At 36.0% G+C, this 72089-nt stretch overlaps 3 protein-coding genes, 2 long non-coding RNA genes and 1 pseudogene across 11 annotated transcripts; 4 read left to right on the forward strand and 2 right to left on the reverse strand.

Moving 5' to 3' along the window:
• Positions 1-353: 353 nt before the first annotated feature.
• LOC110873429 (TLC domain-containing protein 4-B) lies at positions 354-3250 on the reverse strand. Of its 2 annotated transcripts, none has more exons than XM_022122350.2 (10): positions 3094-3250; positions 2927-2983; positions 2657-2807; positions 2186-2274; positions 1968-2106; positions 1623-1697; positions 1396-1517; positions 1236-1311; positions 1083-1142; positions 354-679 (listed from the first exon to the last, which is right to left on the reverse strand). In XM_022122350.2, the coding sequence occupies exons 3-10, from the start codon at positions 2753-2755 to the stop codon at positions 539-541; spliced, it is 801 nt and encodes a 266-aa protein (XP_021978042.1). In that variant the 5' UTR covers positions 2756-2807; positions 2927-2983; positions 3094-3250; the 3' UTR covers positions 354-538. The 2 variants fall into 2 exon arrangements, with proteins under 2 accessions (XP_021978042.1, XP_021978043.1); XM_022122351.2 differs by having other exon boundaries at positions 2923-2983.
• Positions 3251-10223: 6973 nt separating this feature from the next.
• On the forward strand, positions 10224-11541 carry LOC110870354. The gene is made up of 2 exons (XM_022119541.1): positions 10224-10243; positions 10839-11541. The coding sequence occupies exons 1-2, from the start codon at positions 10224-10226 to the stop codon at positions 11539-11541; spliced, it is 723 nt and encodes a 240-aa protein (XP_021975233.1).
• Positions 11542-13560: 2019 nt separating this feature from the next.
• LOC110873428 (ubiquitin carboxyl-terminal hydrolase 2) lies at positions 13561-18037 on the forward strand. 2 transcript variants are annotated; one of them, XM_022122348.2, is made up of 6 exons: positions 13561-13664; positions 14843-14890; positions 15554-15600; positions 16639-16685; positions 16774-16876; positions 17090-18037. In XM_022122348.2, the coding sequence occupies exons 2-6, from the start codon at positions 14860-14862 to the stop codon at positions 17864-17866; spliced, it is 1005 nt and encodes a 334-aa protein (XP_021978040.1). In that variant the 5' UTR covers positions 13561-13664; positions 14843-14859; the 3' UTR covers positions 17867-18037. The 2 variants fall into 2 exon arrangements, with proteins under 2 accessions (XP_021978040.1, XP_021978041.1); XM_022122349.2 differs by having other exon boundaries at positions 14846-14890.
• A 5961-nt stretch (positions 18038-23998) lies between these two features.
• LOC110873427 lies at positions 23999-25952 on the forward strand (annotated as a pseudogene).
• Positions 25953-41934: 15982 nt separating this feature from the next.
• On the reverse strand, positions 41935-44841 carry LOC118480897. The gene is made up of 9 exons (XR_004864145.1): positions 44568-44841; positions 44333-44393; positions 44164-44238; positions 43974-44090; positions 43091-43252; positions 42723-42804; positions 42321-42632; positions 42164-42248; positions 41935-42017 (listed from the first exon to the last, which is right to left on the reverse strand). It is a non-coding gene; the product is annotated as an uncharacterized LOC118480897 (long non-coding RNA).
• Positions 44842-50652: 5811 nt separating this feature from the next.
• Positions 50653-52947, forward strand: LOC110873425. 5 transcript variants are annotated; one of them, XR_002555145.2, is made up of 6 exons: positions 50664-51305; positions 51407-51574; positions 52047-52198; positions 52293-52463; positions 52545-52651; positions 52735-52947. It is a non-coding gene; the product is annotated as an uncharacterized LOC110873425 (long non-coding RNA). The 5 variants fall into 5 exon arrangements; XR_002555144.2 differs by having other exon boundaries at positions 50665-51275; XR_004864147.1 differs by having other exon boundaries at positions 50666-51574.
• Positions 52948-72089: the final 19142 nt, after the last annotated feature.

The raw sequence follows: 72089 nt of genomic DNA on the forward strand, positions 1-72089 counted from the left end.
CAAATTTGGATTGTTGTTCTAAGAAACTGGTGTGGCGCGTGCTACTTCTCCACACCATCCCCCTATTTGTTGACTATTAACAAGTGCGACACATCTATCAAATGAGTGATTGCCCATAAAACGAGACCTACTACATTAGTCGCATGAATAGTCTACGCTACCAGAAGGGTGATACATGAGACACCAAAGAACCCGTTGCATAAACGATGCATTAAAGCATCTAAAATGCCGAAATGTGAGAAAAAGAGTCGATCCTATGAAATTTAAACATGTGTCAAGGAAAATAAAAAACATATGATCCTATTGTTATACAATATATTTATATTAAAAAAGTGCCTTATAATGAAATGAACTTGATAATAAACATTCCAATTGTTATAAACAAAGTGGGATATATATGTAGCAATTCTGTGAGCCATAATGAAAAAAAGATGGCTTAAAGATGAGAATAAAACTATAGACAATTTGAACTACACAGAATGTAATAATTACATAATTACCCTTTCCTTTTGTACCAAGTTAGAACACAAAGTAGAAATCAGCTGGTGTGAGTCTTGTTTTTCCTGAGTGTTCTTACCATCCCTTTCGCGATTTTAAAGAACCACAACAAATTCATGATCGCCAACACGGGTGGAATTATATGCAACCCGTAAAAGGTGACCATATGCAACCGTCTCACCTGAAAAAAAAAAAAAAAAAAAAAAAAAAAAAAAAAAAAAAAAACCCTTTAAATATCAAGAACAAATTGTAGCTTTCTGTTTTTTGGGTCAAAACAATCACGACCCAAAAAAGCAGCGTGTCAATCAACTCGGGTTGCAAGATTGAAATTTAAATTGTTCAATCTGAACACGACCCATATATTTATTCGTATAAAAAATATCAACCCTAGTCGTCAGGACACATTAAAAATCATGACCTGACATGGCATGTTTAACCCATTTATCTAAACGAGTCAAATAGGTGGTATGAGTTGGCAGTTTGTAAAAAAGTTGTATACGTGTTCAACTGGAGAGTGGGTTAGCGTAAACTGGTTGATAGGTCGACCTATTTAGCTAACGAGGTTAGCGGGTAGGCCTGTTTACCTGATCAATGTGGTTATACATGTGGTAAAAAAAGAAGCCAAACAACACGATTCTTGCAACCTGAACAAATCCGAGGATTTCGTATCAACAATTTTAGTAATTTAAAACAAATTCTATAAAAAAAATATGTTGTATAATGTATGTAACGCGTACCAGCCACCCTAAGAACATTGCAATACCGTTCCACACATAACGCTTTGTAGACTTCATACCAGCAACATCAAAATACCTGCAGCAGCAGCAGCAGCCATGCGTTTAATGAATTCGCAGCCTATGAATATAAGAATATAAAAGTTTCAAGCATTTTGGTTACCATCTTAAGTTCACAAAAGGCGTTGTACTTTCGGTGAAAAGAACCATGAAGATGTAGTATTCGGCTTCACCAGTTAAAATGGATTGCATGATTGCAAACATTGAGAGCCCATGGTGTAACACCTAAGAGATATGAACACATTCTGGTCAGATAGTTGACTTTTTTGGTCAAAGAGTTGGGTCAAAGAGCCATGAGAGCCCTTTGTACTTGAAAAGAAAGTTTCTTACATATTCAAGACCACCTAAAGTTGGATAAGTCCAGATAATCATGGCCACGTCAGACAAAAAATAACCGGAAGACATCTGCAGTCATACAATGCGGAATTTTAGAAAACACTGATTCAGCCTGTTTTAACGATAGCTCTCGGCCGAGCCGCTAGCTATAGTTTTGGAAAACGACAAACCAAACTGGCCGAGTTGGTCGCGTTGGTTTTGAACCAATTTTTCATTTGTTTTTCAAAAACGTTATTTTTATTTTTTTTTTAAAGACAAGGATGGTTTATGAATATGATACATATTCATAACTGAATTAAATCTCATAGCTTATTATATTAACCAGAGTGTGATAAATACCCCGAGTATGGTCTCAGATAACGTTGACTTTCTGTAAACGATAAACTCCTCGTGGACATTTTCATCAAAAAGATCTGAAATCAGCAAAAAGTAAAGAGAAGCAATGGCCACAAAAAGTGCATGGAAGGTGGAAAATCCCCTGAAAATATTAAAAAAAAAAAAAAAAAACATAAGTTAGTTGCACACATCAGCTAAAACAACCTAATAAAAAACACAACCTGTTCTTCCATTCAAGTTTTTGTGCCTTGTTGAGTTTGGTAAAATCTTTGAAGATAAAGGGTGTAACTATTCCTGTAAATTCATAAGACTTCAAGAAGAAAGAAATATAAGATATTAGAATACTTGGTCATATATATATATATATATCTAGTGGATGTTAGGGGGTGTTTTAATGAGCATCTAATGACTATTGTAACTTGAACACACAAATCAGTCGTGACCCGTGATTCCCTTAGCCACATTTTATGTTATCTGTATTACTAAACTATAAACGTTAAATAAAAAAGGTTTTTGGAGCCACGAGTCTATAAAGGAAACACAACGGACCCTACCAGTAGCTATGCTACAATTGAGATTTTACTAGGTACGTTTGTTACTGATTATTCTGTTATCTAATTATGACTTAAATTGCATGAACTACTTTGTTCCTATTCAACATTAGAAGTTGAACATAAGCAACATAAACTTACAAGTTTACACATGATGATGCCGCCAAAAGCCGATATGAACCATCTTCTTTCGCTACTTAAACTGGAATAATCATCGATTATATCATCCAACCCCAACATAATTGATGATTATTTCTTCACTCTTTACCCTTAACTTTCAACAATCAAAAAGCTACAAAAAAAAAAAAAAAAAAAAAAAAAAAAAAAAAAAACACAACACAACACACGAATCAACACAAACAAAAAACAATTCAAAAGACAAACGTCAAACAATTAAATATACATACATACTCTGGGTTTATGATTTATGAAGCAATTCAAAATCTGATGAAACAAGAACCTCTCTCTCTGGTAATAATTAAATATCAGAAAAACAGGGTAATAATAATAATAATTAAATTTCAGAAAACAGGGTATGAATGATAGAATGAATTGAAGAAGATGATATGATATGATACCTTGAGAGAGATAGAGATAGAGATAGAGACAGAGATGGGTCGCCCATATTGTTGGAGTCGGAGATATATACGGGATTACGATTGATCATCACATAATTCCATTCCATTCCCTTCCCTTGCGTCCGGATTTGGGTTTCTACTTCTTTCAAATTCTCTTTTATGGGTAACGCTCAAGGATATCTTAATTATCCATAAAAACATCATTTAATATAATATAGAGTAAATTACAAAAATGGTGTTTACATATGTAAGTTGTTGCAAATTATGTCATTTGTCTTCAATAATTACAGAAAACGTACTCGATATTTGCAAACCTTTGCAGGTTATGTTCTTTAGCCCTAACTCAGTTAATTTTTATGGTTAAATGTGATCAAATGGACCTGCATGAGGGTATTTTTGTGGTTAAATCTGACCAAATGGACATCACATGAGTGTAAAATGACCAAAATACTCTCATGTGGGGTCTATTTGGTCAGATTTAACCACAAAAAAATAACTGAGTTAGCGCTAAAGGATATAACTTGCAAGGGTCTGCAAACATCGAGTACGTTTTCTGTAATTATTGAAGATAAATGACACAGTTTGCAATAAATGACATATATAAAGGACGATTTTTTGTAATTTACTCTTTAATATATCCACTATTTTTCTAAGGGATATTGAATTTAAATAACTATAACTCTCACCGATTGATTGACATCACTTTTAATTTTCAATTTATTTTATACCACTCTCAACTTTTAGGTTATTGGCTGATAGTATCCCCAAACTAACTGAACCCTAACCCAATTAGTGTTCAGTGGCATCTGATATGGAATTTTTTGATGACGTGGCATCTGACGTGGCATCTGACTTTACTTTTTTATGACGTGACATTGGTTTGGTGACATGGCAGTTGATGTCAACAAACTAGGTTAATTTGGGAGTGGTCGGTCAATAAGTTGAAAGTTGGGAGTGGTGTTGTGTGACATAAATCAAAAGTTAGAAAACTTTTTTAGTTATTATTATTTTTTTTAATTTCAATCATTTTTCTATTTAAAATTGATTTTGTTTTGTATTGAATGGTTTTAATGGATGGAGTTGAATGGTTTGAGAAGTTTACATCAAAGATTCTTTGCTTCAAAATTAGTTATTTATTTCTATATTTAACGTGATGAATCTCTTTTATAACGAGTAATTGTTTACCGTTTAAGTAAACATGCCTTGTACATGATACCATTCTTGCTTATTTTATGTGGTTCAACCTCCTAAGGGTGAACGGGGTGCTCACCTAATAGGTGAGTCCCCTCTCTTACGCCAAACCAATCCCCGTGTGCCACGTCAACTCCCCTCTTAAACTCCACTAACACCCCAATTTGATGGCGCCACTCCCCTCTTAGGTGAATTGGTTTTTTTTTTTTTTTAAAAAAAAAAAAATCATTGATTGGATGGCAGCTCCCTCTCTCCTCTCTCTCTCCTCCCTCTCTCCTCCCCCCTCTTCGGCAGCTCCCCACCGTTTTAATCCCTCTCTCTCTTCACCGCTGGAGTTGGCGGCACATATGCCGAGCAGCAAGAGGGGACCCCGATTGCAAATCGGTGGGTACCCCGCCCACCCTAACGATAGTTCTTGTTGTTTTTGATGTTTAAGTTGGATAGAATTTGTAAAAACTTGAAAAACTAAATTAGAAAATCAAACGTGTGTAAAGACTTAAAAAAAATAGAAAAAAAAATTGAAAAAAAAGGCATAACTCCTTAAACATGAGTATACTTAATTAGTTACGGTACAAATGAGTCTTAACATGAGAAGTAAAGAAGAATATTTTATCTGTTTTAATTTTTTTTTTCCATCTTGTCAAAGATGTATTTTAGTTCTAAAATCTATTCTTTTTTATATTTACACTAGTAGAGTAATTATATGATTACTAATTACACATAATTACTCCACAAGAGTAAATACACGTTTTTTACAACTAAACATAATAATCATGTAGATGGAAAATATTACAAAAGAAAATATATATTTCTTCATTTCTCATGTTAAGACCCATTTGTATTTTAGTTTTACATCATGAAACACATCATTTTAATATCTTATTTTTATTTTAAATTGTCGATTATTTGATCTAAGTTAATATTTCAGTTCTAGTTAGTTTTTAGTATTTAGCTTGAGGGGGGTGGGGAGGGGTTTATTTATTTATTTATTTATTTTTTTTTGGGTGGGGGGGGGGGGGACGGGAGGTTAGGTTTTTTTTAAGGGGGGTGGAGGGTTAGATTTTTTTTGGCGTGTTCACATTGGTTCTCATAGTTCTCACAATAAAAGTGGTTGTCAAATGAACCTTACGTTATATATATATGTATATATATATATATATATATGGAGCCGCTAGAATGAGAACCACCTCGAGTTGTAAGAACCGCGAGAACTACACCCCACGGAGCGCCGTTCGCTATGATTTTTTTTTACAAGTAGATGTGTATATTATAAACACAGCCGTAAAAAATCATGGCGAACGGCGCTCCGTGGGGTGTAGTTTTTTACACCACAAGTTTGGTGAAAAAAAAAAGAAAAAAGAAAAAAAATTAAAAAACACCAAACTTGTGGTGTAAAAAACTACATCCCACGGAGTGCCGTTCGCCATGATTTTTTACGGCTGTGTTTATAATACACACATCAACTTGTAAAAAAAAATTCATGGCGAACGGCGCTCCGTGGGGTGTAGTTCTCGCGGTTCTTACAACTCGGGGTGGTTCTCATTCTAGCAGCCCTATATATATATATATATATATATATATATATATATATATATATATATATATATATATATATATATATATATATATATATATATATAGGTAAAGAGTATGGTACAAATATGGTTATCGTACATTACATACGCTATATTTTGAGCCGTACACGTGTCCTGATTCATTTTCGGTTCAATAAGGTTAGATCAGACAATTAACCTAATCATCAAAGGGCAAATTCGTCTCTTCATTCATTCAGCGAGAAGTTCGTTATACTATATCCCGGTAATTATTATTCAAATCAGTTTCAAATTTTCCATAATTCTCAATTGGCAGTTTTCGTTCTTCTGTGTTAGGGTTTCATTCAATTTGTTTATTTCGATGGATCGACAGAGTAGCACTGGACGAACAGAAGTTGATTTTGAAGAAAATCGACCGATCGGTGATCATGCTCAATTATCTGCTTATCAGAGAGTTTCGATTGAGGATGTTTTAAATCTGCGACCTGCAAATCCAATTCCAATTCCAATTTCAAGTACAAGTGCTGCAAACGAGTTTTCTATTGGTAATTATGTTAATTCAGATATCTAAATTGTTCGTATAATTGTTTTTTGTTTAATCGTAGCATTGTTGTAGCTGTTTTTGAAGTTTCAATGTTGATTATACTTTTGTATTGAAAGCAACATGCATAAATTCGCATGTTATTACTCTTACAATTCGCATTTGATTTTATTTTTTTGCATTTTCGCATGTTATTGTATAATAAATCGCATATGTAATTCAGATTAATCAATATCATCATTTCGCATGCTTTGATCAGACATTTCGCATGTGTTTTTTATGACGTTTTATGTTTCTGATTTTGATTCATGTAGATGAAAGGGTTTACACTCCGGAGGTTCAAGCATCAGCTACACCTGTTGTTGGAATGCAATTTATCTCTATTGAACAAGCATATGCGTTTTATCAATCATATGCTAAGTTAGCTAGTTTTTCTATTCGGAAAGGTGGTGAAGTATACAGTGGTGGTATAATCAAAACTAAATATACAGTGAAGTATATAGTTCTTTTTGTTTTTAGCGTCCGTATGTTGTTTTTGTTTAATCCTTGTAATTGGTTCTTGTACTCATGGCTTTCATCAGAAACCAAACGATATTAGGACTGCCATTATACATAAGTGTATCAGTCAATTTGGCACTGTTGTATTGCCTTTTAAAAACTATTTTTTTTGCTAGGTCTAGAATAACACGTGTATAAGTAATTGTTGGTCAACTTTTTTTTATATAGTACAATTTGATGGAAAATGACACATGTACAGTATGTATACAAATATGTATTAGAACCTGTGGAATGATACATCAGTGTATTTACCATATCAAGAAAAAAAAGAAGATATCTTGAAAACAAGCGATGAACAAACTAATGAAATTGAGAGAAAAAAGAAGATATCTTGAAAACAAGCGATGAACAAACTGATGAAATTGAAAAGGATCTGAAACTTATCCAGACATCTGAAAGAGGAAAAGAATTAATGAGATTTCTTTTGCTGACTATTGAATTTGAATGAATATTGTGTAATTGGATCAATCATTTGAAATCACATCAAAATAGGAATCAGTTATGGTAACTGCTTTTGATGAATCTCATTTAAAATTTGGTTTATATTAATTAATAAAATTAAAATAAAGAATATATGGTAAATTACAATGCTACCCTTATAATCTTAAAATAAATCAATGGTTAGGATGAGTTCATTAAGTTCACAAAAATAGGGAGGTTCACAAATGAACCTAACCCTATACATATATATATATATATATATATTAAGGATAGTGTAAAAAGGGCCTAAAGTGTGAGAAGTGTATTATAACACTATATATAATACTATATAACACCATATAAACACCGTATAACAATATGTAACACCATATAATACCATATAACACTATGTAACACTATATAACACTATATAACATTATATAACAAATATAACACTATACATCTATCATAGACATGCTATCAGACAACCTATAGTGTTATATTTGTTATATAATGATATATAGTGTTACATAGTGTTATATGGTATTATATGGTGTTACATATTGTTATACGGTGTTTATATGGTGTTATATAGTATTATATATAGTGTTATAATACACTTCTCACACTTTGAGCATTTTTTACAGGATCCTCTACCTATATATATATATATATATATATATATATATATATATATTTCGGGTTAGGGGTGGGGTTCGGCTACAAAGTCATAAAACACCACAATTTCAGCCATAAAACACATTCAAAACCCAAAAATTACAGGTTAAAGATCACTAAAACACAATATCCAAACCCTAACAATCCATAAAAACTTCAAATACACTATCGTAGAACTATGAATATAAAACACAACGTGATAATCAACATAAAACACATTAATGTTAGTCATTCGATAATCAAAGTCTTATCATCCGAAACACAACACAAAACCCACAAATATGGCATTTTATTAATCTTCACTTTGTTAGTTATGGGTTTTGAGTGTGTTTTATGGTTGACATTAAAGTGTTTTATGACTTTTTACACTTTGTAGGAAAAATGGACTTTGTAGCGAACTCCTACCCTCGGGTTAGATGTTAATATATATGTCTATATATATTTATTCATTTAAGCGTATTTGATTAATCGTACGACATGTCATAAATAAAGCGTAAATGAACGTAATTTATAATCGTGAAAATGAATGGTGCGGTGCTAACCTCGAAAGTACGGGTTTTCACATCATCCCCAAATTGATGACTTTGCCATTATGCCCGAACTCGTCTTGAATATATAATTTCATATATATTCAAATAGCATAAGGGGGAATAGTGCCAAACAGTTGCCTGACACTTCCTCATTGACCTGTACAAATTACAATTTTACCTCCCAGTTTCGTATTATGATTTTACCCCCGTGTCTAAATTACGATTTTGCCTCCAAATCAAAATTACAGTCTTGCCATTGTTGTAGCTTTTGACAAATTACGATGTTACCCGCAGTCAAAATTACGATTTTGCTTCAGTTCAAATCACAGCCTTGCCATCGTTGTAGCTTTTGATAAATTACTATTTTACCACAGTTAAATTTATGATTTCCCCCTACAGTCTTGCCGTCATTTTCGTTTTTTTGTCAAACCTATGGCGGTGCTTTGTTTTAATCAGTTGGATCGATGTAATATTTATTCGCTAGCGCTCGCTAGTTGATCCTTACAAATTACAGTTTTTGTGACAACCCGAAATTTCTAGGTCTTTCCTCTATGAATTGCGTGTTCACAATTTTGACTTCTTAATTCGTTGACATTGTAACTGGTGCTTGAAGTATGAATGTTTGAAGTATCGTTTGGGTCTATGTTTAGCGAAAACCTAAGTATTGTGTAATGCTATGAAATGAATGTTAATACATTAAACTATGTGAACGCCTATGAATTATTTATACGTGACATGTGCCACTGGGTTAAGTTGGGCCGCAATACTTGAAATACATTAACCCGGCCGCAGATGCCGTTGGGGTGCCACCGCTTATAAATGAACTTGGCCCAAGCATGTTATGTAACACTAATGAATAAACCTTTAGACTCGGCTCAAATATTGTTCCGCATTCTTGTTAGTCTCGGCCCAATCCACTGTTTGATTAGCAAACATAACCGGCCCAAATTCATTGTCCTCATATATACATGTATACGTGATGATTAGGAATGCATAGTTAATCAAACCCTACCCTACATCTATGGAGCGGCGGCAAGCGGACCCCACCCCCCTTTGATGACGATACCAACCGATTATCTTGAGGCTTTGACTGGTTATGTGTGAACAAGTAACTGATCATACAGAGCAAACCAAGGTGAGTTCACACTCTTACCAAGGCATGGGATTCCCGGGGTTGGGAATGGGATTGGACAATTACTCGTACTGTTACTACAGCTAGACTATCTACCATCATCCTCGGGTTAAGCAAGACACTTACGTAAAACCTACGTAAACAAGTACTTACCACTGTCCTCAGGTTTCGAGGGACACTTACGTAAAACCTACGTAAATTCACACATGCTACTGTCTTCCGGAGTCAGGAAGGACACTTACGTAAAACCTACGTAAACCCCACGCGTACCACTGTCCTCGGGTAAAGAAGGACACTTACGTAAAGCCTACGTAAACCTTGTACGTACGACTGTTCTCGGGTTAAGAAGAACACTCATGGTTACAAATAGTCTAGTACATACAAACATGGGAAGCCCCCACTAAATATCGTAAAAAGGTTTGGGAAACAGGGTAAACGGATTAATCATGTTTTTAACTATGGGAAACCCCCACCATCTATGGATACGTTTTGGGAAATAAGATAAACTGGTTAAACATATTTTCAACATGGGAAACCCCCACGGCAAGTGAGCCAGCTAAAGACAAGCTACGTTTTCGTAAAACACTTAAAACGTACACCCAACTGTGAACTCGCTCAACATTGTTGTTGACTCGTTGTTACATGCCTTGCAGGCCTTTAGGTGCATATCAAAGGAACTTGCTGTCTGAGAAGCTGGAGTGGTCATGGGTCGAGACACATGGAAACGCAATATAAGACTAAGAGTTTACATATGGTTTTATAAACACTTAACGAGTTAAATATGCTTCCGCTGTAAACTGTGAAATATTGTAACATTGTAACACTTGTTGTTAATAAATAAAAGTATTATTTACCTATGCTTATGAGTTCAATGTGATTGATGGTTAAGATCCTGGTCAGTCATGCCTCCAAGCGGTGGTCCTCCGCATGTGGATTTTGGGGGTGTGACAGTTTTGCCCCTGCTTAAAATTATAGTCTTGTCATTATTTTAGTTTTTTTTAAACTATGGTTGAGAAATATTTGGCTTAGCGTCCGGGATTCCATAAAACTATTTATACATGATACGTAAAAGTATATTAAAAAATAATATGATAGCGATGACATAAAACTATTTATACATGATACGTGTAAATCGCTAGTAGGCTGAAAAGGAATGAAGAGGGAGAGGTGGATGTTGTTTGGATATGGAAGAGAGGTCCGGTTACGTTCTTGGAAATATCGGAGCTAAACTGGCTTCTTTGGGAGATCGGTTCAGTTAGGCTGTGTGAGACCGTAGACAAGTGGATGTGGGAAGGTGATAAAAATGGAGAGTTCTCGGTTGGTTCGGTTAGGAGTATGCTTAGAAGAGGGATTGATCACAGTTCGACTTACGTTATGAAGTGGTGCAACTGGGTCCCGGCTAAATGCAACGTTTTTGCTTGGAGAGCAGAATTGGGAAAGATCCTAACGGGTGTTGCTCTCAGGAACATGAATATTCAAGTGGAAGATATCACATGCCAGCTATGTGAATCTAGAGATGAAATCAACGAACATTTGTTTGTTTTCTACTCGTTTACGTGCTTAATTTGGCAGCGGGTTGCTGCTTGGTGCAGGGTTCCGGCGCTTAATGTGGCCTCGGTTAGAGATTTACTGGAGATAAGGAATCAAATCGGGCTGAATGATCTGGCGAAAGAGGTTTTCTATGGTATTGTGATGATCGCTTGCTGGAGTATTTGGCGAGCGAGAAATGAGTTAATATTTTCCAATAAACCGGCGAAAGTCGAAGATATATTTAGTGTAGGATCGGTTCGAGACCCAAACAAGTCATTTGGAAGAGCTCTTATCCGTTTCAGAGGCGGAAACTAAGAAACGGACTAGAAAAACAGCTTGTTTCACTTAAAATTGCGTTGTATATTAATTTCACAATGATTACAGTCAGACGACACTTCGGCAGCACTTCGGTTCCGGAAGAAATGAACTGTTACAACTGATTACGCTTGAAGGCTATTTATAGGGAACTGATTTCGCTTGAAAGTGATAGAGATCATTTCAAGCGGAATCACTAATATTGTGATTTCGCTTGAAAATGTCACATGTCATTTTCAAGCGGAATCACCCATTCAAGCGGAATCAAACCAATTTCAGCCTAAAACCTCCTATTTTCTCGTACAACGTGCCCTAATCTAACAATTCTAATACTAGATTCGATACAAGACGAAGTCGACAGATGAATGCACCAACATTTAGTGATATTAGATCGTTAGGTTTTTTGTGGTTAAATAGTAGATTCAAGAAAAGGTCTGGTCTGTCTCGTGGTCCGAGTGGTGTAGCTTTGTTTTTATGTAGCTCGTTTTTCCAGCCTCCCCGTTTTGTGGGTTGGTGTTTCTAATGAAGTTCACGTTCCCAAAAAAAAAAAAAAACATGGTACGTATATTAAAAAAGAATATAAATCTATACTATATAATAAAAGAAACCACTTTTGGGACACTTGTCATCATATTAGACCATCTCTTAAAGATAATTGTAATATTAGTTTAATCTCTTCTAATTAATTATATATAACCCTTCTACTAAATATTATTTAGTTTAATATCTTATATTATAGATAATTCTCCTACTAAATATTATTAGTTTAATATCTTATGGATAATTATTAGAGTTAATTGCCAAAATCGTCCCTCAGGATTGGGCATGTTTGCCATTTTCGTCCAAAATGATTTTTTTGTACCAAATAGCCCCCCACGTTTGTAACTTTTTGCCATTTTCATCCAAATGCCTAACTGGGTTAGAAACAATCGTTTGATGAGGTTTTTTTTTTTAATTTCACAAGTACAGGGCCTGAAATGTAATTTCTTTTTAAACCTAAAACCATTACCCTCTGCTTTCTCTGTCTACAACCTTCAAAACAAACCATCAACTACCACTCACACCGTTACTCACATCCACCGTGTAATGCTCATAAATAGATATAAAACTAAGATGTATCGACCAGTACCCATCACTATATGCCTTTCAACAAAACCTTTTATGTATCGACCTGTACATAATGAAATAAATTAAACTGAACATATTAGTTGAACTCATATACAGTTGGGTAGATCATAAACAAAAAAAAAAAAAAAGCTAAATGGGTTTAAACTGTCATCACATTGCAGCTAAATGAAGTGGTTACCGGTTTCAACCTTTCACGTTTTTGGGATACACGCATACCTCAGACAGAAAATAAACAAGGAAATTCGAAGTAACTAACAGAAACCATGAATCAAATGGAAATTCCAATAATACTAAGACTACCTAGGACATGATTATATTCGGTTTCATAAATTTGTAAAATTAGCACATGATGATATTCTGTTTACAAAATATAATGGAGAGGGATAAGAGGAAACAGAGGAAGTAAACATGAAACTAAGAACACTTAGAATGTGATATTCACATGTTTCTTATCAATAAGCAAAAAGGATAAATATGTTAAAAATAGGCATATGACTCTAATACTCCAGAGCATATAAGTATAATTCGTCAAAACGGAAGTTAAAGATACCATAACAGGCCTATGTATAATTCTACAATTTGTTTTACATGTAAATTTTTACTTTTATAAAGTTAGAGTTTAAAAAGAAATTACATTTCAGACCCTTTACTTGTGAAATTTCAAAAAAAAAAAAATCTTATCAAACGGTTCTTATAGATATAACTTTTTATTATTTAATATATAAAATTATATTTATTCAACACGTATAATAAATGAGGTTTTTAAAGATATATTGTTTTATTATTTAGTATATAAAATTTATTTATTCAACCCCGTGTAATACACGGGGTTATAACCTAGTAAAAGTATAAAATAATGTTGGTAAATTGGAGTATTCGCTTAAAAAACCCGAACTGTGTATTCGGATCGAGTCTGTCCTCCATCTTCTCCCTTTTTAACTCTTCTTGCTAATTTTCTCCTCACCCCATCTTCCATAGCCTCCAAACAAACACAGGTTTCTTTTCACACACTCTATCTTTCTGTTGTATGCATAAATCATCATCTGCCCTAATTATCAATTAATCTTTATACCAACATACAAACTGTCTTTATCCAGTTCAATTCGTACAAATTTCCACAATATATGATTTCTAGGGTTTTTACGTGTTCATGTGAGATTTCTTTGTAATTGATTGTTTAGTTACCGTTATGAAGCAGTAGTAGTTAGTGAACACGTCATCGTTTAGCTTGTTATTTGCAGTTATATGTGGAGTTGCATCCTTGTAAATTGCTTGATTTTATTTTTATGGCTCCATGTTTTATGTATGTTTGAGGTCAAATGGATGTTAGTTACTGAATTATATATGAAAAATTATAAAACACTTACCGAACGAGATCTTATGTTCGTGTTTGTTTGTTAATATTAGGCAACGAACGATAACGAACGTTGATGAACACAATTGAGCACCAACTAATGTTCATGAACATAAATGGAAACAAACGAACACAAATAAGTGTTCATCAACAGAATAAAAACACATTGACACGTATTTAATATTTTATTTATTGGAATTTTGATGTATTTAAATAAAATATAAAAACTAAAACACTAATGAACTATCGAACACAAACGAACACGTTACCAAACGTTCACGAACATAAATGAACGAACGCGACCTCTGTTCATGTTCGTTCATTTAACTAAACGAACAAAATTTTCTTGTTCGTGTTCGTATGTTTAATAAACGAACAAACACAAACGAACTTCCAGTTCCCGCCGAACAGTTAACGAACTGTTCGCCGAATGTTTGGTTCGTTTGCAGCCCTAAGTGTAGTATTTAGGATAGTTGGATTGGTGGTACCTTTATTGGGCATGTAGATTAGTAATTGTAGTCTCCAGTTGTTGATGACAGGTTGTATCTTCTAAGGGTTCTATTAAAATTTCACATAAGGTATAGTAAGGTATTAATCAGTTCTCTTTTCTTCTTATCTTTGATCAGTGGTCCTATGGTTGTTCGTGATATAGTGTACATTCTACGGTTTATGTGCATTTATTGATGTATACGCTTGCATATATGTACATATTCATACAACTTGCTAGCTCTTAACGGGGAGTGAAACAATCTGAACATGTATAAATGATTAATTTCTGTAAAATGCAAGTTAATTGATGATTTGAATTTTCTGTCGCAGCAGATTAACTTGCAATCATGTCTTGGTGCACCATTGAATCTGATCCCGGTATGTTTTTCTTATTTTAGATTCTTGTGTGTATTCTCCAAACTTAATAATGCAGGTTGTTTACTAGAGTTGGAGCTACTCATTCTTAAACACTTAACACTTAAGAGACATATTAAACAACACTTTTAAGTGGTAGGAGGACTTGAGTTCTTCTTTGAAGACTCAAGTTCAATTCCCATTTGGTGCAAAAAAGAGTGAGGCATTGGTGGGCAGTGATAGGAGACCCAGGGAAACCTGGGTTCGATCCTTGAGCCAAACGGGTTTTACCGTTTTGCCTATGGGCGGGTGGGTTACTGGGTTTTCCCCGGAATTGGTGGTGGACGACTCGGGTTGCTCTCGGAGTACTCCGTTTGTCCAGTGGGTGCCCCGAGAGTGCTCAGGATTGATTTGTTGGCCGTTCAAAAAAAAAAAAAAACACTTTTATGGTGACAGTATTTATGTCATGCCGCAAACGTATTATTGCTTACGGTTGCATAAAAAATAAAAAATAATCTTAATTCTTAGATTGTATATTTCAAGAGTCCGACTTCAAAAACTTTTCGATAATTTGAGTGAGATAAAAGAGAAGAACAAACATAGATCATAAGAATTGTTATTCAAGATATTATTGATATAGTTTAAAATTTAGCTAATATTAATTGAAACCATCATCTCATTTTCCAGGTGTTTTTACCGAACTTATACAACAAATGCAAGTAAAAGGAGTGCAGGTATTGTTTACGTGAAGCGTATTCTCATTCTTCTGTTTTCTTTAATAATATATCTTCCATTCCTAAGTAAAGGGTCATAATTTTCTCTAGAGCTTTAAATCAAACAATAAATGTCTCTACATATTTAACTTAGAGTTAAATGCCATTTTAGTCCCTGTGGTTTGGGCCATTTTGCCAGTTTAGTCCAAAGGTTTCATTTTTAACATGTGGGTCCAAAAAGGTTTCACAGTTGCCATTTTAGTCCACTTGGTTAACTTCATCCATTTTTTCTGTTAACGGGAAGGTCAATTCGGTCGTTTTGTATCTAATTCTGTTAACGAAAAGGGCAATTCAGCCATATAAAATGACCGAATTGGCCTTCTCGTTAACAGAAAAAATGGATGAAGTTAACCCAGTGGACTAAAATGGCAACTGTGAAACCTTTTTGGACCCACAGGTTAAAAATGAAACCTTTATACTAAACTGGCAAAATGGCCCAAATCACAGGGACTAAAATGGCATTTAACTCTTTAACTTACTTTTTTGTTTGCAATGTCCCTTGTGATGTTTCATGCAATTCTAAGTAGTTAATGCGGCAAAGTATCGGTTATCGCGGTGGGATATCGGTACAAATTAACCTTTTTGCAACTTGCAAAACACTAACAATTGTAGCAAGTAGGAACTGACCAAGACTTAAAACACTAACATTTAACACTAACAACTAACAAAGACTTAAAACACTAGCAGCAATAAGAAGAAAGACGAATGATAGGACTAAGAAGAAAGGTACTGATATCGGGAAAATCGGTGATATATCGGTCAAATATCAGTCAATATTGCCGATATTTTGCATCGATATCTCACCAAGGGACCGATAACCGATATATCACTGATATATCTGTGAGATATCGGGATATTAACTACATAGATGCAATTAGAAATTGGTATAAATGAAAATCATATTCTCAAATTTTTATGGATTTTGAAGAAACATAGGGACTTGATTGATGTCTCTTGGTTATCTACATTAAAGATTTCTAAAATGAATTTGTTATGCAGGTTGAGGAGTTGTATTCCTTGGATCTTGATTCGCTAAACAGTCTTAGGTAGTTCCTTAATCTTTTGTGCTCATAAGTCATAATGGTATAGCATTGCTTAAGAATGTCATATTTATATTGTTTCGTTAATTCACAGGCCAGTTTATGGGTTGATATTCCTTTTTAAATGGCGTGCTGGTGAGAAAGATGAACGTCTTGTAATCAAAGATCCGAACCCGAACTTGTTTTTTGCTAGCCAGGTGAGTTTTTATAACTACAATTCGATTGTTAAAAGAGATGGTAAACAGTTTATACTTAATTTTCGACCACTTAAAGCCAGTTTGCATCTTTTGAGCACATATCTTTACTATCTCATATGAGTGACTGCTGCTAAAAATTCACCCCCCCCCCCCTCTCCCACACACACACAATAAGTAAGAACTCCTCACGGGTTTGAAAATTATATATTTCAGGTCATTAACAATGCATGTGCTACTCAAGCCATCCTCTCCATTCTCATGAACTGTCCAGAAGTCGATATCGGTCCCGAGTTATCAGCCCTAAAAGAATTCTCAAAAGCCTTCCCTCCTGAACTCAAAGGGTTAGCCATAAACAACAGTGATGCCATCCGAACCGCTCACAACAGTTTCGCAAGGCCCGAACCATTCATTCCCGACGAACAAAAAGCCGCCGGAAAAGATGATGACGTGTACCATTTCATAAGCTACATACCGGTAGACGGTGTCCTGTACGAGCTTGACGGGTTGAAAGAGGGGCCCATTAGCCTGGGCCCATGTTCAGGCGGTCAAGGTGACATGGACTGGCTCAAAGTGGTCCAGCCCGTGATTCAAGAAAGAATCGAAAGGTATTCACAGAGTGAAATACGGTTCAACCTCATGGCTATAATAAAGAACCGGAAGGAAATGTACACAGCTGAGCTTAAAGAGCTGCAGAGGAGGAGGGAGCGGCTGCTGCAGCAGCTGGCGGCGTTACAGTCGGAAAGGGTGGTGGATGGCGGCAACGTGGAGGCGTTGAACAAGTCGCTTTATGAAGTTAACGCTGGGATCGAGGGTGCAACTGAGAAGATTCTGGTGGAGGAAGAGAAGTTTAAGAAATGGAGAACTGAGAACATTAGGAGAAAGCATAATTACATACCGTTTTTGTTTAACTTCTTGAAGATTCTTGCGGAGAAGAAGCAGTTGAGACCGTTGATTGAGAAGGCAAAGCAGAAAACGAGCAACCCGAAGTAAGTTTTTCTTAGTGTTTTCGGTTATGATTCGAGTTGTTGGCGACTGTGTTTCTGTTTGAAAAAGGATGATGTAACTTGGGCAAAAGAAAAACGGTTATTTGGTTTGTTTTGTGGAGTCTGAGGCTGATGTTAATCAGTTAATGATATGCTAGTGGTTTATTTATCTGTTTGCTTTTATGATTATATGAATGTGATATTTTTTGGCTTATGCTATAATAATGACAGATCAACAATAAGTTTGTTGAACCTGTTCTCACAGAAAAAATAAAAATAAAAAGAATATTTTGTTAATTGTTAAATTAGGCAGTTGGTTGGACAGTTCGGACACAGTTAGTTCAGTCCGAACTGTCAAGTCCATCAAAGGAAACCGTTTGTGGCATGTCTTGCCAGTTTAGCATGGTTTGACAAACACGGGCTAAATTGGCTAACCAGGTGAAAGATAGCACTTTATATGCACTCTTGATACCTCGAATTAGGGGTGCAATCGAGCCGAGTTATTTGGCTAAAAAAACTTGGAACGAGTCAAGTATAAGCGAGCCTGAGAGTCGCTTATCGAGCTCGAGCCGGCTCTCGAGCTAAAACAAGCCCATTATATGTATAATTTTTAATTAATAGATTAATTGTCTTTTTTAAATAATAATAGCGACTATTTATATATTTATGAAAAATAACTAAGTTATATTAAAATAACTAGTATTGAGCCTCTGCGTTGCAGCGGTTGTCATAAAATTATGTTAAGTAGTAGCAATACTATACCATTATCAGCGACCACCAACACTGTAAAAGCTCGGTAAAACAAAATAAATAAAAACGGGAAAAAAAAATAACGCCGAGCGAAAAGCAGACGTAAAATCTTTGAATCACGCACGCTCGTTGCTGAGAAATTAAACCGAAACGTAAAACATAGAAAAAAAAACTAAGTCCATCCAGGACCCGCGTGTTGGACGAACTTGTCAAACACAGAAAAATAGATGTGACGCGACGGGCCAATCAAACGGAAAAAAATATACGAAAAAATTTCGAACCCCACACGCATGTTGCGGTGCGTTAACTCACAAAATTTACAAGGAAACGAGAAACTTGGGAAAAATGAAAAATATGGTGGACCAAAATTGAAAATAAAAAAGAGTTGAGATTAAATTGCAAAAGATGAAAAACTTTGGGTTAAAGTAAAAAACAAAAGGTCTAAATTGCAAAATTGCAGTTATTTATTAATTTTAGATAAGGATAAAAATAAGTGATATCTATATATTGGTTATTAATTAATATTAATATTAATATTAAAAGAAATTTATTAAACAGATATAAATAAAATTTATGATATTGAAGGAGAGAATGCCATGCGTCATTATTTAGAGTATTTTATTATAAGCTCGATTCGATATTACAATTATTATAATCTAATCTAATCTAACTACTATAATAAAAGAAACAAACTTTTGTACACGTGTCATTCATTAAAGGTATCCTCAAATTTATATTTATCTAAATAAATAAATAATAAATTAATATTAAATCTTATCATACTTTAATAAAATATTATCCTCAAATCTAAATTGTTAATTTAATATATTTTTAAAACAAATACCTCTCTTATCTACTTATCTTATATTAAATATATAAATAAAAAATTAATATTAAATGTTATCCTAATTATTTAAAAACATAACTTTTTTTTTATTTGGTATACAAAATTATGTTTATTCAACTCGAGTAAAACGCGAGGTTTTTAAGGATATAATTTTTTTTGAGTAAATTACGTTTTTGGCCCCAGTGATTATATCACTTTTACTATATTAGCCCAAAATAAGAATTTTTAACATACTTGCCCTCATGGTCTCTATAACTAACCATTTTGGGCCTTAAGTCTAACCATTTAGTCCCCATGGTCTCTATAACTAACCATTTTGGCCCCCGTGATCTCTAGACTTAGGGGCCAAAATGGTTAGTTATAGAAACCATGGGGGCATATATGTTAAAAAATCTTATTTTGGGCTAATATGGTAAAAGTGATATAACCACAGGGGCCAAAAACGTAATTTACTCTTTTTGTTTATTATTTGATAGATTTTTCAACCCGACTATACACGGGTTTATTAAAGATACGACGTCTTTAGTATTTAATATACAAAATTACATTTATTTAGGATATAATTTTTTTTTATTATTTGGTAGATTTTTCAACCCGACTATACAAGGGTTTTTTAAAGATACGACGTTTTTAGTATTTAATATACAAAAATACATTTGTTTAATCTGTGTAATACACATGATTTTTAAAGATATAACTCTTTTTTATATCTATTCAACACGTGTAATATACGGGGTTTTTAAGGATGTAATATTTTACTATTTGGTAGATTTATTCAACCCGATTATACACGAGTTTTTTTAAAGATACGACGTTTTTAGTATTTAGTATACAAAATTACATTTATTTAATATGTGTAATACACATGGTTTTTTAAAGATATAACTTTTTTATTATTTGATATATAAAATCACATTTATTTAACCCGTACAATATACAAGGTTCATAAAGATATAAGTTTTTATTATCTAACTTATAATAAAAGACTCAAAAAAATGCCACATGACATTCTCTCCTTCAACCTCATAATTTTATTTATATTTGTTTAATAAATTTTTTTTAATATTAATATTAATTAATAACCAATATATAGATATCACTTATTTTTATCCTTATCATTATCTAAAATTAATAAATAACTTCAGTTTTGCAATTTAGACCATTTGTTTTTTACTTTTAATCCAAAGTTTTTCATCTTTTGCGATTTAATCCCAACTCTTTTTTATTTTCAATTTTGATCAACCAAAATTTTCATCTTTCTCAAGTTTTTCGTCTCGTTCTAAATTTTGTGAGTTAACGCACCGCAACGTGCGTGTGGGGTTCAACATTATTTCGTATATTTTTCCCGTTTGACTGGCCCGTCGCGTCACATCTATTTTTCTACGTTTGTCATGTTCGTCCAACACGCGGGTTCTGGATGGACTTAGTTATTTTTTTCTATGTTTTACGTTTCGGTTTAATTTCTCAGCAACGAGTGTGCGTGATTCAAAGATTTTACATCTGCTTTTCGCTCGACGTTATTTTCTTCCCGTTTTTATTTATTTTGTTTTTAGAGTAAATTACAAGTTTTGTCCTTTAAGTTTACACCAAATTGCAGGCGCTGTCCTTTAGCGCAAAAGTTCGCAAGTTTTGTGCTTTATGTTTCAAAATCTTGCACGTTTTAACCTTTAGGCCAAACCCAGTTAGATTTTTTGGTTAAATCTGATCATGTGCCTTGCACATGAGGGCATTATTTTCTTTTTATCTCTGACTATTGTGTAAAAAAATATATTTAGTGAATAGTTTGTAATAAATGGAAAAATCTTAGGTTAATCAAAGAAATATAAAAATATTCTCTTTATCTCTCTATCATTATATATATATGGTTCCCATTAAGTCTAACCAACTATCAAATCAACCTCTACCATTGGATTTGGCTGAGATTAAATCTCAGCCACTTAAACTCACAAAAATAACTGCTCACATGACAGATCAGGGCGGTTCTTTGTGGTTTCTAGCAACTCCACCTTTTTCTGCCCACATCGCCCGTAACCTCCAAATAACCTTCTTGACTCCGTTTTCCCTCCCCACGTCGCATCAGGTAACCTTCATACCCTTCCTCTTGTAACAGATGTATACACACAAATAACATACGGAGGAGCTTTATTCAATCGCTATCTCAAACCTTCATTCAAGCGCAATTCAATCGCAACGGTAAGCATCTAGATTTAAATTAGGGTTCTTATGATTATAATTTTTGTGTTTGTGTTTGCAAACCCGAAGACTGATTGATTGAAATTCGATGAAATTGCGAAGCGCTATTGTAATTTCTTCTACCACCCCATCAGATTTATCTTTAATTCTAGCCCCTTTCTCTGTTCATCAAACATATGTCTGAGGTTAACACATTGACCACAAACGACTTTATCCTGCAGCAGCTTAACCTTTCAAGCTTCATGTTCTACGACGGTAACGTATGTTCTCTGTTTCTTCTGCTTTCCATTTTAAACGATTTTTCTTTTGGATTATCTAAGTTGTTTTGATTGAAAATTGAGTTGTGTCTGTACGTGTCTTTCTCTTAGAAGGTAAATACATGCTTTTCTGTTCATCCAATGAATTCATTTTGATTTTCAGTTTCATATTTGATTTTAGAGTATGAATGTTTGTCTTCTTTTGTAAGGAAAAGGGATGAAGAAAGAATCCTTAAACATGATATTATTTAAGGTCTGGCTTTTGGAAAAAGGAAAATAGGAGAATAAAATATAAGAATAAGATCAAACTCTGTTCGGGAAGGAACAAATCTGATGCATCTTCCGGTATCGGATGGGGATTTTGTATCAATTAATCAAGCAGGTTCACTCTTTCTTACCTTTGAAGTTCCATTTTGTGCAGCTTTTAGGGTTAAACCTTTGTTTCGTGTTAATTTTGTAGTTATTGGAAGGAACAGACAAATGCCGACACATGTTACGCATATGCTAAATACGGAAACAATCTTCTTCAAGTGGTGGGCCAATTTAACAGTAATACCATTATCCAATCCTAGAATAATGTTCATGCTTGATTCCATCCCAATTTTTCTATGATTTTTGTTTAGGGACATATACTATAGTGATTCCCTTCATGTATGGTCTCATGTTCTAGCTTTTCTACCATTCTTGACTATGTTCAACCAGTTGCTGCTGCTTAACCTGATTCAGGTTAGTTAGACACATGTATTTGTGGGTTTTTTTGTTAGATCCATTACTTATTCATTTTGGACTAATTGTTGCAGTTTCGTGATTCCCTTATCCAGCTGGGCCCTTTCTATATCAAGGTAAGTTCTCTTTTTGGAGATGTGTGAACCAAAGGGATGATCTTTGGGGTTGTACATAAAACTTTTATATAATTCTAAGTGGATAACTTGGCCTTTGGGATTAAAGTATTTTAGTAGACATATTGCATATATGTGTTTTGTATTATATATTGGTTTCAAATAAAAACAATTCTTTGTAGTATAAAAAGTGACCTTAAATCCGTTGTTGAATCTATAACACGATCGATGATGTTTGTTATGTCGTTTACATAGTATCAAAGGAACCATAGATAGGTATAAAAAGGCATGCATGGATCCACCAAGCAGTGGTTCTGTTGCAGTAGCAAATGCTAGGGTAAAAAGTAAAAAAAAAAACATTAAACAAACCAAGACATTTTTATATGCATGTTTGATTAAACACAATTTAAACAAAATATTTGTCTTGAATCTTTATTGGTTAAAATGGCAATACATTTTTTGCAGTTTTACCAACAAGAAGCTGCAAAACTGCGTCAGCAAGTTGCGAACCTTCAGAACCAAAACAGGTCATGTTTTAAAGATCGCACATTTGTTTAATTAATGAGTTTTGCTAAAACGTACCGCTCCGTGTAGGGCTGTTCATGAGCCGAGCCGAGCCGAGCTAGGGCAAGCTCGGGCTCGGCTCGATTATAAACCGAGCTGGCTCGGATTTGAAACCGAGCTGAAAATCTAAGCTCGGGTTCGGATTAGTTTTAAACCGAGCTAGCTCGGCTCGGCTTGGTTTGGCTCGATTTTAAAAATAAAAATTAATACATAGCTCTCAAAATTCAGTATTCTAAAATATTATTTAATACTTCAAAAGAACATATTCAGAATAAGTGCAACCTAATACATTACAAGCCAAAATCATGTTAAACAACGCAAAATAAGTTTTATATTTCAAGTAAATACAATATTTGTTCATTAGCACGACAATCAACCTTTAAATATGTCATAGATATCAAACTACAAGCCTAAATACATGTAAATAATAATCACTTTTTTGTAATATATTATACGTATAAAAAATAAAATATATTGTAAGTAAAATAATTCGAGCTAAACCGAGCCTAGCTATCAAGCGAGCCAAACCGAGCCAATTTGTCTCGTCACGTGCCGAGCCGAGCTAGGCTCACTTTCTAACCGAGCCGAGCCGGCTCGGCTCACTTTCAAACCGAGCCATATTGAGCAAGCTTTTTCCGAGCTAAATTTGAGCGAGCTTCGAGCCGCGAGCTTTTTGGACCCAATTTAGGATGGCATAATCAGAGGATATTCAACCACTTGTGTGTGATAATGTAACTGGAATGGTTAAGGTACCCAATTTATCATCTCTTTTCCCTCAACACACATGTACCAATAGATATACAAATTATGTTTAAATCTTAAATTTTGTTTTATAGGCTGGTTTTGCTGGAGATGATGCTCCAAGGGCTATGTTCCCGAGTGTTGTCAGCCGACCACGTCACACCGGTGTAATGGTTGGAATGGGACAGAAAGATGCTTATGTTGGTAACGAGGCTCAGTCAAACCGAGGTATTTTGACTTTAAAATACCCAATTGAACATGATATTGTCAGCAATTGAGATGACATGGAAAAAATCTGGCATCACACTTTCTACAACGAGCTCCATGTCGCCCCAGAAGAACACCCGGTTCTGTTAACCGAAGCGCCTTTGAATCCTAAAGCCAACCCTGAAAAGATGACGTAAATCATGTTCGAGACATTTAACGCACCTGCTATGTATGTTGCCATTTAAGCTGTTCTTTCTCTCTACGCTAGTGGTCGTACTACTGGTATTGTACTTGATTCAGGAGACGGTGTGAGCCACACAGTTCCTATTTACGAGGGTTACACCTTGCCACACGCCATCCTCCGGTTAGATCTAGCAGGACGTAATCTAACTGACTGGTTGATGAAGATTCTACCAAAACGTGGGTATTCATTCACCACAACCGCATAACAGGAAATTGTAAGAGACATGAAAGATAAACGGGCGTACATCGCTCTAGACTATGAGTAAGAGCTCGAGACTTCAAAAACTAGCTCTTCTGTTGAGAAGAGTTTCGAAGTGCCCGACGGGCAGGTCATTACCATCGGTCAACAATGTTAATATTCCTAAGAATCAATCCAAATTCTTTGAGCAACAATCAATCCAGATTCATATTTCACTAAAGAGGTAAACAACTACTTCCAATTCTTTAATTTGCAAATAGAGTTTGAAATTGTTTATTAGTTTGATTTCATGAACTTGAAACAATATCATCATACCGATTCTAATCATTGTATTTAGTTAAAACGTGCCTTTGGAAGTTAACTGGTATATATACCAAAGTTATGTTCTATAGTTATTGAAGGCTTCATTATGAATTTAAGCGCACTGATAAAAATATAATTTGAGTTGATATTTGAGAGGAGATAATGTGATGGAAAGCTGTTGATGGTGAGATTATGTTCCATAGTTATTGAATGCTTCATTTTAGAGAATGGGATGGAAAGCTGCTAAGAAGCTCATACATCACTTAAAGATTTTGAGAGGAGATAATGTAAAAGATAATATGTTATTCTTTCACAATAAAACTTTACACTTTATACGATTATGTTTAAATAAATGGTTTGTTTATTACAGGTGATGATAATTAGGGGCACAGTTAGGGGTGAAACCGGCACTATAAAACGTGTGATTCGCTCTCAGACTCGTGTTATTGTCGAGGGAAAGAACCTGGTGATTAATCCTTTATATATAAATTTGTTGTATGTATGCATTTCATAATATTCACTCATCACTTTGGATAAAAAATTGCAGGTAAAGAAACATATAAAGCAAGGACAAGGTCATGAAGTTGGGATCTTTCCAGGAGAAGCCCATCTTCATGTCTCAAATGTTTAAATTGTTGACCCAGTTACCGGGTATATTCGGTACCGGTACCGGTTTCCATTTTCCCCGTTTTCGATACCGGTACGATACCGGTATTTACAGGTAAAACATCGGGGTAAATACTGGTATCGTACGGTACCGGTATTTATGCTGTAATTACTTTGAAATACGGCTCACCAAATTTATCACTTGGGGCCACACTTATGCCATATTCTTCATTTGTCAATTTCCAAGTGTCTTAAGAAGATTATTTTTTTTTGGTTGTAAAGTGTTGACGTTCGTTTTCCTTTCATAAATTAAAGAATGATGCTTTTGTTTGTCACGTATTTAATTTAATTTTGTGTACACTTTATATAGATTAGCTTTGTGTTCATAGGTTCATTCATGTTGTTACTATAATACATCAACGTAACCCGTCCACCGGACGGGTATTAAACTAGTTTTGTACTGCTAACAACCACCATCTCTATCATTCTCTACTGCTAACAACCACCACAAGCCACCACCCTCCACCATTTTCGAATCATCATCACACCACGACAGATGAACACAAACCATCATCATCCCTAATGCCCAACCAACAGATGAACACGCACACAGTCGCAACTGATATCGGCGGTTTGTGACGGTTTCCGGTTGATCTCCGGTTGCCGGAAGTGCGATTTGTGTCGTATTGTACTCATTCAGTTTATTTTTTTTTGGAGGTGAGGGGGCGTCGTTTTGTGGTGTTGGTGTTGCGTGTTAGGGCACCGGTTTTGGATGTGAGGAGGTGTTGTTTTGTGGCGACAGTGTTGTGGGTTTGGATGGCGGATCGATACGGTGAACGGACCCTTGGGTTTGAAGAATACAACCACCACCGACGCAGTTGACAGTGTAAAATGTGATTTTGGCATGGGTTTACATTGATGTATATAAACTGTTTGGGGATTTATGGATTTTTTTTACTGATATCTAGTGTTTTGAGTTAGGTAAATTAATTCTTGTATAGATGTGAATAAATTTTAACAAGATTTCACAATCCTTTTTTTATTTCTAGTTTGCTGTAAAATTAGCAGGATACTGGAAGAAGATGTTGGGTGAATTCGTCATAAACAGTCTTGTGCAAGCAATTTTATTAATTTCATTGAGATATATATTTTGGGGAAATTGAGATTTTGATCAAATTTGGTGATGTTTGGCTATAGGTACAGAGAACGATGTAAAGCCATCAACGGATTGAATATACCTTGTAATATGTGACAGATTAATCAATGATTCAGATTCAAGATTCATGTTTGAATTTGTATAGTAGAAGAGGATGGAGATTGTTTGAAGATTGATGAAGAAAGAAGAAAAAAGAAAAAAAAATGATCGGACAAGAATAAGAGTGGCCGGAATTTAGCCGGAGAAGATGATCTGAGTTCGAATGGTCACCGGAAAGTTATAAATGGGGAATTGAAAGGCTTGAGAGGGAAATTACTATTTTACCCTCATGTGCATTGCACATGACATTTTTTAACTGAGGTTTCTAACCAGGTTTGGCCTATAGGACAAAACGTGCAAGATTTTGAAAGATAAAGGACACCGTCTGTAAACTTTTGGCGAAAAGGACAGCGCCTGAAATTTGATGTAAACATAAAGGACAAAACTTGTAATTTATTCTTGTTTTTACGAGCTTTTCCGGTGTTTGGTCGCTGACAATGGTATAGTATTGCTACTACTTAACACAGTTTTAAGACAACCGCTGCAACGCATGAGCTTAATACTAGTTTAATATATAAAATTACACTAGGTTAGAACCCGCGTGTACACGCGGTTTAACAAAAGAAAATAGTCAACGAATAGAATGGAAATGAAATGAGTTTTTTTTTTTAATATTGTGACAACCCTCACCAAACCAGGTATCCGTACAAATTAATTAATATTAATTAATGCTTAATTACTGTGTTTATTTACAATTGTGGTTAAACTGCTTCTTGATTTCTGATACATACATATTCATGCATCATACATTATTACTGTCACTCCATTTAGTACACAGAACTATAGTGACAAACTTGATGCACAAAAGTACAGTTAGCACAGTGAACGGATAACCCAGTAAACATGCTGACATTACCAGCACTAGACAGACCTTGTCTCTAAGGCCAGTGTGAGCCGGAAATAGATTACTACACTAGTAAGGAGTGTAGGGAGGTGAGGATTGTAAAACTGCGTTACTAGGTGATAGTTATAGTGACCGGATGTGCCTAAAACATGCTTTAACTACAAATTCTGCACTTTATTACAAAATTCAGCATTTAACTTAACTAGCAAAGTGCAAAAACATGGGAAAATAATACTAGACACTTTTCAAAGTGTTGGGAATTGATTGTGTTACTAAAAACACTATAAAAGACACTTTAAGGCTTTACTTGACACTTTAACGGATCAATATCCAACTGAACAACCGGACTTTACCCGGAACATAAAGATATTGCCAATAACATTGTTTATACTTTTCTGAGCCAGTTAGGGTCCCCGAACACCCTAACACCCTTTATATTACACAACACACTAACAACCTAATTAACATCCTAACTAAACTAACTAGACACTTAACCATATCATCAAGATTCAACCATATACACCCCCCCCCAATCCGATCAGTTCCCCATGTGGTGACCCACACCCATTTCTTGATTATTTTATTAAGTCTTGCCTAATATCTTGGAGACACATTGTATGTTGGGTAATGGTGATTAGTTGGTTTATAAGTAAGTTCAAGGGATCACCATTATCTCACTTCCATTCACTCAAACACTTCACAAAAAAATTGCTCTCTCCCTCTCCTTGGAGTGTTCGGCCGAGAACACTAGCACACCCACCACCACCGTCAAGTTTTGATCTAGCTATTCCACATACATCCCAAGGTGCAAGGTGACATACGAGGAGGCTCGGTGCTTTCGGATCCTCAAGAACCTCTCTACATTGCTTTTATCCACCTTGTTTTCGCCTTGATTCTTCCCTAGCCTCGAGCTAGTAGTAAGTGATTCTAAACATCCTCTTGTTCTTGTTTAAAGTGGTTAATAAGAGATTTAACGGTTAAAAAGCAAAAACACAAAAGATCATAACTAAAAGTCTTGAAAGAATGATGAACTAGTTGGTTAAAGAGAAACTAATGGTGTAAATCTTTTAAATCTTGACTAGTTGTGATTATTTTATGTTGTTAGTTGCTAGTAGTGGAATGGATCGTTATCTAACCATGCTAGATCATGTTCATGGAACATGAACTAGTAATATGTTAAGTGTAAAAGTTGTAAGATGATGAACCCTTCCACACATGAACATGAACTTGTGTAAAAGTGATTTTTCTTGTAAAATAAAGTTCTAAACTAGTAGATCTAAAGATCTACAAGTGGTTTTTTTCGGAAGAACCAAGTAAAAGATGCAAGTCTTGTTTAAAACCCGGATCTTACACAAACTACAAGCATTTTAGTGAAAAAGCAAGTGTGTAAACACTTGTGTAACAAGAAGGTTTACCAAAGAAATATTTTTGTAACTTTTGACAAGAAGTTGTAAGACTACATATTCTTTAAAAATAAAGTTTTCAAGAAACTGATTTTATTTTTAAAGATAACGAGATCCACTAAATATGTTAGAAAATCTCTACATATTTTCACAAAACTTACAAGTTCATGAGTTTGCGATTTATACTTACATTGACAAGTTTGATGTTGGAATATTGTATATTGATGATTAGAAAATTGTTTGATTGAATTTTGAAAAGAAAATGATACGCTAGTAAGCGTGGCCACCTCCAGTTACAGAGGAAACTCTGGCGAAATTTTCCAGAAAATAACACTTAGAATATTTTTGTGACAAGTGTTTATAAATATATTTTTGACTTGTTTTTCCAAATAAATTTCGCCATGACTTTACTTTTGTTATAAAAATAACCAAGTATCCAGAGGTGGATTTTCGTAACTAAAACTTGTTAAATATATATTTAGAATATATATTTCATAGTAAAACACCTGTGTGACTTTATGATTATTTTGTGAACTAGTGATATATTATTTTTAGAGTAAAAATAATATCACTCGGAATTTCATGAAAATACAACTCCAAAATAATACCAACGCCTTCACAAATAAATATTTAAGTTACACCGGTATTGTTACTACCACACGAACTTTAGAATGTAACTTATGTATTTTCGGAAAATTACTCTTAAATGCGTATTTTGATAAATGTATTATTTTGGAAATTGTATGAAGTAAAATATAATATTTTTGGGAAAAATATGTATATTTTGGAGATAGAACATTCTAGAGAAATGAATTAAAATATATTCTTTAAGTGAGACTTAAAAATATATTTTTGAAAATTATAAAAACGCACATGTATTAATACCCCCATCTTTGGGAAGGAATATATTTTCAAAATAATTAAGAAGTGTAAATACGAAATAGTTGTCTAACTATTTCCCAAAAACATTAAATCTTAAGCCAAGGCACGACCACCCGTCTAATAGAAGTTAGTACGTGTAGGTCGTCACGCAGCAGGTTGATTGGGATTACTATTTCGAGACACACTTCTGTGAGTTCATGTCCCCCTTTTCTCTTAACTGTTTTCAGTTTTTATACTGCGGGGGTGAAATACATGTTACAATGATTTCGGATACTTTTATACATGATATGGTTAGCGTAAGGAGGATTACTACTTAGATCATGTGAGTGGGTAGGCGGAAACTAGAGGCCATTAATCTCATTGTGGGACCGAGGGTCATTAGCGGTAGATCTATCTGGGTGTAGCGAGCCCAACTCCAGGCCCAACAGAACGGACCTCGGGGTGACTTTAAGCCCGACGCAAAAATCTGCTAGGTTTGAGTCTTCCTACTGCACTTCACACATATCATTGGCCTTGCAAACCAATGGTGATCTCATTTTTCCTTATTTGGTACATACCAGGGATTTTTATACTTACAAATGTATTACAAAGGTTTTTACATACTCACTTTCACATGAACTCGCTCAACGTTTTTGTTGATTTTTCAACTTACATGTATTTCAGGGAATTAGGGATCTGGCGAGGTATGCTATGTCTTCATGCTGCATAAGAGGAGTGATGTCATCCAAGTTTAGGGGTTGTGACTTTTACCTGGACGAGTCACAAGTCTTAAACTATGTTATTTCATGTTTTGTGGTTGTGTCTTATGAACAAGATTTCATTTTGTTATGTTGTATTTTCGTTGCATGTGTCGACGTTTGAAAACAATGTTGTCGTATTTTACTTTTAAAACTCGAAGTAATGAATGATCATCATGGTTTTATTTTCATATAGCTTTGTTGTGGTTAAGCTATGGTATTAAGAAGTCACACCAAATAAACCCACGCTTCCGCAAAGCCAGGGTGTGACAGCTTGGTATCAGAGCTTTGATCATAGCGAACTAGGATTCCTTCTCGAGTTTAGACTATGATCACTAGGGCTCTCACGAAAACATTTTTACATTGCATACATTACGTCCAGATCCAGGATACAAAACATTTTTTTTACAAACAAAAGTTGAGCATTTTTTTTTATTTTATGGTTCAGTCGGGGAGACTGGGGAAGTTCAGCCCTAAAGGCTGGGAGGTTCAGTCGGGGAGACTGAGGAAGTTCAGCCCTAAAGGCTGGGAGGTTCAGTCGGGGAGACTGGGGGAGTTCAGCCCTAAAGGCTGGGGAGGTTCTGGTCGAGGGACCAGGGAGTTAGTCTGAGAGACTAGGAGGTTCAGTCTGAGAGGCTGGGAGGATAGTCTGAGAGACTAGGAGGATCAGTTTGAGAGGCTGGAGGGTAGTCTAGTAGGACTAGGAAGAATTACTTGCTTGCTTATTGGTGACTAACGTGTTTATTTGATTATTTGATTGATTGCTTCTGCATAGGCGTGTTTGTGTTACAGACATCATGCCTTCTTCATCAGACACTGGAGTTTCAGACACTCTGGATCCCATGGCGATCGTATCAGACGATGAGATTCCATCGGGGCACGAGGTCTACACTTCCGATACTACCAGCACAGACGATGACGACTTCCAGCCCTTTGCGCTGCCTGATGTCGTAGCCGAGCCTGCTGATGGCCATCTCGCTGGGGATTTACCACTCGCGGTGATCCCTGCTCCTGTACCCCTTGCTGCTTATCCATTTGTTGATATGCCTCTCGATTTCGTTTCTGATGACGATGTCGATCTATTTGAGGAGGACCCACTTGAGGCTGACTTCGAGGGCGAGGCCCATATTGCTGCTGATGATATCTTACTCATTGCTGATGCTCCTGCAGAGGAGGCTCATGTTCATTCACCTGTTCCAGACTCCTTTGAGTCTGTGGTGTCCGCATCTTTGCACACACAGGGAGAGCAGCACCACTCTCACGACGCCGACCCTGACATGGCGTCCTCAGCTGCACCTGCCCCCGCACATGACTTTGAGTTTGATCACGATATTGATGATGATCCTGTCTTTCCACCTGGTTTTGATCCTGACCAGGATATTGAGTTCGTTCACTTAGATAAGCCTTTGGAGGATCCTGTAGCCCCTGTCGATCCTGTGTTTGACGATCCGGCCGATTTCGATATGGAGTTTGTTTATCCGGAGCCTGCTATGGCCCCTGAGCCAGTCGTTGCTCCTGACCCTGCATTAGAGCATGACCCTGTTCATGCCGATGCACCTGCTGTTGCTCCTTTTATTGATGATATACCTGTTGGCGATCATCCTGTTGTTGCTCCACCGTTGGAGGATGATCATGTTGCTGACATTCCTGCTGATCTTGTAGTTGCACCACTTCCTAATCCAGCACCGGTACTGTTCGACCATGCACCTTTTGCGACCCATGTTGATCCACGTTACGCTGACACCCGTAACGGGTGGATAGACGCTGACGATGATTACCCACCTTTCGTGATACCAGTTACACCCGTTTCAGCCCCTGTTACAGCCCCCATTGGTGTTCCTTTGTTTCCCGCCCACATCACAGATGCGCATCGCGCAGATCTTCCTGTTACATTTCTTCAGGACATCCCTCCACCACGTCTTGGAGAGGGTTCATCTCGACAGCCGTTTGGTCATACACCTTTCATGTCAGGAGGAGACCAGTTTGTACCTCAGATTCCTCATCCTACTTTTGTTCCCACTGCTGCACCATCTTCTGCACCATTCTTCACTCCATCTGGCGAGCCATTTCTATGGACTACGCCCCCGATCATGCCGCTGTCCGATCCATATCACCCATACCATGTTGGGTATTCCACAGAGGACATCCTCACATCGCTGATTATACAGCAGGAGGCACTGACACGTCGCATACAGGAGCTGGAGAGAGCTCAACGACTACCTTGTCAGTGTCAGACCCCACCTGCAGTATCACACCCTCCGCGTCCGTTATCCCCCGATTCTGCCGCTCGTTTTTTGACTCCTGAGCAGCAGATAGCATACTTGATGCGCTCTCATCGTGCTATGGTGGAGGACTGGCTTCATATGCGACGTTTACTCTTTTCTCGTTTTCCCCCTCCTCCACCGCCATCAGCTTAGGCCTTTTGATTCGACGCAGGTAGACTTTTGATAAGACGACCGCGATTGCACGGATTATACAGATTTTTGAAGACCGCATTTTGGATGATATGACTTTTGATATTTTGTATATTGGTTGTTGATGTAGCTGATTCGATAGTTTGGACTAGGGCGATGTGGCCCTTAGTCACTGATGATGTATGATACAGTTGTAAACTTGTAAACCTTACATTGTGGTCTTGATTTATGACAGCGCAATCGCAGTATTCTCATTATACGTGATGTTGGATTAATTGTTTATATTTTATAACATGAGATGTTATGTGTTTGATTTATTTGTAACATGAGACGTTATGTGTTTGATGTTGTTGTTACATACGTATGATTCTTTTACTTACTACGACCTGACCAACGTGAAACATCTTTTAGAAGATGCCACCGAGACGCGAGACACGTATGCCTGCCAACGAGGCAGAACTTCGAGGGATCATTGCTGCCGCCATAGCACAGTATGCAACCTCACAAGGAGGAACCAGTGGAAGCAATTCGAACAACAACGGCAACAACAATCCACCTAATGGGTGCACTTACAAGCAGTTCCTTGACTGCAAGCCCGTGAACTTCGACGACACCGGAGGTGCTGTTGCATTTGTCAGATGGGCCGAAAAGACAGAGTCTGTTCTCAGAATGAGCAAGTGCGCTCCAGACCAACAAGTGACCTACATTTCTGGGCTATTCTTGGATGGAGCCCTATCCTGGTGGAACTTACAAGTACAAACTCTTGGTGAAGCCGCTGCTTATGCGATGATGTGGAATGAGCTAAAGGAGCTCATGCGAAGAAAGTACTGCTCACGCGCTGAAAATCAAAAGCCAGAGACTGAATTCTGGCACTTGAAAATGGAAGGTCCCAAAATTGCGGAGTATGTTTAGAGATTCCACGATTTGTCTCATGTGGTACCTTATATGGTTACACCGGAATTCAAACGCATCGAGCGCTTTATTTGGGGTTTAGCACCTCAGATCATGAGTATGGTTACTACTTCCAAGCCTGCGACAATCACAGAAGCCATCGATCTGAGCATGGCTCTTACTGAGGAGGCCATCCGTTTGAACAAGTTTTCGAATGTTGAACCAAAGAAGAAAGAGACTCACGTAGAGTCGTCTGGGGATAATAAAAGGAAGTTCTCGAACTTCAAGCAAGGAACAAGCAGTGTTGGCAAGAAAGGAGAATCAAGCACACCGGTCCAAGCTGCAACCGGTATTGAGAAGAAAGGGAAAGGTTATATGGGTACGCAGCCCAAGTGTAACACCTGCCAACGTCATCATTCTGGCCGGTGTGGGCCAAAAATATGTGAAGCTTGTGGAAAAGTCGGCCACTTGAAGGATACTTGCTGGGTTAGTGCTGGCCAGGGTGGCCGAAGAGGTTTTGGGAACAACAACCGTGGTGGTAATGGAAACCGACCGCAAGGAAATCATGGAGGGAATGGTAATCGAGGGAACAACACAAATCAAGCTGGGAATGTGAACTGCAACCAAAACAACGTTCAAGCTGGGAACGGAGGTGGTAATGGTCAAAGACTGGGTTGTTTTAACTGTGGGGATATTGGGCACTTCAAGAAGGAATGCCCAACGCTGAATCAAGCACGAGGAAGAGTCTTTAACATCGGAGTGAGGGAAGCGCGCCAGGATCCCAATGTTGTTACTGGTACGTTCCCTATAAATCAACGCTTTGCATCCATTTTGTTTGATACTGGTGCCGATTATAGCTTCGTGTCATTAGAATTTAAGAATATGCTTGGGTTAGCTGCTAGTAAATTAGATATCCCATACTCAATTGAACTGGCTAATGGGAAGCTAGTTGAAGCAAATGAAGTTGTCAGAAGTTGTGTAATCGAGTTGGGAGAGCGTGAGTTCACTTTAGATCTACTACCAGTCAAGTTGGGAAGTTTCGACATGGTAGTAGGGATGGATTGGTTGTCAAGAAACAAGGCTGAGATTATTTGTCACGAAAAGATCATTCGTATCCCGATAGAAGATGGAGAAACGATCGTGGTTCACGGAGAGAAGCACGATACGCCTTTGAGAATTATCATCTGTTTGAAAGCCCGAAAGTGTTTACAGAAGGGATGTGTTGCCTTCCTGGCACACATCGTGGATAAAGAAGCTGCTGAGCCGAAGATCGAAGACATCCCTGTCGTGAAGGAGTATCCTGAAGTCTTTCCAGAAGACTTGCCAGGATTGCCACCCAAAGGCAAGTGGAGTTCCATATCGACTTGGTTCCAGGCGCCGCGCCTGTAGCCAAGGCACCTTATCGACTTGCCCCGTCAGAAATGAAGGAATTGTCGACACAACTTCAAGAGTTGTTAGACAAGGGATTTATCAGACCAAGCTTCTCACCTTGGGGAGCTCCAGTCCTATTTGTCAAGAAGAAAGATGGTAGTTTTCGTATGTGCATTGACTACCGAGAGTTGAACAAGTTGACGATCAAGAATAGATATCCTTTGCCAAGGATCGATGACTTATTCGACCAGCTGCAAGGTTCAAGCTACTACTCAAAGATCGATCTGGATACCATCAACTGAGAATACAAGAGGAAAGTATTCCCAAGACTGCTTTCAGAACTCGTTATGGACATTACGAGTTTCTAGTTATGCCGTTTGGGTTGACGAACGCGCCAGCTGTTTTTATGGATTTGACGAACATAGTATGTAAGCCATATCTCGACAAGTTTGTGATTGTGTTCATAGACGATATCTTGATCTATTCAAAGACGAAGGATGAGCACGAACAACATTTAAGAGCTATTTTGGAGTTGCTGAAAAAGGAAAAGTTGTATGCTAAATTCTCGAAGTGCGAGTTTTGGCTATGCGAAGTCCAATTTCTTGGACATGTGGTAAATGGAGATGGGATTCATGTGGACCCCACCAAGATCGAGGCGATAAAGAATTGGGAGACACCAAATACGCCAACTGAGATTCGACAATTCTTAGGTTTGGCTAGTTATTATCGAAGGTTTATTGAGGATTTCTCAAAAATCGCTTAACCCTTGACTTTTCTCACGCAGAAGAAGTTTGATTGGGGAATCAAACAGGAAGAAGCATTCCAAATACTGAAAGACAAGCTTTGCAATGCGCCGATCTTATCACTACCAGAAGGAACGGATGATTTTGTGGTATATTATGACGCCTCGCGTCAAGGATTGGGTTGCGTATTGATGCAGCGCCAGAAGGTTATAGCTTACGCGTCATGTCAGTTGAAGGTTCATGAAAAGAGTTATACCACGCATGATTTGGAACTAGGCGCAGTGGTATTTGCGTTGAAAATCTGGAGACATTATTTATATGGTACGAAGTGTACAATCTTCACGGATCATAAGAGCCTGCAACACATATTCGACCAGAAGGAGCTAAACATGAGACAGAGACGCTGGGTCGAATTGCTGAACGACTACGACTGCGAGATCAAGTATCATCCAGGGAAGGCGAATGTAGTCGTCGATGCCCTAAGTCATAAAGAAAGAATCAAGCCCATAAGGGTTAGGGCTTTAGAGATGATTATCCAGACATACCTTTCTTTGCGCATCCGTGCCGCACAGAAAGAAGCCCTTAAAGAAAGGAACATTGAAAAGGAATATCTCCGTGGAATGGAGAAGCAGTTGGTACCAAACGAGGAAGGAACGTTGTGTTTCGTGAAGAGGGTTTGGGTTCCTCTGTTTGGTGGTTTGAGAAAAGTTATCTTTGATGAAGCTCACAAATCATGGTACTCTATCCACCCAGGAGCGGATAAGATGTACCAAGATCTTAAGGATTATTATTGGTGGCCTAGGATGAAAGGCGATGTTGTTTACGTTAGCAAGTGTTTAACATGTGCCAAGGTAAAAGCAGAATACCAGAAGCCTTCAGGACTTCTGCAACAACCTGAGATTCCCAAGTGGAAATGGGAACAAATTTCAATGGATTTCATAATGAAATTGCCAAGAACGCCAAAAGGTCACGACACTATTTGGGCAATAGTGGACCGGTTAACAAAATCTGTGCACTTCTTACCCATCAGAGAGAAGGATAACACGAGCAAGTTAGCCGAAATATACATGAGAGAGATTGTTGCACGTCATGGAGTGCCTCTCTCAATCATCTTTGATAGAGACGGAAGGTTTGTGTCAAGGATTTGGCAGTCCTTTCAAGAAGCATTTGGATCTCAGTTAAATCTGAGTACAGCTTTTCACCCACAAACCGATGGACAGAGCGAACAAACGATTCAGACATTGGAAGATATGCTGAGAGCATGTGTTATGGATTTGGGTGGTAGCTAGGATAAAAATTTACCATTGGTCTCGTACAACAACAGCTACCACACCAGTATTGGAGCCGCGCCATTTGAAGCTCTATATGGACGCAAGTGCAGATCACCGCTTTGTTGGTCTGACGCGGGTGATAGACAATTGGTTGGTCCTGATGTGGTCCAGGAAACCACAGATAAGATTGCACAGATGCGAGATCGCATCAAGGCGGCTCGCGATCGACAAAAATGCTATGCGGACCGAAGAAGGAAACCTCTGGTGTTTGAGGTAGGAGACATGGTATTGTTGAAGGTATCACCCTGGAAGGGTGTGGCACGCTTCGGAAAGCGTGGAAAGTTGAATCCGCGATATATTGGTCCATTCAAGATTCTGGAAAGGATTGGTTTAGTAGTATACAAGTTGGACTTACCTGCCGAGCTGAATGGTGTTCACGATACATTTCATGTATCAAACCTGAAAAAGAGTCCGATTCAAGAAACTATTTTCATTCCCGCAGACGAGATTCATATTGACGACACGCTCCATTTTGTCGAAGAACCCGTTGAGGTTACCGATTGGAAGATAAACAAAACACGCCGGAGTAGTATTAAACTCGTCAAGGTTCGTTGGAATGCAAGACATGGTCCAGAATACACCTACCTGGGAACGGGAGGACCGAATGAAAGAGAAATACCCCCATTTATTTCCTAAGACCCCTGCAACTAGTAGTAGAGCCTAAAATTTTGGGACGAAATTTTCTTAACGGGGGGAGAATGTGACAACCCTCACCAAACCAGGTATCCGTACAAATTAATTAATATTAATTAATGCTTAATTACTGTGTTTATTTACCATTGTGGTTAAACTGCTTCTTGATTTCTGATACATACATATTCATGCATCATACATTATTACCGTCACTCCATTTATTACACAGAACTATAGTGACAAACTTGATGCACAAAAGCACAGTTAGCACAGTGAACGGATAACCCAGTAAACATGCTGACATTACCAGCACTAGACAGACCTTGTCTCTGAGGCCAGTATGAGCCGGAAATAGATTACTACACTAGTAGGGAGTGTAGGGAGGTGAGGATTGTAAAACTGCGTCACTTGGTGATAGTTATAGTGACCGGATGTGCCTAAAACATGCTTTAACTACAAAATTCTGCACTTTATTACAAAATTCAGCATTTAACTTAACTAGCAAAGTGCAAAAACATGGGAAAATAATACTAGACACTTTCCAAAGTGTCGGGAATTGATTGTGTTACTAAAAACACTATAAAAGACACTTTAAGGCTTTACTTGACACTTTAACGGATCAATATCCAACTGAACAACCGGACTTTACCTGGAACATAAAAATATTGCCAATAACATTGTTTATACTTTTCTGAGCCAGTTAGGGTCCCCGAACACCCTAACACCCTTTATATTACACAACACACTAACAACCTAATTAACATCCTAACTAAACTAACTAGACACTTAACCATATCATCAAGATTCAACCATATACACCCCCCCTCTAATCCGATCGGTTCCGCATGTGGTGACCCACACCCATTTCTTGATTATTTTATTAAGTCTTGCCTAATATCTTGGAGACACATTGTATGTTGGGTAATGATGATTAGTTGGTTTATAAGTAAGTTCAAGGGATCACCATTATCTCACTTCCATTCACTCAAACACTTCACAAAAAAATCTTGACTAGTTGTGATTATATTATGTTGTTAGTTGCTAGTAGTGGAACGGATCGTTATCTAACCATGCTAGATCATGTTCATGGAACATGAACTAGTAATATGTTAAGTGAAAAAGTTGTAAGATGATGAACCCTTCCACACATGAACATGAACTTGTGTAAAAGTGATTTTTCTTGTAAAATAAAGTTCTAAACTAGTAAATCTAAAGATCTACAAGTGGTTTCGGAAGAACCAAGTAAAAGATGCAAGTCTTGTTTAAAACCCGAATCTTACACAAACTACAAGCATTTTAGTGAAAAAGCAAGTGTGTAAACACTTGTGTAACAAGAAGGTTTAACAAAAAAATATTTTTGTAACTTTTGACAAGAAGTTGTAAGACTACATATTCTTTAAAATAAAGTTTTCAAGAAACTGATTTTATTTTTAAAGATAACGAGATCCACTAAATATGTTAGAAAATCTCTACATATTTTCACAAAACTTACAAGTTCATGAGTTTGCGATTTATACTTACATTGACAAGTTTGATGTTGGAATATTGTATATTGATGATTGGAAAATTGTTTGATTGAATTTTGAAAAGAAAATGATACGCTAGTAAGCGTGGCCACCTCCAGTTACAGAGGAAACTCTGGCGAAATTTTCCAGAAAATAACACTGAGAATATTTTTGTGACAAGTGTTTATAAATATATTTTTGACTTGTTTTTCCAAATAAATTTTGCCATGACTTTTGTTATAAAAATAACCAAGTATCCGGAGGTGGATTTTCGTAACTAAAACTTGTTAAATGTATATTTAGAATATATATTTCATAGTAAAACACTTGTGTGACTTTATGATTATTTTGTGAACTAGTGATATATTATTTTTAGAGTAAAAATAATATTACTCGGAATACATGAAAATACAACTCCAAAATAATACCAACGCCTTCACAAATAAGTATTTAAGTTACACCGGTGTTGTTACTACCACACGAACTTTAGAATGTAACTTATGTATTTTCGGAAAATTACTCTTAAATGCGTATTTTGATAAAAGTATTATTTTGGAAATTGTATGAAGTAAAATATAATATTTTTGGGAAAAATATGTATATTTTGGAGATAGAACATTCTAGACAAATGAATTAAAATATATTCTTTAAGTGAGACTTAAAAATATATTTTTGGAAATTATAAAAACGCACATGTATTAATATCCCCATCCTTGGGAAGGAATATATTTTCAAAATAATTAAGAAGTGTAAATACGAAATAGTTGTCTAACTATTTCCCAAAAACATTAAACCTTAAGCCAAGGCACGGCCACCCGTCTAATAGAAGTTAGTACGTATAGGTCGTCACGCAGCAGGTTGATTGGGATTTACTATTTCGAGATGCACTTCTGTGAGTTCATGTCCCCTTTTTCTCTTAACTGTTTTCAGTTTTTATACTGCGGGGGTGAAATACATGTTACAATGATTTCGGATACTTTATACATGGTATGGTTAGCGTAAGGAGGGTTACTACTTAGATCATGTGAGTGGGTAGGCAGAAACTAGAGGCCATTAATCCTCATTGTTGGACCGAGGGTCATTAGCGGTAGATCTATCTGGGTGTAGCGAGCCCAACTCCAGGCCCAACAGAACGGACCTCGGGGTGACTTTGAGCCCGACGCAAAAATCTGCTAGGTTTGAGTCTTCCTACTGCACTTCACACATATCATTGGCCTTGCAAACCAATGGTGATCTCATTTTTCCTTATTTGGTACATACCAGGGATTTTTATACTTACAAATGTATTACAAAGGTTTTTACATACTCACTTTCACATGAACTCGCTCAACATTTTTGTTGATTTTTCAACTTACATGTATTTCAGGGAATTAAGGATCTGGCGAGGTATGTTATGTCTTCATGCTGCGTAAGAGGAGTGATGTCATCCAAGTTTAGGGGTTGTGACTTTTACCTGGACGAGTCACAAGTCTTAAACTATGTTATTTCATGTTTTGTGGTTGTGTCTTATGAACAAGATTTCATTTTGTTATGTTGTATTTTCGTTACATGTGTCGACGTTTGAAAACAATGTTGTCGTATTTTACTTTTAAAACTCGAAGTAATGGATGATCATCATGGTTTTATTTTCATATAGCTTTGTTGTGGTTAAGCTATGGTATTAAGAAGTCACACCAAATAAACTCACGCTTCCGCAAAGCCAGGGTGTGACAAATATTAACAATTTTTTTAAAATACATAGGATATAATTTAAAGAAAATGAAATTACCTGTAAATATTTGTCAACCAACTGTTTGGCAGATAAACCCAAAAGTTTGATTGTGTCACGGTCAAATAGAGTAAGATTTACAATTCCAGTGCAATCTTCTACTTGTATTGAAACTTTGTACCTAAAATCGAAAAGTATTTTTTGTACCAATTTAATAGTATAGCAAGTTAGCGGATATGTTATTGTAGTTGAATAATAAGATATAAGATATATAGAATAATTGTATATGTTGATTGAATACATGTGAACTGCGGGGACAACATCTCTTTTGCATTTTTTATTAATACATACTAAAACTTCTTTTGGGTCAACATCATCACTTCCCGTATCATCTTCCGGGAATAGCAAACATGGGGAAGCTTTGCAGTTACAACTTTCACAACCAAGATAATACCATTCGCTATCTTTGTCTACAACCAAGATAGTACCAACAACAATAACATGCATAACCTGCAAAACGTATGTGCATATGTAACCACTAAACCTTATTTAGAATATCCATATTGGAAAGTAAATGTTTGATATGGGCGTAATTTAAATACTGAACATGCCTGAGCTATTTCCCTAATCTGACGAATGGTGCTGAAAAAAGTCTTATGTAAGAACTCGTCTTCATTAGATGTGACGCCAGACTGGCCGATAGAACGATGAGTCGATGTTGTAACAGAAGTTTTCCCAATGTAATTATTAAAGGTTAGGTATATGATGTAAAAAATGTATAATCAACAATACTCAGGTTATGGAGATCGGTCTTTTATCACAAAACATAAGGATTTACCTTCTTTTGAAATTAACAATCTCTTCAATGCGTTCATCGATGAACAACTTAGTAATGTAGTACGCATTTGCGACATTGATGGTGCCTAATATAAAATATATAGTAAGTTAGTATCATAACTAAATATAAAAAGTTGAATCTACAGAAAATGACAAACCTTTGTAGTCATGGACGCTACCAAACTGAACAATAAGTACAATATGTACTTCTTCCTTATTTTTGGAGATGTACTCTTGCATTTGATCGCAATATTCCTCCCACAATGTCAACCTTGCAGCAATACCCCTGAAATTGTTATTAATTTAGCGAAAAATAATCAATACAGTATGAAGAAAATTATTAGAAAAAACGATATTAAAGGAGAAAAACTCCAAATCTCTCAATATTAAGTCCATCTTGTAGGATTGTTTGCCATATCGTGTTGTTGTATCCTCCCATGGAAACCACTCCTCGACGTACCCAATAAAGTCTACAATGAAAGAAAAGATAAGTTCTAACATTAAAACTAAAACATAATTTGACTGGTATATTATGAGTTTGTTTAGTGTAGGAAACGTACCAGTTCGAAAATCTAAAATCTGAAGAAACTCCACCATTTTTAATAGACTTAAATGTTGAAAACTCAAAGCTATGTGTTGGTCCTATAAAGTTGTTACACTTTCAAATGGTTATTTCAAAATGGAAGGTTAACACATATTTGTTATCAAAATATTTAAACTTATGGTTATTTTTATCAAAGCGGGGTTTAAAAATGGTATAGCATTCATTTTGTTGTAAAATTTTTTCATGTTTTTTAAAGTCATTACTCCCCACAGTGGCCTGCATTTTGGTTCCCTGACGTTATAAGTCAAAATAATGTATGTTAAAAAAACCTAAAACATGATTAAGTAAAGACATATTAACTAATTAAAGTTGTAAAAGTTATACCTTTTCATCCATGAGCACCATATCAATAGTCCATTTCTCACCAACCATTTTGGGATTTGATCTCTTCCATAGCCTAACCACTTTTACCTTTATTGTAAAAGCTCTTGTTTTGCCATCAATATCGTTCAAATCAAATAGATGGTATTTTTCCCTTCCATGGTTCTGTGAAAGAATATATAATAGTGAATAGTGCGTAAAACAAATTAATGTGATGGAAAAAATATACTCTTAATTATAAACAACACCTTGGTTATGTCTCTAATTGTTCTGAATGGTGATTAATGGGGTGCAGTATTTATAACATAAAAAGGTATAAATAGATAATGATTTTTATGTTTTTGAATTATCACGATTGTTTAAATTTTGGATTATCTAGAATTTTAAAGTTTAATCATTCGAACTTATAATATATCTAGTATTTTTGAATTGTTGTTTAGTAATGAAACTATAATTCAGAAATAGATAACTATTCTAGAATTTAAAACTTATTTGTTTATGTAACTTGAATACTTATCTAGTATTTTTTTAATTGTTGTTTAGTAAGGAAACTTTAATTCACAAATAGATAATTATTTTAGAATTTTAAATTATCATTTAGTGAAGAATATGATCATTAATATTTAAGATAAGATTAAGATTGATTAATAACTTAAAATATTTCATTCTATAGATAAATGCCACCGAAGTAAAGAGAAATATTAAAATTGCTAAATGGATAAACTATTCCTTATTTGATATTGCTCCAAATGTGAAACTTCATACTCTAAAACCGCAATGTCAAAAATGCATATAAATTATAAAAATTAAGTTGCATTAACATTAACATTATAATTATTGTTATTGTTTTTGTTACAGAGAGTTAAAAAGAATCTGTCTAGATTACCTTTGGTATAGAGGCTTGATTCGTAATCTCGCAGGAGGATGATTTATAACCCAATGCTTGTTCTAGCGCGCCACGAACAACAACTTGGTCTTGTAATCTTTTCTCAAGCTGCAAAATCTGATGACAAAATATAAGTTCATTAAAACAAATGTGACATTGAAGTTTTTTAATAATATGAGTTAGATTATACCTAAGTTCTCAATGAATTTTGGATTTCGGCAATAGGCAAGTGATCTTTCTCCATATTTACACAACTCTTCATATTCTGAAATTAAAAATGAAAGAACTAAACTTTATGTTCAAACTACTAACCAAATTTAGTTGAATTTAAGAAAAGCAAAAAGTGTACCACTACCCACCAAGTCAATGGAGTTAGACTGTTGAAAGTTATCATCTTCAAATCCACTCTTTCCTTGAAAGCTGCCATTGGTAAAAAGGTGTTAGAAAGATAACCAAAATTCGCCCCTTTTAAGCATAATCAATAGAGTAAATAGCAACAATAACTAAGCAATATATAAAAACCTAACCTAAATAATATAATCATAAGACTGTTTAATTAATAAGCAGAAAAAAAGAACAAAAGAAAAAGTGTACCTTTGATTTTGGAAGATGTTGAAGGGGATGATTACAATGATTCAGGCAAAAATAGTTGCCATTATAAAGCAAAATCTTCACCATTGGATGATTAGAATGATTCAATAACGCAAAATCTTCATTTTTTTAAAAACATTTGAAGAAAATCAAGGAGTTCAAGATCAAAACCTTGATATCGGATGAGAGGCGAATAGAGATGGGGAAGAGAGATGAACATATTGGAGAAAAACCCTAGGGTAACGTATTGGAGAAAAAACCTAGGGTTAAAACTAAGGGTTAGGGGGAAATTAGGAAATAAGAATATAAAGGATCCGTAGGCTTACCGGGTTTACCCAAATCCAAATACGTGAAGTAAATCCCGAGCAGGAGAATTGCGCCAAAACCAAGGAAACAATACCCTCATCAGTTGCCACGTGTCACCCACTGATTTACTTTATTATATGTATATAGATAGATTTATTCAACCCGTGTAATACACGGGGTTCTAAACTAATTTAGTTAATAAATAATAAACCAAATTTTCACTTTATTATGGATAAGGCAAAAAAAATTACGTTGGCAGTTAAAAAAGATTGTAGTTTATCCGAAAATAGAAACATATTTATCTATCTTTTAAAATCTCTTTAGTAGTTTTTTTATTAATATTTAGATGTATATAGCCTCCATCGAATTCCAATTGCAAGGCAAATCTGAAGAGGATGTCGAGAAAAGGCAAGGTAGAACTTCCATTTAGCTTGATAGAATCTGAGATACTGCCACGAATCACGGGCAAGTCAGACCGTAGTAGGTCGTTGCAGGTGTGTGTGCAAACAATGGAGATCCTTTCTATCCACACCTACTTTTGCCTCAACCACCATGCAACCATCAACGACTATAAACTTCTCCTACTCGACGACGACGCCCAACCACCACCCAGGCTCCCTAACCCTGACGTGTATATTTTAGCAAGCTTGGATGGATTGGTATGTTTGGCCCAAAAGAAGGAAGAGGAAGGGCATCACGTAGGCTAGTGTTTTGGAATCCATTGACAGGAAGCTGGCCCCTATGCGCGTTTTTCGTTTTTGCGCTAATGATGCTGTCGGTTTCTATAAGGACTCTTCTAACGATTACAAACTTGTAAATTTTGTTTCCGGGGGCTCATTGGGGGCTTATATCTATTCCCACAGGTTGGATTCATGGAGAGAGATTCAGTTTCCTTTCGCCACCGTCAGCCGTTGGTCTGCGGCTACTTTATGCGGCCAATGCCTTTATTTCACTGTCACGTGGTTTCCGCATTGGTGGATTATCTCTTTTCATGTGGAGACCGAAACTTTCAGTCAGGAGAATAGGTGTCCCCCCTATTCCGGATTATAAACCTGATTATTGTGCAAGTTTGGTCATGCTCCATGGATGCATTCACTTGTGTGTCTCCTATCATATGTTAAGTAGGAAGTGGAACTACGAACTGTCCAAGCAGCGCGAATTGTGGAGGATGGGTGGGTGAAGCTGGCTGCTTTAAGCGACCCGCTAGATGGAGTGTTTACAAGGCAGCATATATGCACAACCAGTTTTCGCAATTGGGTTGTTGTTTTGGATCACAAAAACAAATCTCTTAAGAAGGTGAATATATGTGTTGGAACCTCAGATCTAGTCGAGTCATATATGTCGAGACTCTTGTATCACCGCTCAATCCGTGATTGCTGCTCAATACTTGTTTTTGTTTATCCTTCTAGTATTTATCATCCGACTGGTTTGCTTATCGTTCTATTTATCATCAGACTGGTTTGTTTATTGTTCTATTTATCATCGGACTGGTTTGTTTATCGTTCTATTTATCATCAGACTGGTTTGTTCTTTCACATCTAACTAATTACAGTTTATTAATTTGTCGCTTTAATGCAGTTTCGTCATTTAACTAAATTGGGTGGGTTTCCATTATTTATGGTTCTTCTCTACCAGAGAGCTAGGTTAAATATAAGCCGGCTAGCTAAGAGGACTAGTGCTTACGGGGCAGGGCAAATAACAAATTAGAATTGCAAGTGATAAACAGAAAAAAGAACATATAAGTCAACCCCTTGAAGTTATTTAAGCATGTATAAATGGTAGTCAAAGGCTCAGGGCGCAAAGGGTGAGCATGCCACCTAGCTAGGCACAAGGTGCTTATAAAATGAGGGCCGAGAGAAGCAAAGCGCTTAGCTGTTTTGGACTGGTTTAGGTTGTTTTAGACTGTTTTTTTCGTTTGTGTGGACTTTCTTAGACTAGTTTAGGCCAGTTCAAACAGTTTCCTTTTTATTTATTTTTTTTAGGGTAAATTACACTTTTCGTCCTTTATGTTTGTATCAGATTGCAATAGATAACCTTTAACTATAATAATTACAGTCATAATCCTTTATTTGGAAAACTCATTACACCATACGTCCTTTACCACTAACTTGGTTAAAATTTTCAGTTAAATCCTATCACATAAGGGTAGTTTAGTCTTTTTACCAATTTAATTAAATTAAAATTTAAAACAAAGTTTTCATATTTACCCTCACCCCCTCCATCTCTCTCTCAACTCACACTCTCCCCCTCAACCTCATATGGTTAACCGGGCAGGGTTAACTCACTGATCTTGTCAAGAAGGGTTAATCTCTTCCTTTCGAGGATCGCTGGCTGGATCGTCCGCCGGTTGATCTCCTGCACAAGGAAATGAGCCGTGACTCATAACAAGGAGGATGGGGTGGGGGGTGCTCCTTGTTACCACTCTCCGGCGTGAGAATCAGTAGTTTGCTTGGGAAGCAAAGTGTGATAGTAGTAGTGAGAGAGTTGTGAAGAGATACCTCAAACCTGGTTTGGGGTTGGTATTTATAGCCGAGGAGTGAAGGAGGAGGTGGATGGACGGACCGACGACATGCTGCACCTTTGCAGGTGTGTCAGGCCTGACATATCCAAAACCCAGATGATAAATCGACGGTGACAGAGTATAGGGCGGCGGTGGCCGGAATCGGAGGGCGGCACACAAAATCGCCATGGGAATCTTTCTATATAAACAAAAATCACCCGCTCATTATACTCATTCACTTCGCAGAAGTATTTCATCAAACAACTTGCATCCACTTAATCTTTCACTATGAATTTGTACCAATCTTCATCTCCAATCAAATTCTTCCGGCACCTCCTATCCCCACCGAGAAAACCCACATCACCACCGTCTCCCGACTCTGCGAGATGATTTTGTGAAGATGATGAAGGAGGTGGAAGAGGAGGAGCTGCGAGAGGCGTTTGTGATGTATTCAATGAAATCGAGTGTGAATACACCCAAGAGTTTGAAGAAGAGGATGGGGCGGTTAGGGCAGGAGACTACTGTGAATGAGTGTAAGATGATGAATTGATATGAAGGTTTGATGTTAATGGTGGTGGTTTTATTTGCAGGGGATTTAAAGGGGGTTGAGGGGAGAGTGTGAGTTGAGAGAGAGAGAGAGATGGAGTGGGTGAGAGTAAATATTAAAGGTTTGTTTTAAGTTTTAATTTAATTAAATTGGTAAAAAGACTAAACTACCCTTATGTGGTAGGATTTAACTGAAAATTTTAACCAAGTAAGTGGTAAAGGACGTAGGGTGTAATGAGTTTTCAAAATAAGGATTGTGACTGTAATTATTGAAGTTAAAAGCTATACATTGCAATCCGATACAAACATAAAGGACGAAAAATGTAATTTACCCTTTTTTTATTTTTCTCCTTCTTCATATATTTGGCCTAATTCTTTTCCTGTTTGCTGCTCCTGGGCATACGCCTTTGACTACTATGTATTAACAGGGACTAAAAGACACATACATTTTTTTTATCATAATATTATTGTAGTACTACACCAAGTGCATGTTGCTCAAGGTCCAAGGATATGACCTGCCAAAAAGCATATTGTAGATGATACATTGAAATTCGTAAGGTAAAGCAATTGAAATCAATTATTTTCTTCCTTCTTACAATTTTAAACTAAAGTAATTAGACAAAAAGATAATCTGATTTTGCAGATTTGAACAATTTCTTTTAAGTCAAATAGAACCATTGATTAGGGGTTAACAATTTGTTAGGTATACAAACTGTGATAAGGATGAATAATTTAAGAGTTATTCAATTTGATCGGTCTGCACATTCTCCTTTTATTGCGCTGGTTCATAGATTTTTTGTATTTCGGAAAGTCGATATCAATTTCATTACACACGAAAAAGGGTAATTACAAAGCAATGGCAGGTAGTCGGGCAACAAGTTGCGCTGCCACCCCCTTTTGAATAGAAAAACCAATTCTACTAAATACGAAGTTTGAAACCTTTAGCGACGAAGAATTACTATTAACGACTTTTTGAACCCGATTCAAGAGTCGCAGAGCGTCAGGAGCGAGACCACCAAAGATATCAAACGCAAACAGAACAAACACATGTTGATTCTCCCGACAGGCTTTCATTATGAAATTTGACTACATCTTTTGCGTTTTGGGTGATGATTCATTAATTCCCTTTAGTTAAATTGTTTAAGCACAATTTTATTTTGGAATTCTTTGAAAGAGATAGGTGGATTATTTGATTTTGCTGGGTAGAGAAGAAAGATGTGGTGTATCTTGAAATTATTTGAATGCTTAGAGAAGAGAATAATGCAGAGGATTTATATTCATATTTTAACGTTTGTTTTGGATGGTCTATGCTATGTTTAAAATATTAATCATTTTGGAATGACCCTTTCTAGCCATACCCATTTTTGTCAAAACCTGTTCTGACCCGAACTAAAATGATCATTTTTCAAAGCGATTCGTCCTGACCCGAACCAAATGACCATATTTCCAAGCAAGATGTTCTGATCCCGAACCTGTTCCGATACGGACCAAAATGTCCATTTTTCAAAGCCAAACAATCTGCCCTGTACGCTTTCTGACCCGACCTGTGTTTTTTTGTATGTTTAAGATATTCCACACTGCTATTGGAGAAACAATCTGATGCTGCTTATTCTTTCAATTTTACATCTACAGTTCCATATTACGTTGTAATCCTGGATATGGAGGGAATTATGTCATTTATAGGTTCAGAGACACTGTAATTGTAAGTAAAATTACGAGGGTATTTTAGTCTTTTCGCTGATTTACAAACGGCCAGTTAGTGGGAAGGTCTTAATTGTGAGCAATTGAATACGTCAGAGACTGGAGTGTTGATTTTTTTGAAATAGGGGCTGAACCTTAGAGCGGGTGTAAACCTCAGGGACTGAAACTGTACTTTACTCTATTAAATATATCATACAAAATTCAAATTAACATGTTAAAAATTAATTTTTTTTCAATTTTTTTCATATAAAAATGTGTAGAATCTATTATAATAAAAAAAAAAATCATTTTTGTAAAATGTTTTTTAATCTTTTTTTAACTGGCTTTTAAGTTTTTTTTTTCTTTGAGTTTTCTTTCTACATATATTTATATGTAAAATCTCAGAAATTGTTTATGAAAAAATTAATTTAAACATGTTAAATTGAAAATTTTATGATATATTTAACATGTTAAATGTATGGTCTCCTGATTTCCTAATTTTTTTCTGTTGCCCATTGAACCCAACCCTTTTATGATATATTTAACATATTAAATGCATGGTTCCCGGATTCCTCACTTTTTTGAGGTTATATCATTAGAACTCACAAATTTTTATGTTTATTTAACATGTTAAACCCACGGTTTCACACCTTTTTGGTGGTTAACGTATTAAATCTATGGTTCCCTAATTCCTCAGTTTTTTGAGGTTCCCCATTGTAAGAGAGGTGGGGGCGCTACGTGATGGAACGTTACACGTGTTGAAACATGTGATGAGTGATGAGCACCTCACTAAAATCCATCACTAGTGATGGAACCAAGTTCGATAACGTGGTGAAACATGATTGGGTGTGATGGGTGATGGAAAATGGAGCACCCCAACCCCTCTATCACACATTTTATGATTATTTAATATGTTAAACCCATGGTCTGAACTCTGAAAGTAAAAAATAACAATCACCTCGTACAAATACATAAAAAAGTCCTAAGTAATAAAATTTCAATTTGGCCAATTTCTTGTGAATACAAATTACCTAATGTACTTCAATCAGAGACATGCCAATATCTTTAATAAACAACCAACGGCGAGAAACAACCGATCAAATCATTACATTATTCTAAATTTCAAATCACTGATCTGATTGGAAACCCATTAGACTAGAACTACCTGTATCACTGATGCTGCTGAGATCTTTACAAATCCTGACAAACTCAGATGAAGGCATCCGAACAATGCGCTTTTTTGGAGCTTCTTGGAAAAAGTGCGTCTCGGGTAACATAAGGCGCCAGCACTTGCGCCTTAGTGCACCTCAGGCGTGCTTTTTAATACCATGGTCCGAACCTAAAAATAAGCTTGTGCAGTAAACGAGCCTGAACCCGAGTTCAATTATCGAGCTCGCAAGCCTAAAGGAATCTATTATTTGTGTTATTTGTATTTAATATATTAATTATTAATTAATAAACGAGCCGAGCTCGAGCTTTGAAAACTTTGTTTTAACATATCTGGCTAGACGGTGTGGGCTTCGTCCCACCCCGTCGTGGCCCGGCGCCGCTCGGCCACCCATTTCTCCCCTCCCCGTTGTCGTCGTGGAGCCTAGGACAATTGAGACACTCCACAAAAGACAAAAACCGTTCGAATCGCACGATTATTCGTAATCTATCTTCGTTCCTTGTAACCTAGGGTTTGTAATTTGTTGATTTCAGAAAATTAGGTTTAATCTTCGTTTTTCGTCAGCGAATTTGTATTTTTAGAGGTTGAATTCGAGGTATATACGATTAAGCCTCTGTTTTGTTCGATCGATTGTGTTTCTAGGGTTTGAATTTTGCAATCGAGATGCTGGATCAGTCACAGATGATGAATCATTCGCAGTTGATGAGTCAATCACATTCACAGCAGATGATGTTAATGAAGTGGTCAAGCTTCAGCGGTGGTTCCCCGTGTCATTGAGCAGGAAATGGTCCGGAGTAGGGAAATTTACTGGTTTGTTTTACAGTCCTGTTTTTAACTTTATAATTAGATGCTTCTGTCTTTTGTATTCTGTATTCTGCCTCGTTTGCTTGCAAAATTTGGTCTGCATTGATGGCATTTTTCTTATGGAATTTGATCTCTGTTGTTAACTTGTAATAAATTATAATATATGATGAGCTAATGTGTTTAATCTCAATTAATCATCCAAATTTGAACAGGGTATCTTGAAAATATGATGATTGTGTGCATTCTGTATACTAATATTGTTGAACTTGTGAAATAAAGTGTATCAATGAATAATTGAACGTACTCTTGCACAACCACTCACCTCTTGTTGTTACCATACCATTAAATGACTAGATTTTTGTAATAATTCTGCAAGCTAAAGTTAGCTGATGGATGATTTTTTGGAAGTTAATTTGTGTTGTTGTTTGGTAATTGGGGTTTTTTGTGATGGTTGACTTTACAGTTTAATGTAATACAGGAAAGCTCATTATAAAGTTCATTATCGGTTACGCACCTGTATGGCATGAAAAGGAGTATTACCTTGGATGTGTCTGTGACGAGCTCTACGCCCCTCCAAGTGCCTACTTTTCATTGTATGTTTTTTTTCTAGAGGAGCATCGTTTTATGCAGGTAAGTTGAAATGTTACATTTTGGATCAACCTTTACTACTATATCTTTCAGCGCGATATGGTTGATTACATCTAACGAAGTGGTGTGCGTAAAGGTGTATTTGAGAAAATAGGTGTGGAACCACAGGCGTGGAGGATTGGTAAATATAAGAGTTTCGGTGATCAGTTTACTCGCAATAATATATCTAAAGAAAATCGTGAGGTTCTTACTACAATTCTTGATAATATATATGAAAATTGGGTCGATAAGATTTCTCAAGCCAAAGGTGAAGTTACTTTGTGTTTTCCCCTGTTAATCTTGATTCTTGATGTATCAAAGTAAACAGACACAATGGTTTGTTTTACAGGAAAGAAAAAGGAAGAAATCGAGAGTTTTATTAACGAAGGAGTTTACCAAATAGATAAGTTGAAAGAAGATGGATGGATAACAGATATCAACAAATATGATGATGAGGTACATAATATCTCAAGAAGCCATTTTCTAACTTAATATTTTTTTTTTTGTACAATGTTTGTGATAATGTACAATCTTTTCAGGCTAAATCTATGTTGAAAACAAGATTGTGCATTGCTAAGAAGAAAAAACTTCCACTTATTGATTACAAGTGAATATCTCCTTATGTAGTCTTTTATTTTGACGAAGTTTGTTGCAGTTAAGTTCAATATGAGAAACTATATGAAAATGATGCAGGTGGTTTGAAGTTGTAGCAAAATATTTACCAATTATCATAGTCTTTGTTTTGTATTGTATTGTATTGTATTTATAAGTATCAGCAGTAATACTAAATAAGTGACAAGTTTAGGGTCTTTTATTGTGTTGAATTGATCTGATTTTTCTTTGTATGATATCTTAATCTACTGTTATTTGGCTTTTAATTTAATGAATTTAGCTAGTTAAAAGTAGATAAATTTAAAAAAAAGATATTAAGATGGTGGGGTAGGATCATCCTCCCATTTCCAGTGTTTTACCATGGCAGATCATCCTCTAAGGAACTATGATGTGGCGCCTATATGGCGGATCATCCTCCAAGGGAGGACCATCACAATACCACATAGCCTAATCAAATCTGGTACAAAGAAGCCCCAAACTCTAAAGAATTTAAGCCACAGTTAAAAAAATCGAAACTCTTCAATTATAATCATCTATTTGCAACAAAAAACTGCAGCAATATCACAGCATAATCATAGTCTAAACTGAGATAACAAGTTCTATCATGACGTGTCTTGGTGAGTCACTAGTGTATTAACTATCAAGTGCATGCCTAATTTACAAACACATTGTATGCAAGACTGGCAAAACGGCCAGGTCAAATAACGGGTCAAACCGGTTGTTTTAAAAAGGTATCAATCTAGTTTAGCTCAAAATGGGCTAGGTTTTGGGATGGGGGCTTCTGGTAGAACGCCTACATAATGGCCATGTGTGTACAGGCTTGTATCAACCCCTTCTCCGTGTTTCCTTCTTACAAAAAGCTGGAGAACCCTTGAAAATCCGCAGGTGAAGGACCAAGAAAATGAAGATAGAACATCTTTAAAGCTGTGCAAAGCCATACCTCCGTCCATCATGCTAAGCACGGTGAACCACAGGGAAATAAAAGGAAAATTGTATATAAAAAGAATTTGAAAATGAAAACCATACAACCATTCAACCTATAACACCTAAGGAGTTAACCAAGCTAGAATCCATATTAAAATCAATAAATTTAAAATGTTAAACGAGAGTTTGCATTAATCAACTAGATTCGATTCAAGTTTAATAGAACGGTACAAAAAGTCAACGACTCCAAAGTCTAAAGGTTCTTCAACAGGAAACAGGAAAACCCTCAGTAGTATTACACCCAAAAAATCCACAACTCAACCAGTTAGTAATTCATGTAGGAGAAATATATACTTTTAAGAAGAGTGGGTGTACGACAAAGCATTCTCACTAAACCCAATAATACCAAACAAGTCTGAGGATGGATTTGGCACATTTGTGTAGCAGGTAGATGGAATTGGTGTCTACACGGGCTCAAAATATTAAAAAAAAAAAAATTAACATGTTATATGAGAGTTCGCATTACTTTATTTGACCAATGATTAAACTTAACCTAAAGTACATCATCCAAAGTACACTTGAATAAATTGGAATTTAAAAGTTGAATTACCAACTGCTGCTGATGTTCCTTGGGTTGGGTTTTTTGTGGTTTGTTTAGCTGTTGATTTTTATTGGAATCAAAGAAATGACATTGTTGTATTTTTATTAGGCCACATTTCACATATTCAACTAATAAGAACCCCCCACTTTGAGCCTCATGTAATGAGGTATTAAGAAAACTTGCAGCCTTGGCAAACCATGATGTAAATAATATCAACAGGTGAATGATTTCCCATTTCCATATTTAGGTGCTCTGAACTGATCTTGGACATGTGTTGGCATATTGTTACATTGTAGAATGTAACAATGGCAAGCTTCTGTGGTTAATCTTCTAGCCCTATCTTCCCATGTAATTTACTGTTTTACGGAGTGTTTGGAAATACAGTTAAATTAGTTGTTGTCATTTTTTTTCTTGTTTAGTGTTGGGCAAGAGTTGGTTCGTTTGAATTAAATAGGGAAAAGTTGCCATTTGAGGATGAAATATGCTGCTTAGAACATGCATTTAAGATTCTCTAAAACAAGTGTGCGTGTGTATTAATTTCTATTGACCATTTATCGTATTTGTATTATGTCACAAATTTTACCACAGAAAAGAATTTCTGTATCCGCCACTGCTCCTCGCTAGGGTCACACGAACTTCATAAACGGGTTGTGGTGGTCAGCCCTCCTCGCCAAGGTCAGCTCGAGGCGAAGACGAATGTTTTCCTCCTCAAGCCGCTTCTCAAGCTCACCTAGTTGGGCCTTGTACATCTCGACGTTCTTGTAAAGGCTCGGAATCTTGCTTATGGCCTCTTTAACATCGCCGCCATTAATTTCAAAATCAAGAAGTCGATTCCTATAATACTGACAAAGTTGTTCCGATATATGAAAACGAGACTGTCCCTCGAAAGCAACTTGAAGACCCAAGCATTCCTCCAAGCGTTCAACGTCCCGTTGTAGTTCCTGATTGATGAGAAGCCTACTGTTTCTTATCGTTTGAACCTCAGTGCGATAAGAAGTCAATGCTAGAGCCACTTTTTCTGCATCCCAAAGGTAATTAGCCATCTATTTAACAACAATACGTTGCGTTGGTGACGGGGTTGCGTTGATGATGGCGGTTGATCGATGGCGGTGGGGGGTGGCAGTGGTGGTTTTCTTGATGGGGGGGGGGTGAGTGGTGGTTGTGATTGTGATGGTGATGGCGGTGAGGGTGGGGGTGGGGGTGGGTGGTGATGATGGCCGTGAGGGGTGGGTGATTGTGATGATGATGGCGGTGAGGGTGGGGGTGGGTGGTGATTGTGATGGTGATGGCGGTGTGGGTGGGGGTGGATGGCTTTCTTGATCGGAGAAAAACTAATTCAAGTTTGATTCTTGAATTAAATTTTTGAGGGAAACTCTCAAACTACTCTGCTTATATATATACACCTTTTTTTATTTTAATAATTATAAATGGGCTGCAAACGAACACGAACAGGACCTTGTTCGTGTTCGTTTGCTAAGAAATATATGTGTTCACGAACTGTTCACGAACACTTATCGAACGAGATTTTATGTTTGTGTTCGTTTGTTAAGGAAATGAAGTTGTTTGTGTTTGTTTGTTAATTTTAGGCAATGAACAAAACAAACGTTGACGAACACAAATAAACACAAACTAATATTCATGAACACAAATGGGAACAAACGGACACAAACAGTCATTCATGAACAAAATATATAATACACTGACACTTATTAGATATTTAATTTGTCGGAATTTTGAAGTATTTAAATATATATAAAAACTAAAAACACTAATTAACTATCGAACACGTTACCGAACGTTCACGAACATAAATGAAAGAACACGACATCTGTTCATGCTTGTTCATTTAACTAAACGAACGAAATTTCTTGTTCGTGTTCGTTTGTTTAATAAACAAACAAACACGTCCGTACTTCCCGCCGAACGGTTCATGAACTGTTCGCCGAACGTTTGGTTCGTTGACAGCCCTAACTATATTTAAGGGATTAATAAAGCCATGCTCTAATATCTTACTTTAACACCCCTATACGACCCGTATAGAATTACTAGTAACGTGTCCGCGCGATGCGGCGGGAGCACGACACTTAGGCTGGTGATTTTAGGGGTGTGTACGGGCAGTTCGGTTCGATTTTGATTTGTAAGTCGTAACCAATACCAAATTTTCCGGTTAAGGTCTATCAAAAACCGATCGGTTTCGAATATTTAGGTTCTGGTTAATCGGTTATGAACATTGGGTCAGTTCGGTTTTTGGTTAATAACCGAAAAATTAACACGGGCCAAAAAAGTTACATACCGAACCATTCGTTCCCGACGAACAAAAAGCCGCCGGAAAAGATGATGACGTGTACCATTTCATAAGCTACATACCGGTAGACAGTGTCCTGTACGAGCTTGACGAGTTGAAAGAGGGGCCCATTAGCCTGGGCCCATGTTCAGGCGGTCAAGGTGACATGGACTGGCTTAAAGTGGTCCAGCCCGTGATTCAAGAAAGAATCGAAAGGTATTCACAGAGTGAAATACGGTTCAACCTCATGACTATAATAAAGAACCGGAAGGAAATGTACACAGCTGAGCTTAAAGAGCTGCAGAGGAGGAGAGAGCGGCTGCTGCAGTAGCTGGCAGCGTTACAGTCGGAAAGGGTGGTGGATGGCGGCAATGTGGAGGCGTTGAACAAGTCGCTTTATGAAGTTAACTGTCACGGAGTAACTTTCTGACTCTCGTGCGGCACTTAGAATGCTCCTAAGTTAAGCCTTGTGGTTGGGTTAGGTTATGTATCGCAACGGAAGTCTTTGTTTGAGTAAACACGAGAACAAGTTTTGTAGTGCAATACTACAAGAAAGATGGTGTTTATATTACTTGAACAAGTGTTACAAGTGAGAGTGATTACAACAAGTTGGGTGCTTCAAATGAGACCCCTTAACACCTATTTATACTAGTTGGATCATATCTAGAATGATCCTAATCTAGAGATTTATTTTATGGTAGATTCTAGAGCATTCTTTGATAATATCTTGGTATTTACTTGATGATTCAAGCATGATCTAGACCCTTCTTGGCTGGAGCATTTGTGGCTGAATTTTCCAGCCATTTCTAGAGTGTTCCGCAAGTTTGTAGGTTTATCTTTGAGACCAGAATTTTGTAGCTCTTTCCGGAGTGTTCCAGCAGCCCTTAATGTGACTTGAATGGCCCGGAAGGTTTTGGAATCGTGATGGAAAAATCTGATTTTTAAGCGGGGCGTGACATAACGCTGGGATCGAGGGTGCAATTGAGAAGATTCTGGTGGAAGAAGTGAAGTTTAAGAAATGGAGAACTGAGAACATTAGGAGAAAGCATAATTACATACTGTTTTCGTTTAACTTCTTGAAGATTCTTGCGGAGAAGAAGCAGTTGAGACCGTTGATTGAGAAGGCAAAGCAGAAAACGAGCAACCCGAAGTAAGTTTTTCTTAGTGTTTTCGGTTATGATTCGAGTTGTTGGCGACTGTGTTTCTGTTTGAAAAAGGATGATGTAACTTGGGCAAAAGGAAAACGGTTATTTGGTTTGTTTTGTGGAGTCTTGAGGCTGATGTTAATCAGCTTAATGATATGCTAGTGGTTTATTTATCTGTTTGCTTTTATGATTATATGAATGTGATCTATTATTAACATCTGTTTGCTTTTATGATTATATATGAATGTGATTTTTTTGGCTTCCGTTATAATGACAGATCAACAATAAGTTTGTTGAACGTGTTCTCACATGTCTTTACACCTGCCGTGCTCGTGCATCGCATGCAGGTGGCCATATTATATTGATGCCATCATTTGATAAATCTTGAAGGATTTCAGCATATTCTTGTATACAAATTTGACTTCAAATTGATCATTGTTTTTAAATTTCTGCTTGTGCAGCGTTTATATTCATATTTTAACGTTTGTTTTGGATGGTCTATGCTATGTATCTACTGAATGCTTCATCAGGTAGTTACCCATTTTATTTTATGTCCACTTGTATCTTGAAAGAATTTGTAATGTTCATGTATACAAATTTGACTTCAAATTGATCATTGTTTTTACATTTCTCCTTGTGTGTTTACATATTTGTTTAAAATATTTTTCATTTTGGAATGACCCTTTCTAGCCATACCCATTTTTATCAAAACATGTTCTGACCCGAACCAAGATGATCATTTTTTCAAAGCAATTCGTCCTGACCCGAACCAAATAACCATATTTCTAGCCATACCCATTTTTTTGTCAAAACCTGTTAATCTGTTTATGATATGCTAGTGGTTTATTTTTCTGTTTGCTTTTATGATTATTTGAATGTGATCTATTATTAACAGAAAGCTAGATTATGAGGTTTTTTTGGCTCATGTTATAATGATAGATCAACAATAAGGGGATGTTTGGTAACTTATGAATGGGTAAGTGTCAAACCATTAAGAGGTCTGAACTGTCAAGTCTATCAAACGACACTATTTGTGGCATGTCTTGACAGTTTAGCATGGTTTGACAAACAAAGGCTAAATTGGCTAACCAAGTGAAAGATAGCACTTTGTATGCAATCTCGAGTTAGGGGTGCAAACAAGCCGAGCTACTCAAGCTTGGCTTGAAACGAGCCGAGTTAAATGAGTTGAGCCCGAACCTGAGCCTAAAACAAGCTTGTTAAGTGAACGGCTTGTATAAACTTATACGTTGGTGTTCAAATAAAGTTGACCATTAAACATTTATTGAAAAGCTTAGAAGAAATCAAACCCCTACCTCAAGCATTTCAATATTCTTAACGTGTTACATTTGATGACATAGGTTCTCATATATATTAAAGCTGACATGGATTATATAAATATTAATATGGATTAATTTAATTTAAAAGAATGATATGTCATTTTTTGTTATGTTAATTAAAGAAAATAGTTTTTGTTGGCCTTTAAACTTGAAAAATCAGTCATATTTAATTCTTTAGGTATCATCCATTTTCAGTTTATATAAGAATCATAGTAGTTATTAACTGATCCATTATATAACGGGAAATTATATAACAATAGTAGGTAAACGGTAACAAGCTGCGCCACAATCCCCATTCGAATAGCAAATTCAATTCTACCAAAAACATCACGTTTTATAAATTTCCTAACACCATCATCGTAGATTTGTCGTCATTCTTTTCGATGCACTTAAATTCTCAACAAAGCTGACGTGTCTTCCACTTCATTACCATCCCTAATTGGTGTATTCGCTAGTATATCATTGGATTTTTTTTTTTTTTTGGGGGGGGGGGGTAACAAAGCTGACGTGTCTTCCACTTCATTACCATCACGTTTTTTTTTTTGTTTGATAGGTTAACCAAATATGCCTACTTTACACCATGGGCTCGATCACCCTTACTTAAGTTGCTCACACAGTTTTAGACAATGTGTTAATGCGATATGGGTGGCGGTAATATCTATTGTGTCAAACCATATCATTGTATCATCCACATATGGATGGTCAAACTGTGGTGGTTAACCATTATGCATAAGCATACCTCGACGCTAAGATGCATAGTTATGGGCCAGCCTAAGTTGTGGAACAATTGGGTTCTTGTTGGTAGACTGGTTGTATACTACTAAATTACCAATTACATTCTGCCATAAACATGATACCATTCTAGGCCTTATATGTTTTTTCTAACGACAATTTCTTGATTTTCTAAGATAAATACATCACAACCTGCACCCTACAGCTATTGAACTCCCAACCATTCTGGGCGTTACGTTATATGGCTATCATCTACCATTCTAGGCGTTGCGTTTCATTTGGTAATGTCTTCTATATTTTCCTTTCTTATTTATTTACTTTTTAAAAGCACATTATTTGATTAAGATCCAGTAAAATGGTAAATATATGTGTTCAAATATGTAAGGTTGTATATTAAGTATCAAGATGTTTCATGCCTTGGGCAAACAAGAGCATGTAATTTATTATCAAGTCAACCAAATAAACGAAATTCTCAAAAAAAAAAAAAAAAAAAAAAAAAAAACTCAAGGTGTGATGAACTTGGCGGGTTGGCCGACCCATAGTTTCTTCTTGAGTTCTAGAAGAAACTATTGAAAATACACTTTGGGCGACTTTAACACCTTTACTCTGCATGACTTGAACTTCAAACTAGCTAATCTATTTAAGTTTACTCATTTGACCCGCTAGATGCAATGTTTCGCCCCCTGAATGTTTCGGTTAGAAGTGTAATATTTCTGATTTTTCGTCTAAAAATTTTAAAATTATACAGGTCCGCCTCCACCAATTATTTTGCCTAAAAATCCCCTGCCCCTACCGAGTTTATTGTCAAAAATTTCCATACATATTTTCGTATTGAGTTAAATAAATGTGAAGAACGGGCTATTAGTAAGTTTAATAATTGTTTGTTACTACTTTATATATAGATCAAAGTTGAGGAATCTTTTTTATCTTAAAGGTCTTAAAGATACTTACCATTTATCTTAAAGATCGTTGGGCTGAGTTGTAATTATTCGTCCAAGTACTTAACATTTATCTCGCATCATTATAAATATTTGGTCTTTATTTTTGTTAAACAATATTTAGCATTTTTTTTATGTGTAAGAACGCCTCATTTGAATGAATGAAGATTATGTAGTTTTATTTGGAGTTATTATTGTTTGACCCGACCCGAACATATAACCCGAAACAAGATGAACCAAGATGTGTTATTCTCACACCATTCCAATCAAGTCTACCAATCTGCATTTGAAAATCCAAAATGCAAAAGGGCAAACGAAAAACAGAAAAGGATCATTTAAGTAACCCCTAGAAGTTATTTAAGCGGTAGTCAAAGACTCAAGGCGTCCTCAATGAGTCGATGCGCAAAGGGTGAGCATGCCAGCTAGGCGCAAGGCGCTTGAAAAGCGAGGGCCCGGGGCAACCAGGCCATTATTAGTTGTTCTAGACATGTTGTAGGCTGGTTTAGGTTGTTTTAGACTAATTTAAACTGTTTTTTCGGGCGCGTTTAGACTAGTCTAAGTCGGTTCAGACAGTTTTATTTTTCGGATTTTGGCCAGTTTTTTTCCAATTTTTGCACCTTGCTGGACAGTAGACGATTTTGCTGCGCCTTTGGCACCATTCACTACTATGAACATGAGGCGGGGACCAGGGGCGAAGGTTAGAAGGGGGAGCCGGGGGGGGGGGGGACTTTTCGCTCAGTAGTGTTATGTATGTAGCTTTCATATAGAAATTTTTGGGTATATACGTTTTCGACCCCCCGGTTCTATAGAAATGTTTGGGTATATACGTTTTCGACCCCCCGATGGAAATCTCAAGCTTCGGCACTAGGTGGAACCATACGTGTATACGCAAAAACTAAAAGACGCATACAATTTTAATCATACTATTGCAGTACCACACCAAATGCATCTTGTTCAAGGATATGACCTGCCAAAGACAAATGAGAACAACTCATAATCTTGTTTATTTTCCGCCATAATCACTAGGTTGAGATTAGAAGGGTTTATAGAAGTTTAGAAATCTAAACTCTGAAGTAGGGATGAGCTTGGTACCGAAAGTACCGATCCAAAAATCGACAAAAATGGATAATTGGTAAAATACTAGTATCGTACAGAACCAATAAAGAACCGAAAGTACCGATCCCAAAAATGCCAAAAAAATGGGTGCCAAAATTTAATCGGTATGGTACCATTTCGTACCTGTATTTATCGATAGCGATACCGAAATGATCATCCTTACTTGTCATGGGCATGAATTGTTTTTCAACAACTTCCAATAGAAATGAGTTTTTTTTGTGAGTACTGGTGTCAGGCCGGCTAAAAGGAGATGCAGGGTGGGCCTGCGATCAGGGCCCAAATCAATATAGGGCTCGAAAAAATTTTAAATTTTTTTATATATGTATATTTAAAAAAAAAATCAGGATGTTTTTATAAATAAGGGTCTTTGTATAACAAGTTTAAAACCCAATTAAAAGTTTTATAAATAAGGGCATGCTTAAAAGGCCCAATGGCCAATCTTAAAAAAATCAATGTTTTTATAAATAAGGGCATGTGTATAAGAATTTTAAAACCCAACTAAAAGTTTTATAAATAAGGGTTTGCTTAAAAGATCCAAAGTTTTATAAACCCAATTAACAAGCCCAACCCCAAGGCCCCTTTAGGGGCTGTTTGACAACATCTGAATGGTTAAGTGCTGAACCAGCAAGAGGTCTGAATCATTAAGAGCCTGTATAATGCTTAACCGTTCAGAGGCAAATGTCTGACCGGTTCAGATTAGAGGTCTTAACCATTCAGACTCTGTATAAATCTTAACCATTCAGAGGCAAATGTCTGAACCATTCAGACATCTGCGACATCTGCTCATGAAACAAATAGTCTGAACCATTAAGTACTAACCATTAAGAGCCTCATTAAGAGGTAAACAAACAGCCCGTCTTATTGTGGAATTCTGATTTCATATGTTTAGGGCGAGATTTTTCTCAAACTAGTGTAGATACAAAAATTATTTACATATTTAGGTACTTTAAAAAATATTTACCTATTTGGGTACTTTTTTATATCCCTTTAATTTTTTACTTAATTTATACATTTCTTTTTATTTTTCTACCCAAAGTTAAATTAGATTACTCATAGAATTAGAATCAGCAAAAATATGAGTAATTATTTTTTGTAAAAAAATAAAAAGTGCTGCAAATATTCAAAAAAAAATCTTCAAAAATTCTAAAAAAAATCTGCGAAAAATCCATAAAAAATTTGCAAAAATATATTAAAAAATTCTACAATAATTCTGCAAAGTTAAAAAAAATCTGCAAAAAATATTATAAAAGAGGGTAAGGATCCTGTAAAAAGTGCTCAAAGTGTAAGAAGTGTGAGAAGTGTATCATAACACTATATATAATACTATATAACACCATATAAACACCGTATAACAATATGTAACACCATATAATACCATATAACACTATGTAACACTATATATCATTATATAACAAATATAACACTATACATCTATCATAGACATGCTATCAGACAACCTATAGTGTTATATTTGTTATATAATGATATATAGTGTTACATAGTGTTATATGGTATTATATAGTGTTATATATTGTTATACGGTGTTTATATGGTGTTATATAGTATTATATATAGTGTTATAATACACTTCTCACACTTCTTACACTTTGAGCACTTTTTACAGGATCCTCTTATAAAAGAACCATATATTTTTTGCAAAAATACTAGTTTTTGCAAAAATACTAGTTTTTTTTATTAATCTTGTGCGGTCTGAGTTCATAATGTTCAGGCTCCATCTACACACGTCAATTTTCAACCAACATAAAATTATCATTAATCTGGATTCAAACGATAAACACACACAGTAGAGGTGTGAGAGGATGAAAGTGTGTGAAGAAGCATCAAGTTTCACTGAAGCTAACACCAAGCCTAAAACTAGTTAAGAATTGATTGTTAGATATAATAAAAACACATATAATATATATATATATACATATATACATATATATATATATACATATAGGGATGGGTTATATGAAAAACCCCATCTTTTTTAAAAAACCTTAGAAACCCAACCTCATCCATTGATTTTGTTTCATCCAAGTAGATCAATGGCTGAGCTTTTTTTGGTGTCCTTTACATTTAAATAAAACCATAAATTAGAAAAAAGGTAAAGGAGAAGGGCATTTAAGGGATTAAAAATCTGGCTTTTCTCTCACTCACATCAACTTTATTTCTCTTACACACACATCTTATCTCTCTCCTCTCTCCTCTCTCCTCTCTCTTCAATCAAGATCATGATGAACACCAAACACAACTTTCGATCTTCAAGTTCAGATCTACATCGTGTGAAAGAGAAAATGTTTGAAGATTGTTGTTTTAGAGAGAGAACGAGGACAGGATGAATGTTTTTAGAGAGATGAATTTTTTGTTTTAGAGAGAGAAACAACAATCTTCATCATGTTCATCTATAACACCAAGAACACACATACAAGTGTGTGAGAGAGAAGAAGTTTGAAGTATGTTGTTTTAGAGAGAGAACGATGACACACGCACAAGTGTGTGTGTGAGAAGAAGGTTTGAAGATCTTCTTCATGTTCATCGGACGGTTATAGATCCGGTAAGTGTTCTTGAAATATCATTTCACACTTGATTTTTTTGTTGAAATGGTTATTAATATGTTTTTGTGTGCTGAAAGTGTTTTAGTAATGGTTGTTAATATGATTTTGTATTTTAAACAAATCAAAAACTTTAGGATGAGATTTTGAACTGGTTTTTTTGTTGGTTTGGTTGCTTGTTAGGGGCTTTTAATCTTAACAGTAGCTGTTTTTTTGTTGGTTTGGGTTGCTTGTTTGGGTTTTTGATCTGAATAGTAAGTGTTTTTTTGTTTGGTTGTTTGATTCACAGACCCAGGCCCATAACATGTGTTAAGCCCCCTGTTAGAATGTTATATAACGTGTGTTGATTTACAGAAACAAACCCATAAATATATTCAATTGACAAAGCTGGATGGATGTAGGCGAAGTTAATACGTGTTCTAGTAATGGTTAATGTTCATGTATTTTAAATAAATCTAAAACTTTAGGATGAGATTTTGAACGGGTTTTCTTGTTGGTTTGGTTGCTTGTTTGGGGCTTTTGATCTTAACAATAATTGTTTTTTTGTTGGGTTGCTTGAATTACAGAGACAGACACATAACATGTGTTAAGCACCTGTTAGAATGATATATAACGTGTGTTGATTTACAGAAACAGATGCATAAAAGATATTCAATTGACAAGCTGGATGGATGAAGGCGACGTTAATGCGAGGACATTGAATAAGTCACATCATTTGGAAAAGAAGTCTTCGTTCATTTATAATATGTGTTGGTGGTTCATGCTGTAATAGAACACCATGATGTAACGTGTAATATGAAACGAGCCATTTATGGTAACACATGTACCGGTAATTTTGGAATATATAATATTGTATTCATGTATAAGCTAGTGGTTTACAAAACACCATGATGTGTATATACTGATCTAATATGTGTTACAATTTGTCTGTTCGGAACATGTAATTGCTTAACATGTGACAAGGGTGAAAACAGTCGACGGGGGCGATGAGTTTAATGGGGAGCTTAGTTAATATCGTAATCTTGTTGTAACCCCACTTGTATACATATGATAACATGTAAGCATCCATTATAACCCGACTTATATTCATGTATATGAAAGTGGTTTGCAAAACACCATGATGTGCATATACTGACCGTAACACGTGAACAAGTTAACATGGAACATACAAGTTAATATCGTAACACCGTATACCTGAATAAAATGTGTTAAGCCTCTGTTATACCTGAATACATGAGTATAAGCTAGTGGTTTCCAAAACACCATATGTATATACATACTGTAACATGTGTTAAAGTGACTGAAAATGTATAACGTGTGTTAAGCATATATTATAACGTGTGTTAAGACTTCCATAATAGATGAATAAACTACAATAGTAACTTAACAACAACAGAGTAAACATGATATAACGTGTGTTAAGCCTCTATTATAACATGTGTTAAGACTTCCAGAATGGATGCATAAACTTCAATAGTAACTGTAACAGTAGAGGTACAAATACGGGCGCCTCCACCATTATAATCTTGTTGTAACCCGACTTGTATTCATGTATATGAAAGTGGTTTGCAAAACACTATGATGTGCATATACTGATAGTAAAAACGTGTACAAGTTAATATGGAACATACAAGTTAATATCGTAACACCGTATACCTGGGATAAAATGTGTTAACCCTCTGTTATAATCTTGGTTTAACCTAACATGGTGTCATGTATAAGCTATTAGTTTCCAAAACACCATGATGTGTATATACATACTGTAACATGTGTTAAGCGACTGAAATGTATAACGTGTGTTAAGCATCTATTATAACGTGTGTAAAGACTTCCACAGTGGATGAATAAACTCCAATAGTAACTTAATAACAACAGAGTAAACATGATATAACGTGGGTTAAGCCTCTATTATAACATGTGTTGAGACTTCTAGAATGGATGCATAAACTTCAATAGTAACTGTAACAGTAAAGGTACAAATACGGGCGCCTCCAACAGAAAATGTGTTAAGTCTAGACCGTTTTAACATCGTGTACTAGAAGAGTCTCACATTACATATTACTAGTAAACAAAAATACATAGCACTAATACGTGTTACGTTGTACATGGGTTTCATGTCACATGTAACACATGCATGTCCTGAAGTTCAAACTATAACACGTGTTAGTTGTGTTGTGCTGTAACATAAACATGGTCATGATCCTTAAGCATCTGATCCACGTTTGACAAAACCAACGGTCCCGAGAATTGGATCTTGTTTCCCTTGTATCCATCACCATCCTAATAACAAAAAGATAAGATAACCGTTAAGTCGTTAACCACACATAACTATTAACACATTCATAGCCAGAAAATCTTTTTTCTCAAACAACATCACAACTTTTTAGCTAAATTGCAATCTTTTTCTAAAATAAAATCACAACACAACCAAAAATCAGTTCATATGCAAACCAAGCATAACTTTTTAACACAAAAATAAAAACTTGTAAATTACATAAACATTTACCCCTTTTAAGAACCATTTTAACACAAAAAACAGATCTTCATCGTTTTAAGAACCATTTTAACAAAAATAAAAACCTGTAAATTACATAAACATTTACCCCTTTTAAGAACCAAGCATAACTTTTTAACACAAAAATAAAAACCTGTAAATTACATAAACATTTACCCCTTTTAAGAACCATTTTAACACAAAAAACAGAACCATTTTAAAAAAAACAGATCTTCTAGAACAGTTAGCAAACTATATATGGACAAACCTGGAGCATTAAATTCTTCATCGTTTTGGAAGTCGCTGCAAAAGAACTGGTTTGGGAAACTACGGACCGGCGACATTAATTCAGAGGTTGGTGGATTTGTCTCCATTGATATTAATGGAGATGCTTGCTACTGTGGTGTAAATAAGAAGATTGATGATTCTCTGATGAGAGATGTAGAAGAGATAAAAGGGAAATATGAAAAAGAAATATGGGGATGGTGAATGTATACGATTTGATGGCTTGATGGGCAATTAATGAAAAGGTCATCTCATAATTCTTGGGGTTAAAGAAAATTACTAATATAACCTTGATGTAAAATTTAAAATCATGAGATCAGATCAACGTGGCAACATGCTAGCCACATATATAGTTTGCTAAGTTTCTTAAAGAAATGGGGTTTTTTACCAAGCATTATCCTATACATATATATATATATATATACACATATATATATCTGTATGTGTGGACGCTCGGATGGCAAAAGTGAAATGGTACTAACTTTAACGTTAGTTTACTAATTTCGTGAAAATAACGTTAAAAGCGGCGGATTGTAACACCCCTTAAAATTTCTAATACTTGACATTATTATTTACCTTGAGGAAAATATTATTGACATGAATTATAATATAATTTAACTTGGTTAGTTGTTTGTTGTTAGTTAATAAAACATTAAAAAATGTCCTTTTATAATAAACAATACATGAAGGGCTGAAATGGACATTTAAGAAACTTATTTTAATAAAAAGGAAATAAAAACCTAAAACACACACTTGTGTGTGTTCAGGGGAGGGAAAGAAAGAAGGAGGAATCCTTCTTTAAATAAAAAATCAATTAATTGAAGATCAAATAGGGGCATAAATTCGTGCATGATTAGAGATTTTCTTTCATCTAACTATAACTAACACAACGTATGTTGCAATTTTCGTTTTAGGTGATAATGATGTTGTATATGGAAGAACTTGGTTGATTGAGTTCTTGAGAAATTGTTGTTAGAATGGCCTAAGTAAGGTGTAATATAGACGTAAGGCTTTAATTTTAACTGAAATTGCAAATGCTTTAGCAAGAATCAAGTGTTAGGGTGTGATCTTGGTGTATGAAAAAGTGGGTTTTTTGATGAAATTGTGTAATACATGGATTATGGTAGTAAAATTACATGTTTGATAGAAACTCCAATGAATCCTAGTGTTACTAATTGAGTATTTGATCATGTCGAATTCATAAGATGCAAATACATGGCCTAATATTGATTAGTAGAAACCATTTAAGTAATATATAAATTCATGCCCATAAGGTGTTTGACAATATGCCTAAAAGAAGATTTATTTGTCAAAAAGGTAAAAAAAATTAACAATAAGGAAATTGTGAATGATAATTGACAAGTTTACATGTCATAGAATGTGCTATGAGTTCTAAACGATAAATTGGGTTGCACTCTTTAGGTAATTCGAGTGGAGCTCCGGACGGTCAAACCGGGACGAAGACGCGTTTGAAGGGAAAGCTCTAAGGTACGTGGTTAAATGCTCCGTTACCATTGTTGTTTAATCTTTTGTTACGGATATTAGTTGTTATATAGAAATCTGAAAATTGGTGTGTTTAGTTTGCTTGAAATGATGGATTTCGTAAGGGGAAATCAAACGGGTCAATTAAGGGAAGGTGCAAACCGGGTAATGGGAGCACTTTATCCGTAAAAATTAAGCCTGGGTGACGGGCAGTGATTGACTAAACACACAAACCGGCAATGGGAGCGTGAGTGTCGAAAGTAATGAACTCGGGAACGGGTAGGAGGGATAGGTGTAATCCCAAGTCATATTTTATAAGTAGTCTAAGTCTATGCACTTAGATCACTAACGGGTCAAATATTTTAAATCGCAAACCGGGAATGGGAGCGTGGGATAAATAAGATAAGGAACCCGGGAATGGGTTAATATATTGCGAAATAAATCCCACACGTAAGGATATGAGTTAATTAGACTAAAGGGGTAAATTGGTAAACATGTCGAATAAATATATATGCATGATCATGTTTCTGATGATGCATATTTGATATAAGTTTCGCTACGAAATGTTATAAGTTTAAAAACAGGAAAGATATATTTTTGCAAAAGCTTTTCTGGAAGTCCCGGGTCAAGTTTTTAATGTAAGGGAACCGAAATGGGTGAAACGGATCAATTAAATAATACAGCAGCAAAATGGATGTAGAACATGGCGTCGCCGACGCGGCTTAAAAGTCCACACTTTCCCGACGCCTTATTTTACTGCCTACGACACTTTTATGCAGATGCAACATACACAAGGCGTCGCCGAAGCGGCCATGGGCCATCGCCGACGTCACCCATAATTTAAATTTTTCTGATTTTGTTATTTCACAACGTGAGTCATGGTGTACGTTCCATTAAGCGTTATAACACTAATAAATTGTAAATTTTCAGTTCCAGGTCATTCGAAAGTACTTATGGATGAGATCAAGTCACTACCAAGGAACCGAACACGATAAAGATCTTAGTTCCGCGCCTTTTGTTAATCATATGTTTATAAATTAAATACTTTTGTCGTCATGGGAATACTTTTTTCGTCATGGGAATACTTTATGTTTCCAAACATATGTTTAAATATTTAAGTTATTGTCACACCCTGTATTTTCCAGTGGGCCCGGACTTGGGGTACGTGACTAGATTGATACAGATACACAAGTAACACAGTGGAAGTCTTGGGAATTAAAACACTATTACAAATTAAAGTGTCCGAATGTTCAAAAATAATTATACAGACGGAAGTGTTTAAAAGATCCATTGGCGGATAAAAAATAACGAAACGAATACATAAGCAGACTACTAGACTTCAATGCAAGGAGTTGCAGATTCCTCTTAAGAATTTACCGGGTAACTTTCAGCCTATCACATAACCTTGCAACCTGCGCTTACTCTTTTGAAGATACGTTAGTTTTCACTAGTAAATACAAATAACCGACACATTTTGAAAATATTTCAAAATTGTTTTAAGTGCACTAGGCACATGTATTTTCATAAATAACTTGGGAAAATATATAAAATATCTTGAATACAGATCTACATGCTTGTTAATACATATGGGGCCCGGTACTAAACGCCGATAATATGATTAACCGACATGCCACTTTAACCCATAAAGGTATCCCCAATATGGGTAAGAAAAATATTTTATGATAGCATTAGCATCTGTTTGGTGTATGCCTACATCCCGTGCTTAAGTCGTGATCATTTGCAATTAAATGAGCCGAGGATATCCAGGACACAGTCGCATTAACCCCCAATGTTTAAGTTATCAAGCAAAACAGATTAAAACAGGTTATGAGGATTTTCTAGTCACAATCCGACATATGATCCCATACCCGAGCAAGTGGTAATAATTTACCGTATCCCAAGCCCGTAGAGGGAAAATAGGTTAAGAGTATTTACCTGGCTTAATATCTTATAGTCAAGATATAATAATAAGCACATCCGATATAACAATTAACTTAGCACGGTTGCAATCTACTGGACGCCCTAGTCTGGAATGAATGGTATAATAACCAATTAGAATGTTAACGGGTCCTATTCAAGTCATAGACTTTGGACCGGTTAACTATATATAAAGAAAACGGTACGGTACGCTACATTAAGCGGTGACTGGATTGAATGTAGTTTAAACCCTCACAAGTACTAAGACTTGTATACTATGGGTAAACATAATTACATTCTGGAACTGAAGTGAAAATAAAAAGAATTGACCCGATTCGTTTAACTTACGTAAACTAGTTACATAAACTAACCGTACACGCATAGGCGGTATCGGGTGATCGGATGAGTCATAAACAAGTTCAATATGCCAAAACATGTTAATTATGTTTCCACATCAGTAGGTTATCCATTTCATTTGTTCATTATAGTTTAAAACCAAGTTATGCAACAAAAGGGCATTTTCGGCAAAATATAGCATAATACATGAACTTGTATAAAAACTCGACAACTAATTATGACCCAAGTGGTATAACCACAGAGAGTTATCCTACATATAATTATGACCATAATGCAACTTAGAATCAGTAGCTAAGTTTGCTAATTCAGGTCAGAATCGAAAGTCAAAGCAGAAGTCAAACTGCTTGACATTAGGTTGCGAACCGACATATAAATTGGAAATGACAGGCCGAACATGTTTAGACATGTTCTAATATTATTTACAAACAGATATAATGTCAAAAACATGAGTTTAAGCCTTTACAAGTTCAGTTTATAAGTTTTCCGAAAATCTGCATTTTAACTTTTTATTGAACATAACTTGACCCGTCATTTGACCAATTTAACGTGATTTTCAGGAGGTGCCCTTTTAAGGGATTAACACCTACCTTATTATGATCACGTAGCCACATTCAAGTCGAACAATGGCGGGACCATAATGGTATTAACCGAAAGTCAAAGCAAAAGTCAATTTTGCTTGACTTTCGGCTAATTACTTAGCCTACAAAAGAAATAGCTAAGTAGGAACACTTACTTGTGATCCTAGAGAAATATTGAACTCATTTAGGAGGCCTTTTGGAAGAAGCAACTACAGATAAGAGTGATATAGGAGATTTGAAAGAAATGAGCAAGTAACAAGTTCAACCAAAGGCCCTATTTATACTTGGAGATGAATTGTAAGATTGATCCAGGTTTTAGGACATGTTCTAAGATGTTAGTAGGGGTCCCATGAGGTGTCAAGAGCTGCAAAAGAGCTCAGGTTCGCGAGCAAGGTGGCCCAAGGGCAGACTTCCTTGGCTCCCAAACAAAAACTGCCGGTTCATTGGCTTACGGACTGTATGGGTCCAGGGCTTACGGACCGTAAGGACTAAATCCTTGTCGTCCGTAACCAATTGCCAGTTACACTAATTTAT

The sequence above is a fragment of the Helianthus annuus genome, chromosome 8 (assembly GCF_002127325.2).
Source record: "Helianthus annuus cultivar XRQ/B chromosome 8, HanXRQr2.0-SUNRISE, whole genome shotgun sequence".
Taxonomy (NCBI): domain Eukaryota; kingdom Viridiplantae; phylum Streptophyta; class Magnoliopsida; order Asterales; family Asteraceae; genus Helianthus; species Helianthus annuus.

Excerpts from the sequence above, each read along its gene's own strand:
- LOC110873428 (XM_022122348.2), top strand. The coding sequence starts at position 14,860 with ATGTCTTGGTGCACCATTGAATCTGATCCCG. Across the intron at positions 14,891-15,553 it reads CACCATTGAATCTGATCCCG|GTGTTTTTACCGAACTTATA; the intron begins GTATGTTTTTCT and ends CTCATTTTCCAG. Across the intron at positions 16,686-16,773 it reads GATTCGCTAAACAGTCTTAG|GCCAGTTTATGGGTTGATAT; the intron begins GTAGTTCCTTAA and ends GTTAATTCACAG.
- LOC110870354 (XM_022119541.1), top strand. The coding sequence starts at position 10,224 with ATGGGAAACCCCCACGGCAA. Across the intron at positions 10,244-10,838 it reads ATGGGAAACCCCCACGGCAA|GCTGAAAAGGAATGAAGAGG; the intron begins GTGAGCCAGCTA and ends AATCGCTAGTAG.
- LOC110873429 (XM_022122350.2), bottom strand. The coding sequence starts at position 2,755 with ATGTTGGGGTTGGATGATATAATCGATGATTATTCCAGTTTAAGTAGC. Across the intron at positions 1,312-1,395 it reads CCTTTTGTGAACTTAAGATG|GTATTTTGATGTTGCTGGTA; the intron begins GTAACCAAAATG and ends CTGCTGCTGCAG. Across the intron at positions 1,143-1,235 it reads CAATGTTCTTAGGGTGGCTG|GTTGCAAGAATCGTGTTGTT; the intron begins GTACGCGTTACA and ends GGATTTGTTCAG.